This window comes from Rhineura floridana, chromosome 9 (assembly GCF_030035675.1).
Source record: "Rhineura floridana isolate rRhiFlo1 chromosome 9, rRhiFlo1.hap2, whole genome shotgun sequence".
Classification (NCBI taxonomy): domain Eukaryota; kingdom Metazoa; phylum Chordata; class Lepidosauria; order Squamata; family Rhineuridae; genus Rhineura; species Rhineura floridana.
Genome location: NC_084488.1, coordinates 77,522,369 through 77,594,457, shown reverse-complemented (window position 1 = coordinate 77,594,457; position 72,089 = coordinate 77,522,369). Strand labels below are relative to the sequence as shown.

General features: G+C 41.6%; 1 long non-coding RNA gene across 2 annotated transcripts; it reads left to right on the top strand.

Annotated features, from left to right (window-relative positions):
* The first annotated feature begins 15,150 nt into the window (after positions 1 to 15,150).
* Positions 15,151 to 58,105, top strand: LOC133364253 (uncharacterized). 2 transcript variants are annotated; one of them, XR_009757897.1, is made up of 4 exons: positions 15,151 to 15,321; positions 18,219 to 18,318; positions 40,792 to 40,930; positions 57,372 to 58,105. It is a non-coding gene; the product is annotated as an uncharacterized LOC133364253 (long non-coding RNA). The 2 variants fall into 2 exon arrangements; XR_009757896.1 differs by lacking the exon at positions 40,792 to 40,930.
* Positions 58,106 to 72,089: the final 13,984 nt, after the last annotated feature.

Sequence of the window (72,089 nt, the reverse complement as noted above, 5' to 3'; positions counted from 1 at the left end):
ATAGCGAATAGCTCTCTGGGCGGTGAACAGCAGAGTTAAAATACAAAGTTACAATAAAACATACAAGGTCATAACAAGGTAGAGTAAAAAACATTGAATATAAAACATGAACGTTAAAATGCCTGGGAGTATAACCAGGTCTTAACCTGGCGCCTAAAAGAAAGTACCGTAGGTGCCAGGCGTATCTCCTCAGGTAAGCTGTTCCATAGTTCGGGGGCCACCACAGAAAAGGCCCTGGATCTAATAACAATCCTCTGGGCATCCTGATGGGTTGGTACCCGGAGGAGGGCCTTAGATACTGAACAAAGTGAACGGGTAGGTTCATAGCGGGAGAGGCGTTCCATCAGATATTGCGGTCCCACACCATGTAAGACTTTATAGGTCAAAACCAGCACCTTGAATCTGGCTCGGAAACAAATAGGTAGCCAGTGCAAGTGGGCCAGGACAGGTGTTATATGCGCGGACCAATGGGTCCCCGTCAACAACCTGGCTGCCGCGTTTTGCACTAGCTGAAGTTTCCGAACGGTCTTCAAGGGCAGCCCTACGTAGAGCACATTACAGTAGTCCAATCTAGAAGTTACCATTGTAGGGAGACAGATAGGGGGAGTGTGACCCTTCTGATTCTCCTTGATCTCTCAGCGGCTTTTGATACCATCGACCATGGTATCCTTCTGGGGCGACTCGCTGATTTAGGAGTGAGTGGTACTGCGTGGCAGTGGTTCCGCTCCTATTTGGCAAGCCGTCCCCAGAGGGTAGTGCTTGGGGAGCATTGCTTGGCACCTTGGGACCTCCGGTATGGGGTTCCACAGGGGTCAGTCCTGTCCCCCATGCTCTTTAATATCTATATGAAGCCGCTGGGTGCAGTCATCAGGAGTTTTGGGGTGCGTTGCCATCAGTACGCTGATGACAAGCAGCTCTATTTCTCCTTTTCATCTTTTTCAGGTGAGGCTGTTGACGTGCTGAACCGATGTCTGGCCGCGATAATGGACTGGATGAGAGCTAACAAACTGAGGCTTAATCCAGACAAGACTGAGATGCTGCTGGTGGGTGGTTCTCCTGACCAGATGTCGGTTGTTCGACCTGTTCTGGATGGGGTTGCACTCCCCCTGAATGATCAGATCCGTAGCTTGGGAGTTCTTTTAGAACCATCCCTGTCGCTTAAGGCTCAGATCTCCTCGGTGGCACGGGGTGCTTTTTACCAACTCCGGTTGGTGGCCCAGTGTGATGTTCCTATATTAATGTATATATGGTAAGTGTTGGTTGTTTAGAAGATACATGGTAAGTGGAGTGAAAGAGGAGGGGGAGTGAATGGGCAGTAGAATGAGAGATGATTGGCTGAGTGTTTAAAATGGCTGAACGTATAAAAGGAAGAGTGAGAGTGGAATCGGGGGAGAAGAGAACTGAGTGGGTTGCTTGGTGGGGTTTAGAGAGTTGTTTACCAGGAGGGAGGTGGAGTTCGGATTAGTATTGAGTAAAACCATATGCTTATGTGCCTTAAGAAGAAATCTTGTTAATCTTGTTAGCTTTGTTATCTTTAATAAATACTTAATTTGGTTTACCAAAGGCCTGATCCTTGGCTGGGGTTTCACAGACCAGAAGGGAGGGTAAGGTAATGACCAAGGCTGAAGGGGAACTGTAACAAATGGTGGCAGCGGTGAAGAGAATAACAATACCAGTATTCAGAGTCTCTGGGAATACTAGTATTGGGACATTACTGGTGGTTGCCTAGCAGGGGGATCTGTTGAGATCTGTGCTAGAGCGGGGAGAGAAAAAATAAAAAAGGACAGTCCGGACTGGTGGAGTCCCTGTTGGTGCCTAGAGACAGGCAGTAACCACGAGCAGGTAGGAACCTGACAGGGAGAGCCAGGGAAGGACGCCTCACACGTGGTGGCAGTAGCGGTGGGATACGAACAACAGAGAATCCAGATCCGAACAAAGGAGACTACGTCACAGGTGTTGGCTGTAGCAGTGAGATACGAATACTAGAGAATCCCTACCAGTGGTGTGGCAAACAGAAATAACAAAACAAGATTACTTGTGAGAGTGACTGGCAAAGAGTGTGTGGCAAAGAGTGAGTGAACTCAAACACCATGGCTGAATACATAAAAATGAAAAGAGAGGAGCTGGTGGAGAAGTGCGTAACATTCAATTTACCTCACGAGGGTAAAGGGGTAGATGAATTGAGGGTAGCACTTATAGGATTTGCAACTGCCCAGCAAAAACAACCTGTCAGAGAAGAGACCCCAGAAGGATATTTAAGCAATCCCGCTTATATAGAGTACTTGAGAGAGAAGTTGAGGATGGAAACTGAGATAATGAGGATGGAGGCTGAGGAAAAAGACAAACAGCGGGTCTTTGAGGCTGAGGAAAAAGACAAACAGAGGGAGTTGGAAACTGAGAAGTTGAGAATGGGGTTTGAGGAGAGGGAGAAGCAACGAGCAGTGGATGCCGAATTACAAGTAGAAAAGTTAAAATTTGAAAGAGAGAAGTTTCATTCTGATGAGACAAGGAAAGACAGAGATGGAGCAAAAATAAAAATTACTCCAAAGGACTTTGCTGTCTATGAGCCTGGTCAAGATCCTCAAATTTGTCTCAGCACCTTTGAAAAAGCAGCTCAGTTGTGGGGGCTACCTGAAGATAAATACATGCAGTATTTATCAAACCTGATTAAAGGGGAATTGGCTGAGGTATACCAATATTTCCCCTCAGACAGGCCCATCACCTATGCTGAATTCAAAGAAGCAGTGTTTAAAAGATTCAGACTGGGGCCTGATTATTTTAGAAAGCTTTTCAGAAATTGACAGACAGGGAGGTCTTTTGTGGAGCTGGGGGCAAAACTGATGGACATATTTGGGAAATGGCTGACAAGTGCAAAAGCTCAGTCTGTGGAGGAGGTGAAAAACCTCATGATATTGGATCAATTATACCATCAGTTACCACCAGAAATAAGGCTCCTGGTCAAAGACCGTTCCCCTACATCGGTGCAGGAGGCCGCAGAGATGGCGGATCACTTCGCCTCCAACAGAACTGGCTGGGTGGGGAAAACATCAAGAGATTTTAAACCCAGACCATATAACACTGGCAGAAGGGATGTGATACCACAGAGAGTGAGTCCTCCAGTAAAATCTGAAGGGCACAGGACACCCCAGAGTGGCTCTGTGTACCCTAAAAGTGAGGAGAAATTATGCTACAAATGTGGTAGACCGGGGCACCTACGTTTTCAATGTGAGGTTGCCAACCCCATTAGTAATCCTGCTCAGACAAGGGCAGTGAAAACAGAGCCCAAGGCTTTAGAAACAGCGAAAAAGGTTCAGTTCTGCCAGATAAACTGGACAGAAGTAACAGACCTTGATTCAAGTCTGAGAGAGGAAGTGAGTGTACAAGGGGCAAATTATTGGGCATTGCTTGATACTGGTGCCGCTCAGACATTACTGAGGCCAGATTTAATAAAACCTGAGGTAATATTACCTCAGGAAACTGTGACTATCCAAGGAGTGAGGGGTCAAACAGAAAGTTTGCCTGTGGCCCTGGTGGAAATGACTTGGAGAGGCCGAGAGGGCCGATATAAAGTAGGCATTAATGCCCAGCAACAAGAACCAGTAATACTGGGAAGAGATGTAATGGGCGCCCAAGGGAAGATCTATGTAGTGACCAGACAGCAAATTGGCAGAGAAAAAGAAGCCATATTAAGGGGGGCTGAAACAAACAGGGTGGAATCTGTTAACCAGCCTCAGGTCACCATAGCAACCACTAGCAGGCCTGCTGAAGGAGACAAACTGTATCAAGTAGTCTCTGATAATGATGAGGCAGATCAATTCAGGGAAGAGCTGTAAAAAGATATAAGTTTGAAGCAGATAAAGGAACAAACTCTGACCCAACAGATTCCTTTCACTGACAAACTGAGGAATCAAGTTGTGTGTGAGAATGGGATTTTATATAGACTGTGGATGCCTGCTGAGAGAAAGGATAAATGTGAACCAGTGAAGCAATTGATAGTACCTAGCAAATACAGAACCAGATTGCTAGAGGTAGCCCACGATGTCCCATGTGCAGGACATCTGGGAATAAAAAAGACCAAGAGGAGATTGGCAGCACACTATTATTGGCCAAACATCTCCAAAGATGTAAAACAACATTGTCTATCTTGTGGAATATGCCAAAAGGTGGGAAGAAGTGGAGTAAAGACTAAGGCACCCTTAAAGCCCCTTCCTATAATTGGACAACCCTTTTATAGAGTGGGAATAGATTTGGTGGGCCCTTTTTCCAAACCCACAAGGCATGGCAAGAAATATCTATTGGTGGTGGAGGATTTTGCCACCAGGTACCCAGACGCAGAAGCACTAAGATCCGTGGAAGCCCCTGTTGTGGCAGAGGCTTTATTAAAAATCTTTATGAGGCTGGGTTTCCCACATGAAGTGCTGACGGATCAAGGCAGTGTATTCATGGGAGAAGTGATGCAATGTATGTGGAAATGTTGTGGTCTAAAACATCTAAAGACCATTACTTACCATCCCGCCACTAATGGGTTAACAGAGAGATTCAATGGCGTTTTGAAGGGCATGATCAGAAGCTATGTTCAAGATCACCCACAAGACTGGGATGAACGGTTGGGATGCTTCTTGTTTGCATACAGAGAAGTCCCTCAGGAGTCAACAGGCTTCTCACCCTTTGAACTCATGTTCACTAGAAAAGTGAGGGGACCTTTGGAACTATTAAAAAAATCATGGGAAGGAACCCTGGGAGAGTACAAAACATCTGTAGTAGATTTTGTATTGGAATTCCGCAATAAATTAACATCAATGATGGAGATGGTGAAAAAGAATTTGAGTCAAGCACAGGAGAAGCAACGTTACTGGTATGACAGAACAGCCAGGGAATGTGTGTATGATGTGGGAGATATGGTTATGGCGTTCCTACCCAGGAAACATGACAAATTACAGGCTAACTGGGAAGGACCATATACCATCAGAGAAAGGCTTGACACAGTGACGTATGTAATCACCACAGACCAATTAAACAAAAGCAAAGTGGTTCATGTAAATATGTTGAAGCCTTACCATACCAGGGATGCACAGGTGTTGCAAGTTACCTTATTCCCTGAGGGAAGTGGGCCTGAACTTCCAGATTTGGTACAGGCAAGCAAAGACAAAGGAGGGGTAGATCAAGTGGAATGGTCAGAAGAGGTGAAGGAGGAAGTAAAAGAAGAGATTCTGAGAGTTTTGAAAACCTATAGGAATCTCTTTAGCAACAAACCTGGCCGAACCAGTATAGTTATACATTCCAGTGATACTGGAGATCATGCTCCAATCAGATCTGTTCCGTACCGTGTGAATGGGAAAGTTTTGAATGAGATCAAAAAGGAGGTGGAAGATATGCTGAAATTAGGAGTGATCAGGGAATCCATCAGTCCCTGGGCCTCAAGTATTGTCCTGGTTCCGAAAAAAGATGGAACGACAAGGTTTTGCATTGATTATTGGCTAATCAATAAAATTACTGTCCCAGATGCGTATCCTATGCCTAGGGTAGACGCAATGTTAGAGTTATTGGGGGCAGCAACCATTATCTCTACACTAGATTTCTGTAAAGGATTTTGGCAAATGAAACTAGACAAGCAATCCAGAGCCAAAACTGCCTTCAGTACACCAGATGGGTTATATGAGTTTGTGACCTTACCCATGGGACTAAGGAACTCACCAAGTTCATTTCAGAGGCTAATCAATACTGTGTTGCGAGGCATGTCAGATTTTGCAGTGGCCTATATCGATGACGTGGCCATTTTTAGCAAGTCGGTGCCTGAGCATGTCCAACACCTGACAACAGTATTGGAGGCCTTAAGAAAAGCAGGCCTCACAATAAAAGCTAAGAAATGCCAGTTTGGACGAAAGGAAGTAATCTATTTAGGACATAAGGTGGGGAGTGGGAAAATCACCCCCTTATGGAGCAAGGTGGAGGCAATACAAGCGTGGCCGATCCCCTTAACCAAAATACAAGTAAGGGCATTTCTGGGTGTGGCTGGATTTTATAGGAAGTTTGTGAGAAATTTTGGGGAAATAGCAACCCCCTTGCATGAATTAACAAAGAAGAAGTGTTCTGAGAGTGTGGTATGGACGGATGAATGTCAGAAGGCTTTTGATCTACTGGAGCAAACCTTGTGCCATGGACCCATATTAATAGCACCAGACTATGAGAAACCATTCATCGTGGCTACAGATGCGTCGGACCTGGCGCTGGGAGTCGTCTTGCTACAGGAGAGAGAAGGCACCAGACATCCAGTGGCGTACCTGAGTCGCAAGCTGACGCTGAGGGAGAAAAACTATTCGTCGGTCCAGAAGGAGTGCCTAGCGGTCATGTGGGGACTGAACAAGTTGCGCCCATACGTGTGGGGACGAAGATTCACAGTGACTACGGATCATCGGGCCTTGTTATGGTTGCAGACTATGAAAAATCATAACACTATGCTGCAGAGGTGGTCCTGGGCCCTACAGGACTATCAAGTGGACTTCCAGTTCATCAAAGGCAAGGACAATGTACTGGCCGATGGACTTTCCAGGCAAGTGGCTGGGACTGCAGTGACGTGACCAGACGGAAGAACAAAGAAAGACATTTTCCCCATAGAGACTTTTATTTGTTAACGCGACGTATAAATCCTGGAACAGGAATAATACTCTGCCGTTGTTTTAAGGGGGGGGAAATGTGATGTTCCTATATTACTGTATATATGGTAAGTGTTGGTTGTTTAGAAGATACATGGTAAGTGGAGTGAAAGAGGAGGGGGAGTGAATGGGCAGTAGAATGCTAGATGATTGGCTGAGTGTTTAAAATGGCTGAATGTATAAAAGGAAGAGTGAGAGTGGAATCAGGGGGGAGAAGAGAACTGAGTGGGTTGCTTGGTGGGGTTTAGAGAGTTGTTTACCAGGAGGAAGGTGGAGTTCGGATTAGTATTGAGTAAAACCATATGCTTATGTGACTTAAGAAGAAATCTTGTTAATCTTGTTAGCTTTGTTATCTGTAATAAATACTTAATTTGGTTTACCAAAGGCCTGATCCTAGGCTGGGGTTTCACAGACCAGAAGGGAGGGTAAGGTAATGACCAAGGCTGAAGGGGAACTGTAACAAATGGTGGCAGCGGTGAAGAGAATAACAATACCAGTATTCAGAGTCTCTGGGAATACTAGTATTGGGACGTTACTGGTGGTTGCCTAGCAGGGGGATCTGTTGAGATCTGTGCTAGAGCGGGGAGAGAAACCATAAGAGAGAGCGGTCCGGACTGGTGGAGTCCCTGTTGGTGCCTAGTGACAGGCAGTAGCCACGCGCAGGTAGGAACCTGACAGGGAGAGCCAGGGAAGGACGCATCACACCCAGCTATGCACCTATCTGGACAGAGAGAACCTCGCCTCCGTAGTTCATGCGCTAGTAACCTCAAAATTAGATTACTGCAATGCGCTCTACATGGGGCTGCCTTTGAAGACGGTTCGGAAACTGCAGCTTGTGCAGAATGCAGCGGCCAGATTGTTAACGGGGACTAGATGGTCCGACCACATTACACCGGTTCTGGTCCGCCTGCATTGGCTGGCTATATGTTTCCGGGCACGGTTCAAAGTGCTGGTTTTAACCTACAAAGCCTTACATGGCACAGGACCACAATACCTGTTGGAACGCCTCTCCCGATATGAACCTGCCCGTACACTACGCTCATCATCGAAGACCCTCCTCCAAGTCCCTACTTATAGGGAAGCTCGGAGGGCGGCAACACGGAAAAGGGCCTGTTCAGTGGTGGCCCCTGAATTGTGGAACAACCTCCCAGAGCAGATATGCCTTGTGCCAACATTACTATCTTTTCGGCGCCAGGTTAAAACTTTCCTTTTCGCCCAGGCATTTTAATCATTTTAACCATCTTAATCATGTTTGTATGTATGTATTGGAATTGTTTTAATTTAATATTCTGTATTTTAATTGTGTTTTAATGTGTTATATGCTATTGTGTTTTTATGTTGTTTTGTTCTTGTTAACCGCCCAGAGAGCTTTGGCTATGGGGCGGTCTATAAGTTTAATGAAATAAATAAATAAATAAATAAACCACTGTTGTCTACGCACTGGTAACCTCCAGGCTGGATTACTGTAATGCGCTCTATGTGAGGCTGTCCTTGAGGTTGGTCCTGAAGCTGCATCTGGTACAAAACACGGCAGTAAGTCTGCTCACTGGGGCAGGGTGTCGCCAACATGTCACCCCACTGCTGAAAGAATTGCTCTGGCTGCCCATTTGCTGCCAGGCCAAGTTCAAGGTTCTAGTTTTGGTGTACAAAGCCCTATTCAGCTTGGGACCAGGATACCTGAAAGATTGTCTTATCCCTGATATACCCAGTTGATAACTGTGCTCTGCAGGTGAGGGCCTCCGGCAGATACCATCTTATCAGGAGGTCCGTTCTGCACAACATAGGAAATGGACCTTTAGTGTGGCGGCACCTACCCTGTGGAATTCCCTCCCCTTAAGTATTAGACAGGCGCCATCTCTGTTATCTTTTTGGTGCCTATTGAAGACCTTCCTTTTTCAAAAAGCCTTTAAAGTTGAGACCTTATCCTAGTCTGCATTTGTGTTGGAATTGCTTTTTAATATGTTTTTAAACCTTTTTTTTCTTAAAAAAAACCACAATATGTTTTTAACCTTTAAAAAAAATGTTTTGAAAGCTTTTAAAAAAATGTTTTTAAAGATGTTTTGTTTTAATGTATTTTAAAGTCTGTTTACATATTAGACAGGCACCATCTCTGTTATCTTTTTGGTGCCTACTGAAGTTCTTCCTCTTTCAACAAACCTTTTAAGTATCGACCTTATCCCAGTCTGTGTCTATGCTGGAATTGCTTTTTAAGATTTTTTAAAAGTTTTTTTAAAAGCTGTTTTTAAAGCTGTTTTGTTTTAATTATTTTAAAGTCTGTTTTTATGATGTTTTAAGCTGTGTTGCCTGGGCTCCTAGTGGGAGAAAGGGCAGGATATAAATTTAACAAGTAAAGTAAAATAAATATAATAATAGCTGGTTGAGTCTCTCTCCTTCTCCCATGGTTCCACCCTGCCCAGCCTCTTCTGGTCTGTTTGGCTCACCTCCAACCTGACCATTGAGATGATAGCATGAGTGGGGAGCTGCTGTGCCAGCTGTTCCTGACAGCTGCCTCCAGAATCAGAAGCAACATACCACTGACTACCAGTTGCTGGGGAACAACAGCAGGAAAGTCATATTGCTCTCATGTCCTGCTTTGTAGCCTTCCTATAGGCATCTGGTTGGCCACTGTAAGGAAACAGCATGCTGGCCTACATAGGCCTTTGGTTTGATCCAGCAGGGCTCTTCCTATAATCATCTATTTGTTCTTCAACACCTTGATATGAGTTACCTATTTTTACCCCTGCTGTTTGCTTCTGTAGGGTGGATATGGTACTGTAGGCTCTTGTGTGGATGCATGTGGGTGAAGGAGGTTTGATTTTTACCATACAGCAAGAAATAGCAGTTAATATCCTCAGTTTTTAGTAACACAGTATTTTTATGACCGTTTATGATGTACTGTTGTGTTAACCACAGTCAAGAAAGGTAGTATGTTAAAACACAAAACATTACAGATGTATGAGGATAATTTTCCTTGGTTTTACCATATTGCTTTTGCCAAGAGCAACACTTACCAGCTATAAACCTCAGGACAGTAAACTTTAGATGATGTGGTACGTTTTTACAATATTATCCAATGTAATATGCTCCCTGTTCCTTTCTACAAGCTGTTCTATTGTCGAAAAGCTTTATCAAGCAATTATATAATATTGTACAGCCAAATGAATATGCCACAAAGATACAATACACTATACTACAAAAATGATGAGAGAGACAGGGCAATTCTTTGGTGGCATTTAAGTTTGATTTCTGAAGTGTACTGCTCCTTTTTTATGCAGTTGTGCATTGGAAGAGAAATATACCAGGCCTGAGCCACACTGGTACATGTTTCATGAGCATGTTTCATGAAACTATATTAGGCTGCATTAACAGAAGTATAGTTTCCAAATCGTGTGAAGTATTAGTTCCCCTCTATTCAGCACTGGTTAGGCCTCATCTTGAATACTGCATCCAGTTCTGGTCTCTGCACTTCAAGAAGGATGCAGACAAACTGGAACAGGTTCAGAGGAGTGCAGCAAGGATGATCAGGGGACTGGAAACAAAGCCCTATGAGGAGAGACTGAAGGAACTGGGCATGTTTAGCCTGAAGAGAAGACTGAGGGGAGATATGCTAGCACTCTTCAAGTACATGAAAGGTTGTCACATAGAGGAGGGTCGGGATCTCTTCTCGATCATCCCAGAGTGCAGGACACGGAATAATGGGCTCAAGTTGCAGGAAGCCAGATTTCGACTGGACATCAGGAAAAGCTTCCTAACTGTTAGAGCCATACAACAATGGAATCAATTACCTAGAGAGGTAGTGGGCTCTCTGACAGTGGAGGCATTCAAGAGTCAGCTGGACAGCCATCTGTCGGGAATGCTTTGATTTGGATTCCCGCATTGAGCAGGGGGTTGGACTTGATGGCCTTATAGGCCCCTTCCAACTCTACCATTCTATGTTTCATCCCCCTGTAAAGCACACAGATTGGGTTGGAATCTCCACACTGCATGACATTGGAAAAAATGTAATCACAGCTCTTGATTTCAATCTCTGCATACTATTATCTGTTCCATCCACATACCTGTGGCTAAAGGATGTGCCAGCTTCTAAGCTGTTGCCACTTTTCACTCACTCCTTCAAGATAACAGATATCCTGTGGCCTCCCAATGGGTCTGTTTACTTGAGTTTATTTATTTATACACAATAGCAAAACATATAAACAATTTCAAATAAAATGATGCCCCATTTTAGAATATGTGTTTTATTTAACAAAACCTCTAAAGGGGAGACCAGAGAAATCCCATGGCAGGCTCAAATGGTTTAGAACAGAGGTTCTCAAACTGAGGTTCTCAGACCACCGGTGGCTTCCAAACTCTGTGAAGGTGGTCCATGGAAAGGTTGTGCAACAATTGAGAATATTTCTACTTGGTATTGTACATGATTGTTTTCCCCCTGATGACACAAATCAAGGCCATTTTGATCAGGGCCAGATTACTGAATAGACTATCAAGGCTTGAGTTTAGGGTCCATTAGTTCATAAAACATGTCTGGTGCAATCAACTAATCCCTCCCCCCCAAAAAAATTAACAGTTAAAGGAACCCTTCTCAGCTGCTTGGCCTTGGCCATAGAATTTTTATAATACAGCACTAGTTTTGATAATGCCAGTGCTGAAGAAAAAAATGTGATGAAATTACTGGTTATGTTATATGCTTTGTGTTGTTGAACCAAGAAAACTTATTGAGACACCGATATCCCCACCAATTTCCAAGTGGTCCACAAAGAGAGAGAGAGAGAGAGAGAGAGAGAGAGAGAGAGAGAGGGAAACAAAAAAAACACATTTGAGAACCACAGCTTTAGACTCAGGACCAGCTCACACTTCCTTCATCATTATCTTGGGAGGACATGGGGCTGCCTTTTCCTTGCAACCAATACAGACATGCATCGAGATATTACTCATATGAGTTGGTGCTTCCTCATGGGTAATGATGGCATGATAGAAATTGCGGTGGTCCAGAACATCCATATGGTGGCATCAGTTCATACAGGCCCCATCTGCACTACACATTTAAAGCAGTGTTATATCACTTCAAACAGTCATGACTTCCCCTAAAGAATCCTGGAAACTGTAGTTTAAGGTTGGTGAGAGTTGTTAGGAGATCCCATCTCCCTGCAGTTCTCGGAGTGATTTAACAATCAATCTCTCTTCCCAGGGAACTCTAGGAATTCTAATTCAGTGAGAGGCATAGAAGTCTTGTAACAACTCTCAACACCCTTTATAAACTACACTTCCCAGGATTCTTTGGGGGAAGCCTTGACTGTTCAAAGTGGTATGATACTGCTTTAAATGTATAGTGCAGATGTGGCCACAAACAGCATCATGAGATGAGTGCAAACTAATAACAAGCCTAATAACTCTCAAGGTTTGTGTGTGTGTGTGGGGTCTCTTGTGTAAGAGCTAGTCAAAAAGTTGTATATGTGGAACCCTATTTATCTCGATAGCATTTATTCTTCCAGGTATTTGGCAAGGAAAGTTTTTCAACCAGTACCTAGGAAGGCACAAAACCTCAAGTTTTTTTTAAAATCAAACCCTTATTCTATATGAGATTCCTAAGCAATCAAAAAAGAGATTATTGCTGATATTTCATACACATGTGGTATGTAAAGAGGATTATACAATGAATAAAATATAAATGCCTCTGGTTTTGTTTTTTTGCCTTTTCTCCAAAAGATTAACATGAAATTTGAAGCCTATTAACATATGAAAGTTATCAGCATACATACCCCAGCCCCACTATGCTTGAAGCAGGATTGTCTAAAGAACTTTAAACACATAATCAAGCTGAAGAAAAAGCATTTATAATTTAAATTAACATAATCAGCACTTGTCCTAGTAAGTATTCAATTTTGCTTTTAAGTGCTTTTAATTATTAAAGAGAGTGCAGTTAACATGGCAGTGGGGCTTTGTAAAAAACAATAGATACAAATAAGATTATAAAGAGCTCAAGAGTTAAAAAGATGAAATGTCAAATACTGATTGTGTTACTTTATACTTGCCAGTTTTCACAGGAAAAAAAGAGAGAAGTCTTTCCCTTGAATGTGTGAGTTTCTACTTATTGCTACACTGTGGTCAATGCAGAAAGCACCAAGTTTTTAAAATACAATGAAATGCAGCTGACTAACCTTTTTTTGTCCTTAAGTTCTAAAGCAATAAACCCATAGTACACAAGTAAAGTCTGATTAGGATTGCCATGTCTGGGCTCTGAGAAGGCTGTGTGTACCTTTAGCATTTGCATAGGAGTCTGGCAAATGCAGCTTCTTTCATCATCTCAGCATTGTGACTAGAGATGCTGGCAACTGCAGGAACTCTCAGAGGAACCATATCTCCCATAATTCTCTGGGCTTTCAGCTTCTACACGTTGGTTAGACATAGTTGGAAGGAGGAAAAATGTGCCCCTTTCCACTGTTCTCGGGATATGCACATAGGCTGCTGTTTCTCCCAATCACCTGCCAGGAAATAAGAAAAAGAGCGACTTGTTTGGGACTGATAGAAGCAGGCAAAACATTCTTCTGTACCCGTCAATTGACTTGGGAATGTTTTCTGAGTTTTCTCTGTTGTTTTTTTCCTGGGAAATTTTCTGAGTGAAGCCAAGGAGAGCTCCAGGGGGCTTGCTTATCTCTAACTGCAACTGGAAGCACCTGGCCAAATTCTTCCATCTAGGCAATTCATAAAAGTACAGGTGGCTGTGTAAGAGTTGATTTTGCATATGACCTCACTTGATCATGCAGCTACTGCTGAAAATCTCTATACTGCCCACACGGATAAACCACTTCACAAAAACAGAGGCTGCCTTGGTCGCCCTGCTTGATGACCTATGCTGGGCATCAGACAGGGGGAGTGCATCCCTGTTGGTGATGCTGGACCTCTTGGCGGCCTTTGATGCAATCAACCATGGTATCCTTCTGGGCTGCCTAGCTGGGATGGAATTGGGAGGCACTGTTTTACGGTGGCTCCGGTCCTACCTGACAGACAGGACCCAGAAAGTGGTGCCGGGAGACTACTACTTGACCCCCTGGCTTACCTATAATCCTATTACTGACCTTGCCCCATATTCTGACCTTCATCTTCTGCAGTTTAAATGATAAAAAAATGCCTGGCTGATTTTTAATTAATTTAAGAAATTTAGCATTGAACTCAATCATAACCCCGGGCATATTCAGTAAGAACCAACAGTGAGTGTTCTAAAATCCAGACTCACAGCTGCTGGGCTTGGCTAATCAGGGGGCCACACCAGACTTTGATTTAATGTGAGACAGTCATGGCTTCCCTCAAAGAATCCTGGGAAATATAGTTTATGAAGAATGTTGATAGGAGACTCCTATTCCCCTGACAGAGCTCCAGTGGCCAGACTGGTTTAACAGTCAGCCACTCTGATTGAAGGTCTCTGAGGGGAACAGGGCATCTCCTAGCAACTCTCAGCACCCTTCACTAACTACACTTCCCAGGATTCTTTGAGAGAAGCCATGAATGTCCAAAATGAAATAAAGGTCTGGTGTGGATGTGGCCAGGGACAGCTTTGGTTTAAATTTGGGTGGGAGGCTACAAGTGCCTGCTGTAGAATAAAAAGGTGGGGGAAACCCTGACAAAGAATGATACTGTTCACAATATTTTCCTTTTGGAAAGGAAAGGGGCTTCACCTCTGCCCAGTGACCACCCATCCAATCTCCTCCCCTCCCCCTCCCCTTCCCCCCTCCTCCCCTCCCTGCCCCTCACTTCCTACACAGGAAGTGGATTGGACTGTGAAAGACCAACCAAAATTGTGTTTGCATTTTGACAAATTTGTAGGGCAGTACAATATCTCAGAGAGGAGGTCAGGTCTCCTGCTCCCCTGGTGCATTCACTATAGCTGCCCAATTTCCCTGCTTTTTAAAATTTGATAGAAATATTTGTTGGCTATAGGTACGTTCTTAAACTGCAAGGTTTTTTTTTGCCTATTAGTGAATTCTTATGCAGATGTAGATGAGGCCTTGGTCAGCCACTCTCTCTCATATACATATACACACACACACACCAGGGAGGTGGGATCCACATGACAATGGTATGGCATACAAAAATGAAGTTTTCAAAAAAAGATATAGTTTGTACCAGTGCATAGCAAAGGCGCAGGGGGGGGGAGGGAGACTTCCAAAGAAAAGAATTTCATTTGTTACATTCAGAACAATCAATTATGAAGGATCCTCTGTTAATTCACAAAGATACATCAGCATTGGAAGGTTCTAAGAGAGTGCTAAAACTGCAGAGAGCAAAATGTTGGGAAAGATAAAAGGTGATGAGAAAGAGTGCTTTTGAAATATTAATAGGCTACTAAATGAATGGCATATGTACAGAACTTACTCTTAAGTTGCAGTAACCTGAAACGACCACCTTCTGTCATTGCCAGTCTTCACAGCTCTTCCCCTTTACCCCCTGCCTTCCCTTTGATATATTTCAGCAGCAGAGTCAGCACCTGTGGCTACTTGCAGGGTGGCTTGGTAGCTATAGACTTCTCAGAAGCCTGTGATCTATTTTTCAAGAAATGACATTTGTTCCTCTGAGTGGCCCCCTACTGATGTTTTCTCTGCCTTCTTGGATAACTGCTGGTTATTCTTCATCTCTAGAGCTCTCCTGTTTAGTCTGGTGCGGAATCGGATTGGTAATGACTGTGCTCTAATTCCCTTTTGGTTCCATTGCACGTTGGGGGAGGGTTATACTTTTTGTGCGCAAAGCAATAAAACCTGGTTATACTGTCACTCAGCAGGCTACAGCCAGACAACATTGAATCCATATTGAGAGAAGGTCAGAGACAGAGTTGTGTGTGTTCCCGTGCTGTATTTTACTGTGATTTATTGCTGGTTGTGTCCTTTCACCAGCTCCTTTGACTTAAGCTCTACATCATGCATGTGGCATGTTCTGATCAATTGTAAGGAGAGGGCACTGAAGTGTTAGAAGAAAATGAGATAAATAATATTACAGCCATGAGTAAATAATACAAATGGCTCTATGGTGACAGTTGATACTTAAACAAAAGTTTTTGAAAAAGAAATGGGGAAAACAGCATTAAAAATAGAAAACTTCAACTATCGCATAGCTTATGAATCAGACCTGAACCTGGCAGGTCACACAACTCTTAGTGTGATTGGGGTGTCTAACTTATAACCCTTCAGATGTTGTTGGATTACAACTCGCATCAGCCCTGACTACTGCTTATGCTGGCTGGGACTGGTGGGAGCTGGACTACATCTGGAGGGCCACAAGTATACCTTGGCTATAAGGAAGTCTTTTTTAAGCCTACTATGCCTTCTTGGAAGATCCTCTGCACTTGTTCCATGTATCTGTAATATAGTTTTGTTAGACAAGCAGAATTACAACAGTTTACAGCAGGCTTGAGTCAGCATAGCTATAGCTCTATCCTACACTTTGGCAATATGACAGCTTTATCATTCTGTGTTTTCTGTTACAGTCCAGTAGAAAAGCTACCAGAATAGAGCATAAGAACATAAGGAACAGGTTGTTGGATCAGGCCAATGCCCATCTAGCCCAGCATCCTGTTCTCACAGTGGTCAAACAGTTGCCCATGGGAAACCCGCAAGCAGGACCTGAGTTCAAAGAGCACTCTCTCCTCCTGCAGTTTCCAGTAACTGGTATTTCTAAGCATACTGCCTCCATCTATGGAGGCAGAACATAGCCGTCATGGCTGCTAGCAATTGATAGCCTTTTCCTCCATTAACTTTATTCCTCTTTCAAATCCATCCAAGTTGGTGGCCATTACTGTCTCCTGTGGGAGCAAATTCCATTGTGTGAAGAACTGCTTTATTTTGTCCTGAATCTTTCAACATTCAATGTGCTGATCCAGTGCCTGGCTTTGACAATGGACTGGATGAGGGCTAATAAACTGAGGCTCAATCCAGACAAGACTGAGATGCTGTTAGTGAGTGGTTCTTCTGACCAGATGGTGGATGTCCAACCTGTCCTGGATGGGGTTGCACTCCCCCTGAAGGAGCAGGTTCATAGCTTGGGGTCCTCCTAGAACCAGCTCTGTCACTTGAGGCTCAGGTAGCCTCGGTGGCATGGAGTGCCTTCTACCAACTTCGGCTGGTGGCCCAGCTACCCCTATCTGGACAGGGATAACCTGGCTTCAGCTGTCTATGCTCTGGTAACCTCCAAGTTAGATTACTGCAATGCGCTCTATGTGGGGCTGCCTTTGAAGACGGTTCAGAAGCTGCAGCTTGTGCAAAATGCAGCAGCCAGATTGGTAACAGGGACCAGACAGTTCAAACATATAAAACTGATTCGGCCCACTTGCATTGGCTGCCTGTATGTTTCCGAGCTCAATTCAAGGTGCTGGTTTTAACCTATAAAGCCTTACATGGCTTAGGACCATAATACTTGATGGAACGCCTCTCCCGACATGAATCCACCCATACAGTATGCTGAACATCGAAGGCCCTCCTCCGGGTGTGTACTCCGTGGGAAGCTGGGAGTCTGGCAACAACGGAGAGGGCCTTCTCAGTGGTGGCCTCCAAATTCTGGAATGATCTCCCTGATGAGATGTGCCAACACTGTTATATTTTCAGTGCCAGGTCAAGACTTTCCTCTTCTCCCAGGCATTTTAGCATGTGTTTTTAAACTGCTTTTTTTAAAAAAATGTGTTTTTAAATTTTGCATATTTGTTTTTAATGTTTGTAATTGTTGTAAACCGCCCAGAGAGCTTTGGCTATGGGGCAGTATACAAATGCAATAAATAAATAAATAAATAATAAACATTCACCTTCATTGGATGTCCATGAGTTCTAGTGTTATGAGAGAGGGAGAAAAACTTCTTTCTGTTTACTTTCTCCATGCCATGAATAATTGTATACACTTCTATCATGTCATCTCTTACTCGCCTTTTCTCTAAAATAAAAAGCCCCAAGTGCTGCAGCCTTTCCTCGTAGGGGAGTCTCTCCATCCCCTTGATAATTTTGGTTGCCCTTTTCTGAAACTTTTCCAGCTGTACAATATCCTTTTTGAGGTAAGGCGACCAGAACTGTACACAGTATTCCAAATGTGGCTGTACCATAGATTTACCTAATGACAGTATGATATTGGCAGTTTTATTTTCAATACCTTTCCTAATGATGGAATTTACCTTTTTCACAGTGGTTGCACACTGGGTTGACATTTTCATCAAGCTATCCACTACAACCCCAAGGTCTCTTTCCTGGTCAGTCACTGCCAGTTCAGAAGTGTTGGTTATTTGCATCAGAAGCACTTCCAACCCACATGCTAAAATGCCACCATCTGCTACGTCCTCCCTTTGTAACTAGGAATTCACCCCATAGATAGCTATGTGGAATCAAAATTGTTGTCCCTTCAGATGGCCTGATTTGTAATGGTAGTGTATGGAAATAAAGTGAATAGGGGAAAGACACCTGCTTTATGAGGTGCTTCGCCTTTGTACTTTAAGATTAAGATACTAGATCAAGATGTCATATGCATGTGCACAGATGTATGCTAGAATAGTTAGTTCTATGGTGTCCAAATTCATGACTGTATCCTGTTCCTTCCCAGTCTTTCAGGTGACATAGGTCAGCATTCCAGCCAAGCCAGGGGTTAAGACATACCAGATGGAGATTTGACAACAAAGGAGCTGTCCAGCAGTGACAACAAGGTTAGTACAACATCTGTGGGGTCATGTGGTAGGCAGCTGGGGAACAAGGAGCTGGTCTGTGAATGTCCAGATGCCTGCAAGAACAAGGATCTACTGCAAGAGCAACTTCAGGAAGCAGTTAATGGCTTTTGAAGTTAGCCTGGCTGCCCCAACCCTTCTTGAGGTACTAATGGTGGCCTGAGCCCAGCTGTACTTAAGGTAAGGATTCCTTTTGCTGAGTACAGCTTTGAATGGGATGCCACTCATTGCAAAGGAAGTGCTACACCACTGAGCTTGGGTTCAGGCTCATTGCCGTCTCTGCTTCTGAGATCCAGGAGTGATAATGGGGGGAGTTCACCCAAGAATCAATTGTGAATCTAGTTGGGGTACATTCAGTCCCTCCATTCTGCAGGCATCCTTTAGGCTACTATGGAGGGAAGTTGTATGGACTCTGCTCTGCTGCAGGCCTATGTGATGCCTCTTGCTAAGTAGGTATACTGTGTAGCAGTTTTGTATAAGGTCTCTGCTTACACTGCATCCAGCAATAGAAGAATGACTATTCAAGATGTAACAGCTGCTATATTTGTGGCATGTTCCCATCATCGTCATTCAGTCATGTGATATCCTAAGCTGCCTCATGAAATCAACACTATAGACAGTGGCGTCACTAGGGTTGGTGTCACCCGGTGCGCCCTGCACCTGCCACACCGCCCTAGTGACGCCCCTGGGGCCTCCTCCGCCTGCAAAATAAAAGCGTGCAAAGCACGGAAGGGCAGGCGCAGCTGCTTCGGCCGAGATCCATGGCATGTCGCTCCTCCTCTTGCCCAGCTTTCCCCTAGAAACCTGGATCCTTGCCCTGGGCTTCCTGGCCCTTTTCCTGCTGTGAGTATAACGTGGGGAAGGGGGGCCACCTGCTGCTTTGGGAAGCCCCCCCATTTCTTACCGGACAGGACACTTCCCCGGCACAGGGCAGCGTTAAAGGAATGGTTTCTGGGTGCCCATGTAAGGCTGCATTGTGCTTGGGGACCCCGAGGAAATGCCCCCCCAAGTGGCTTGCACGCAGAAGCCTCCAAACCCTGGGATTTGGGCTGTAGCAACAGCGGCTCAAAGTTGAAGAAAACGGCGTGGAAAAGACTGCAGCCTTGCAGATGTGTTTGCTCAAGATACTCGCCCAGCAACATTCTTACTAGCCCGCCCCCTCCCCCACGGGTCAATACCTGTGAATGCAAGGCTGTCTGTTTCGATGTATGGCATGGGAAGGGCTGCTTGTGATGCTGGGGAAGAATTCTTACCAAATGAATGAACAGACAGAGAACCAGGGAGCTGCCCTGCCCACGCTAACATGTGGAAGGCGGCAGCGGCGGGGTGCGGGGGAAGAGAGGAAACTCTTCCCCCGCACCTTTCATGGCTGTGCGGGCTTCCTCTCTTTCCCTGTGTGCCGCAGCCACCGCCTTCCACATGGTAGCACAGGCAGGGCAGCTTTCCGCCTGCCTGCCCCGCTTCCCGGCGGTGCCTGGGGCAGTGGCTCTGGGTGTCACCCCCATCTCGTGGTGTCACCCGGTGCGGCCCACACCTGCCGCACCGCCCTAGTGACGACCCTGACTATAGAACTGCACCACTGACCATGATGGTGTTAAACTGTAGCAATGTTGTATCTCATCTAAAAATACTAATCTTTGGGTGCATTGGTCCATGGTTTCCCTTAGTTTGCCTTCCCCGTAACTTGCATACCTTGCTTTTCTCACAAAGCCATTGTTCCCCAACCAAAAATTTTGTGATTATCTGCTCACTTTGTAGCCAAAATACTCTTTAAATCCCAATATATCTAGCTAAAAGACACTTGACACTGGATTTATATATCTCCCCAGAGGAATATGTCTAGTTGTTGGGGATTAGTCAATTAAGCTTTGCAAATTCAATTTAAATTGCAAATGAAAACTATCAGAAGGAAACACCTGTAAGTGTTAAATCAAGCAACTACTGGTTTTCAACTAAATCAATAATTCGTAGCAGGACAATGAATATGTACCACCCAATCAGAACAAATAGGGACTTCTTCTGATTATCATAAAAGCAATAAAAAGGCTTGCACAGCATTCTTTCTTCCAATTTGTCTTTCACTCTGCACTATAAAGATAACAAAGTGTGGCGTCCTCATGGACCATATTGTTTTACTCAAACATGTTTTTCCTCACTAGAGTCTGGAGTGTATTGTTTTTTAATTTGCTGAAGGAAACCATCAATTAGAAATAGTAAGAGTACTAAGAATAGAGACAATAAACAGAGAAGGAACAGAGGAATTTTTAGGATAAATTAATGATGAATTTGTTCTGTTATGTATGCCTCCCACTTTATACCTAACAGTCTGTAGGTTATGGTCAGAGCTTGGAAGATTACTTTTAAAAAGTAATAAATTACAGTTACAATTACTTGGCCCAAAAAAGTAGTAATTACCGTTACAATTACAATTGCTCTGAAAGTAACTGATTACTTTACTTTTTCTCAAAAGTAATCACTACAATTACATTTCAGTTACTTTAAAAAAAAAACTCCTACAAGGTGCTGGCCTTGGCTGCTGCACATCTAAGAAGCCTAAAACAATATTAAAAATAAACACACACACACAGGGGGTAGTAGAATAAAAAAAATTATCCATAAGATTAACATAATGGCATAACAGAATCTCACATCCCCCCAAGCAATGAAGATACCTCAACTCTTGAAATCAGATTTTACACTTGAAATGCTTTTATAATATGTTTCTGTTATGTCTCAAAAGAACAAGATGCTCAAAGAGCATGTCAGACAAGGAATGTCTTTTTACAGTCATTACGTTGCCACCAGTACTGAACAGGCATTCTACTGCGGCGCTTGAAGGCATGCCTGTGTTGTGCTGCAAAAAACACCACAGCACACGTGGAAAGCCATGGAGTGATGACACTTCCCTGCTGGGAGACCTCAGGTACCTCACCAGTTCCTCCTCAGCAGTGTCCACTGCTGACTTCTTGCCCTGGGGCAGAAAGTTAAAGAAGTCATCTTCTACGTCATCTCCTTCCTGGTCTTTATCTGAAGACTGATCACTGTCCTCATTAAGTACACCCATCTTTATTTCAGCTTTCAGCAAGGCTTCCATTGTGTATCTAAGAAAGAGAGAGGATATGTTAACACATATATGTTAGGAAACCATCATCTGCTCTTCATTTCCTGATGCTTGTCATGTCCCCTGGTTCAGGGTCCAGCCTGAGCCTGTGGATGATGACATGGAAGGTAGGAAGGTGACCAAGTCACCACACTCATGGGGCAGCACAGCAGCCCCTTAAGGATTACCTGCAGCAACCCAAGGTTGTGATGAGGAGCCCCAAGAAGAAAAGGACCAGCTCCTGCCTACCACCTTAAGCCCTCTGATGCCTCCCTTGAGACAACATTTCCCTTGGAGTAATCCACCCAAAGGGCTTCCCTAATGTTCTTACTTGTTGGTATGGGTGGTGGCCTGACACGATTCCAGCCGATCTAGTTTGAAGCGAGGGTGTACGCAGGCTGCCAGAAGAAGCAGATCCCTGCCAGATCCCCACCTCTCAAGGGTTGTCTGCTGCTGCTTCAGCATTTTGGGAGGAGGGGTGTCATGCATTGGTTCAAGAAGGCCACGTCTCCTTGCCTTTATTGCTTCTTCAATTGCTCTCAGCTTCTCAGGGTGTGCCCTCTGAGGAAGAAGAACAAAGCATGAATCCAAGAAAAAATGGAAGAGGAACTTCACAATTTAAACATAAATAGACAATGGACACTCTTTGAGGACCAGCATGACAAAGGCTTACCTCAAAATGTTTCTTCACATTGGATGAGGAGGAAACAGCTGATCTCAGATTTTTGATCCTTGGAAGGCAGTAATTGCATCGTACAACAACATTTTTCCCACTCTGGCTCACAAATGTACAAGCTTTCTCAAAGCCAAACCATGGTACTTGCTGTTCTGCAGATGTGGCTGTGGGCAACTGGCACTGCTTCATGCCCTCCTCCTCCTCGTGCACAGGGCCTCCTTTCTGAACCTCACTTTCTAGTTTTGCCTCCTCAGGATCAACAAGCTGTGATGCAAGTGGCCGCACTGCTCTCAGCAGCAAAACCTGCAACAGGCGTCTCTGTAATAAACAAGAGATAATGCTCCTATGTGGGTGAACTTCAGCTGTGATGTGCCCCCATCTCTTCCCCATGCTGCAAGATGCCCCAGTCAGAGTGGAAGTAAGCAGGTCGATAGCACAATTAAAAGAGATCCTATTTGCATCATTTTTGCTCACTAAATAACCCTGCCTGGGCCAGTCTAACCTACTATCTCACAGGGTTGTTGTGAGAACAAAATGAGACTAGGGTTCAAATCCCCACATAGCCATGAAGCTCACTGGGTGACCTTGGGCCAGTCACTGCCTCTCAGCCTCATGAAAACCCTATTCATAGGGTCACCATAAGTTGGAATCAACTTGAAGGCGGTACATATATTTTTTATTTTGAATATGATGATTATGATAATAAATATGCAGCATTTCAAATTAATTCTGTATGAGAAGCATTCCATGCCAAGCTTGGAAAACCAAAGATGAGGTATAAAATGTAGACAAAAATACTTTTGACAAAATGCCGTTTATATTTTATATATATGAGCCTGGGTAGGGAACATTTAATCTAGCCTACTTGCTTTCAGCAAGAAGGGTTAAGTGCCTTCAGGCTAGGGCAGTCACCAGAAGGCCACAGCAGAGACAAAGGAGCCTAGTGTTGTGGAGATGTTAGATGGGAGCTTTGGGGAGTAAAGATGGAGGCTCCTGAAGGCTGCAATTCTAAACACACTTACTAAGGGATTAAGCCCCATAGAACTCAATAGGACTGACTTCTAAGTAGATATAGTTTGGACTGTGCTGTTGGTAAACCTTGACTAGGGTTCTTCTGCAAAGACATCCATATCCAAGCAGGGTTGGCAACCCCCTGCCTGGAATACCCTGCCCTTATCTTTTAATGTGGCTGCTCCAAATGTTTTTACAGATTTGACCCTTTACTTCAGAAAGAGGTCTGAAAAATGAGTAAGAGTAAGAAGTATCTTTTAAAATTGTTCTTTTCAATTCACTCTTGAATGAACATCATACCTAGGGCAGATCCACACCATTCCTTTAAAGCACATTCAACACCGGACTTCCGGGAAGGGTGACTTAGCCTGTGCCTGCTTTTGAGACGGGCTCCTGCCTCAAAAGAAGCTTATTCAGATATATCAGTCAGTTTTTTCTTTTTTTTTTGACTGATTAAACTTCTCCCGGGTAGGGAGAAACGAAGAGATTAACCTCAAAGCCTATTTTTGTTGGGACGACCAGATCTCATTAATTTATGGGACGAGGTCCAACCGACGAAGGTGGGACGGATTTTTAACAGCAAGCTCTATCTGGAAAAGCGAACGTTCACCTTATCTTCTAAGAGAGAACGCACTAACAGGCAAGCACCCTTCTTTCTATATTTTTCTTTTACTTGACTTAAATTGTTGCTGTTTAAAAGAGATTTGCCAGATTGATCAGTTTTTGACATCTCACTGGGGAGCCGTAACTTCTCTCTGCTACGCACTAATTAATAGCTTATCTCTGTTTTTGTTGCAAAAAGCTGTCCTGGATTTGCATTCTAAAGATACACACAGAAGAGGGATTTCTATTCCAGATTTTTATTTTGAAAAATATTATACTGTTTTGAGACTACTCTCTTTTTGGTCTATTTTATTTTGACGAATCTGTTTCTTGACGATTGCCATTAATTGTTTCGATCCTGGGAACTGCATTTTGTTTACTTAACTATTGGAGAGATAAGGCTGTCTGCTCTGTTTATACTGTGATGTCACCAAGTTTGGAGTATTAACCCAATTGTTGCTGAAATAAGAAGTGGTTTTCCTATATTTTTCTTTTAAAATGGCAATTAAGAAAGTGGCTGAAAATCTGGAAATAACTATGTTTCAGAAAATAATGGATGAGATTGAGATAATGAAAATTGAATTGAGTAAAATGAAGCAGGAGATTAAAGATATAAGGGTCCCTGTGAGAGAGGTGACCCTGGAAGGGGTCCCTGTGAGAGAGGAGACCCCGGAGATTGGAACAGGGGTCCCTGTGAGAGAGGTGACCCTGGAGACTGGAATAGGGGTCCCTGTGAGAGAGGAGATCCCGGAGATTGGAACCAACGTGGAACAGGAACAAGATTTGGAGTCTATGGACTTTAGAAATAAAATCTATTGTTTGGAACTCAATGTTATCTCTGAAGAAATGAATGAAGATTCTAGAGATAAAGTTATCAATGGCATGGATAATCTTCTGGACTGGAATGATGTGATGGAGCCCAATATAGAGAAAATCTATGGAATTAACTGCAGCCATGTGACAATGGAAAAACTTTTAAGAGATGACCCAGTGTATTTTGAAAAAAAGAACAGAGATATGATTTTACAGCAGTATTTCAGCAACCTATTCAGAATGGATGGCAAGAAAATATTTGGGATAGAGGTAATCCCCATCAGACTCTTACTATATGACTATGGCTTTGACAGCAAGATTATTATGGAATACTGATAATGGAAGATTGGATATTGAAATTACTGGACTTAACAAGACTACTGAAGATGGAAGATGGAAAATGGAACTAATAGAGATAATAGAACAATGGCTACTGAAATTATTGAACCTAACAGATTCTGATGTGATGGATTAATTGAAATGTTTATTTTGACTATGGTTATGACAATAAGATTATCATAATTAGTAATGAGATGGATTAATCGATATGCTTATCTGGAAAAAAAATTGATAGATATATTTCTTAAAGAATTGAAACCTCTCTTTGACTTTTTGTGGAAAGAATAAAGTAATGTTTATGAGATTTGATGATTAAGTAAGATAACTACTGGAGGAAAGTGATTTTATAATATGACTTAAGAGACAGGATTGTTATATATTATAGACTTATAACTGATTTGATCTTTGACAAATGGGAAGTCAATATTTTACTCTTTATTTTTTATTTTTGTTTTTTTTTTCTTTTTTTCTTTTTGTTTAACTATTTTTGATTTTGTTTTTTGTCTTTGAATGTTTTATGATTTTGTCTTGTATGCTTTATGAAAATCTGAATAAAAATTATTGAAAAAAAAAAAAAAAAAGCACATTCAACACCCATTTGAAGCGCATGAATCCCACCACAGAATCATGGGAACTGCAGTTTGTTAAGAGTGGTGAGAACTATAACTGTGAGGGGGAAATGACACTTCCCAGAATTCTTTAGGGGAAGTCATGCGCTTTAAATGCGAGTTGGATGTGCTTTACACAATATGTGTATATTCACACAATATGTGTATATTGTGTGAATCCGCTTAATAAATTTTGCCTGCATGTAAATTGTTTTAATTAATTTTTCAAAATGAAAATAAGCTATAAAGTGTAGTGGGTGACCATGGGCTACTCACCATTTCTCAGCCTATCTGCCCCTCAGGATGAAAACAATGGAGAACCATGACTACCCCAAGGCATACTTAAAATGTAAAGGAAGTATTGTACAACCATAGTATGCAATTGGATACTTATAGGGACACAGCATGACAAAACTGGGTGGAAGTAAAAGTTCTACACTTAGGAAAAAGAAACCAAATGCACAGTTATAAGATGGGGGATACTTGGCTCAGTAGTACGACATGCAAGAAGGATCTTGGAATTGTTGTTGATCACAAGCTGAATATGAGCCAACAGTGTGATGTGGCTGCAAAAAAGGCAAATGCTATATCAGGCTGCATTAACAGAAGTATAGTTTCCAAATCATGTGAAGTATTAGTTCCCCTCTATTCAGCACTGGTTAGGCCTCATCTTGAGTGCTGCATCCAGTTCTGGTCTCTGCACTTCAAGAAGGATGCAGACAAACTGGAACAGGTTCAAAAGAGGGCAACAAGGATGATCAGGGGACTGGAAACAACGCCCTATGAGGAGAGACTGAAGGAACTGGGCATATTTAACCTGGAGAAGAGAAGACTGAGGGGAGATATGATAGCACTCTTCAAGTACTTGAAAGGTTGCCACACAGAGGAGGGCCGGGATCTCTTCCCGATGATCCCAGAGTGCAGGACACAGAATAATGGGCTCAAGTTGCAAGAAGCCAGATTTCGACTGGACATCAGGAAAAGCTTCCTAACTGTTAGAGCCATACAACAATGGAACTAATTACTAGAGAGGTAGTGGGATCTCCGACACTGGAGGCATTCAAGAGGCAGCTGGACAGCCATCTGTCGGGAATGCTTTGATTTGGATTCCTGCATTGAGCAGGGGGTTGGACTTGATGGCCTTATAGGCCCCTTCCAACTCTACTATTCTATGATAATATTTATATAAGCATGACTATCAAATATGTTTATTTATATAACCTGTAAAGATATTTATAGTGCAATCCTATGTTTGTTTACTCAGAAGCAAGTCCCAATGTATTCAATGGGGCTTACTCAACCAGGGAAAACTGCAGCCTCAAGTGATAAGGAACTTGTTCTTTTAACAAGTCCTTTAAGTTGAGACCTTATCCCAGTCTGCGTCTGTGTTGAAATTGCTTTTTAATATGTTTTTAAACTTTTTCTTAAAAAAAATATTTTTAAAGCTTTTAAAAATGTTTTTAAAGATGTTTTGTTTTAATATATTTTAAAGTCTGTTTTTATGATTTTTAAAGTGTTTTTAGTGCTTTTGTTTGCTGCCCTGGGCTCCTACTGGGAGGAAGGGTGGGATATAAATAAAATAATAAAAACAAATAAATAAACTTCATTCATTTTTTTATAAAATGAGTATTAGTTTCCTACATAATAAAAACTGTGATAAACCCTGCCTAATTTCTTTAAAAATAGGGTTGGAGGAAGAGAGATTTACAACACAAACACAAGTCTGCACTTTACTCACAATCATGAAAGGGCCGGGTTGCAGCCAAAGCTTTGAAAAGTTACTTTAAACTACAACTCCCATCAGCCCCAGCCAGCATGGCCACTGGATTGGGCTGATGGGAGTTGTAGCTAGAGCATGATCTGTTTTAAAAAAAGTTTTGTGGGGGGGGTTACGTTTTGGTGTATATCTCGGGAATTAGACCACCTAGAAACTTTTTTTTTTAAAATTGAAGCGGAGAGTCCAGAGAGTAAGGGGTGGTAGCCAGAGAGCCGGAGCCCCCCCCCAAAACCAGAGACTCCAGCCGAAAACACACGCACCGGGGCACACACACACACACAAATAATCATCACTCACCTCCACAGCTCTTCGCCATTCTGCTGCAGTCTTCTCCGCCGTTGTTGTCCTTGCCCTGGCTTTTTCCTCCGGCGTCCATTTTTTCCTCTCAGAGTCAGACGCTAGCAGGCTCCCCCTGCCTATTCAACCTCTTCCCTCATGCCTCCTAACACAGATCATGAGGGAAGAGACAGTCTGCGCAGAGGTCCAATCAGTGTGAGGCACATGTCTTGTGTTAACCAATCACAGCCAGGAACTGACTTCCCCTTGTTCCCGCCCCCAAGTAACATCCAACCTAACGTGGAAACGTTAAAGTTGAAGCTGAAAAGTAGGGAAATTACTATTCGTTACGTTACTTGCCAAATGTAATGGAATTACCCACTCATTATTTAAAATTGTAACGAATTAAAAGTAACTCATTAAAAATAACGAGTTACTTCCAAGCTCTGGTTATGGTTTTATTCAAGGTTGTGTCTTGCCTGGAACAGGGAGATGTTTTTTTTTCAATTAATTTTTATTCTAATTTTCAAAACCAAAATGATACAAAAAGAAAACAACACAAATCAATAACTAATACAATACAAAAATATATATACATATATATAAAAAAATAATATTGACTTCTGATTTGTCATAGTTCAGCTATAAATCTATAATATATAACAAAGCTATCTCTTAATAGATTATAAAATCACCTTCCTCCAGCGGTTATCTTAGTTGGTTTCAAATCTCATTAACATCATATCATTTTAATATTCCACAAAAAGTCAAAGAGAAGTTTCCAATCCTTGAGATATATGTCAATCAATTTTTTTCTAAATAAACATGCCAATTAATCCAATTCATCAAATCCACTAAATCCAGTAATTTCAAAACACTATAATTCAACTATAAATCTATAATGTATAACAGACCTATCTCTTAATAGACTATAAAATCACCTTCCTCCAACAGTTATCTTAGTTGGTTTCAAATCTCATTAACATCATATCATTTTAATCTTCCACAAAAAGTCAAAGAGAAGTTTCCAATCCTTGAGATATATGTCAATCAATTTTTTTTTCTAAATAAACATGTCAATTAATTCAACTCATCAAATCTACTGAGTCCAGTAATTTCAAATCGCTCTTCTGTCATTATCCATATTGGGTCCGTCTTCCATCTTCCATCTCTACGCACCCAAAAATCTTGCTGTCATAGTCATATAATAAAAGTCTAATAGGAATTTCCTCCATCATAGATATCTTCTCACCATCAAATCCAAACGTAACACTGAAGTATTGTTTCAAAGCCGCATCTCTGCTCCTGTTTTCCACATGATACACTAGTACATCTCTTGAAGGTTTTTCCATTGTCACAAAACAGGGATTAATTCTGTTAACTTTCTCCATTTCGAGTTCCATCAAATCCTTCCAGTCCAGGAATTTTTTTGAACCGATAATATCTTTATCTCCAGTCTCTTCAATTCCTTCAGAGACAGCACTGTATTCCAAACTGTAATATTTATCTCCAGGATCCGTCACAACCAGGAAATCCAAATCTTTTTTCATGTCCATATTTAAGCCAATCTCCATAGATTGAACCTTGCCTTTAATTTCTCTTTCATCCTTTTTTTGTTTTCCAGATCTATCTTTATTCTCCTTTCTCATAGAATCCTGAGTTTCTTTCAGCTCCTGTCTCATTTCATGAAATTCAGTTCTCCACGCTTGTCTATTATTTCTCAGTTCTTGTTTTATTGAGTTGATCCCATTCATTATTTTCTGAAGCATGTCTAGAAATAAAGTCCCTTCTTGTGTATCCATGATCTTCTTAACTGTCATTCTTAAAACCAAAAGAACAAAACTCCTTCAATTTTCAATGTCCCAAGCAAAGAGCAGTTTATTTCTTTATCCAGTTACAAAGGAGTTAATCTTTCCAACCAACTAACGTCACACGCTAGACAGTCCTTATCTCTTAAAAGCCCAGAAGTGCAAAAACAGCTTTTAGTTCACAGCGTCCAAACAACTAGTAGCAGAGAGAATGAGCAGATTCGTCAAAAAAAAAAGTAGATCAGAAAAAACAATCCCTTACATATATTACACAAAAGCCTTATAAATCAAAAAGATTTCTTATCTCTCCCAATCAGAAATCTCTCATCCGTTGTAAGCTTTAAAACGCAATTTTCCATGTCAGCTTTTTGCAATAAAAAAAGATAAGCTATTTATATTTTCTTCCCCCTTAGTTCCGTAAATAAAGAAGGAAAGTCTTACCTCATCTAGGTTAACCTAATTGCTGTTACTTTGACAAATCTCTTTAGCTGTATAGATAAGAAAATGATAAATGTAGACAGGAGAATATTTGCCTGCTAGTCCGTTAAAAAAAAAACGGGTCACTTATCCAGCTGAGCTAGCATAAAAATCCTCGCTCTGTCTGAACTGCTGGAAGACAGACAATTCTGATGAATTCCAGACTCCAACAATCAAAACAAAACTATGTGGCAGATCTCACGCTTCTTCCTTATCCGGAAGAAATCATCTCCAGTCAGAAAAATCCCTTCTGACTGAATTTAAAACTGGATAAGTTTCATCCAAGACGGAGCTCGTCTTAGAGGCTGCACAGGCGTAAGGATCCTCCTGGGAAGCCCGGAACAGGGAGATGTTTTGTATGCTATTCTTTCATTTTTGTATTGATATCATTTTCTCCCGTTTAGATTCAGTTATTTAATTATGTTGGCTTATTTGTATTGTTTTATACAATGTTGTTTAGTTCAAGCAATTAAATTAGGTTAGCTTATCTGTATTGATTTAAATAATGTATGGATTCTTTTTATTTTTTGTACTTATTGATATTATTATTATAACATTTATACTTATTGTTCATTTGATATATTGTGAGCCACTCGGGCACAATTTTGTGGAATACAGATATACAAATATACAGATGATGAAGACAGATGAAAAGCTGTAGGTTACAGTTATCTAGAGAGCCATCTAATTACAGTTACTCAGATGCTCTACAGCTGAACTATGCCCTTCCGCAAAGTGCCTGGCTTTAGTTCCATCTTTCTCAGTGTATTTTCTATAGTGAAGGGGGAGCTCCTAAAAAACAAATTAACCAATTAAAAGTCAGAATTCTAATCAGCTTCAAACTCTCTCTGCTGTTTGAAATCCCCCAAGACCCCTTCCTCCCTTTTCCAGACATACTAGAGAGGCAGAGGGGCAGGGAGGCTGTATTGTCCTAGTAGACCTTATGCTTCAGGTTCTAGGTCAGGAGTGGGAACCCTGTGGTCCTCTAGGTATTACTGGACTCCAGCTCCTGTCAGCCCCAGCCAACATGGCCTGAAGCCTGAGGCTGATGATGGCAATGCCATACTGTAGCCATTTTTGTTGCTCTCCCACTTTGTACATGTGAAAAAGGGGGCATAATGGGAGAATTTGGGAAGAGGGGCCAAAACACTTTAGTTTTGGATTGGTCTCACCTTGACTCTAAAAGCATGTGTTAAATCTATGTGCATGCATATGTGTGTGTGTGTGTGTGAGAGAGAGAGAGATGAAATCCAGAAACACCCCCATCAAATTCTGCCGTCACTAAATTATTTTGTTGTAATCATGAAGAAAGGTGTGATGTTCCTGTATTAGTGTAAATAGGGTAAGTGCTGGTTGTATAGGAGATACATGGTAAGTAGAATGAAAGAGGAAGGGGGAGTGAATGGGCAGTAGAATGCTGGATGATTGGCTGAATGTTTAAAATGGCTGACAGTATAAAAGGAAGTATGACAGGTAAATCTGGGTGGATGTGAAGTGGATGTGAGGTGGACGTGGGTGGACTGGAGTGGGTTGTTTTGGTGGGTTTGAGAGAGTTGTTTGTCAGGAGAGCGTGGAGAAGGAGGGGGGTGGAGTTCGGATTAGTATTAGATAAAACCATATGCTTATGTGCCTTATGAAGAAATCTTGTTAATCTTGTTCTCTGTGTTATTTAATAAATACTTAATTTGGTTTACCAGAGGCCTGATCCTTGGCTGGGGTTTCACAGACCAGAAGGGAGGGTGAGGTAAATAACCAAGGCTGAAGAGTGACAAATGGTGGCAGCGGGTGAAGGGAAGAATATAACACCACAAGTATTCAGAGCAAACCAGAATTATAAGCAGTCTGAATAAATCAAAGGGATTGGGACAGCTTAAGCAAGCAGTCACAGAGGTAACCTAATTGAGAGAGACTCAGGCAGAGTCTCTGGGAATACTGGTTATAGGACGTGAGTGGTGGTGCTGCCTAGCAGGGGGATCTGTTGAGATCTATGCTAGAGCGGAGAGGGAAACCATAAAAAAGGACAGTCCGGACTGGTGGAGTCCCTGGTGGTGCCTAGAGACAGGCAGTAACCACGAGCAGGTAGGAACCTGACAGGGAGAGCCAGGGAAGGGCGTCACAAAAGGCTTATGAACTTGCAGTTCTTTACAACTACTGTCTGTCTAATAAATATACTGCCTTTATTTTATGTTGCTGAAAATACTTTGTCATTATTAAAAAAGTTATATTAAGCATGACAGTGACCTATTAGAATGCCTTTGTCTCTTGTAATACTACTGTTACTTTGTGAAAGTGATTTGCCATAATATTTTAAAACCGTCAACAATAAAAAATCTCTTAGCCAAATAAAACCTAGCATAATTAAACAAGTCAGTATGAATTAAAACAGTCAGATTAACACAGAGCCCTTTCTGCCATCCTGTTTTCTAAATATGCATTTTAATTAATGTTTAAAATGCATTTCACTTGTACTTGATATTTAATTTATCCAAGACAGAATGTGCCTGCTTAAAAATATGAAGAGAAAACAAATAAGGACATAAGGATTGCTTTGTTCTTTTTTGTAACAGAAGAGAAAATGTTTCACTTTCTTTCTTGTTTCACCCTTAACAAAATTTAAATTGCATGGGGAACTGAAGCAGCAGTATAACCGAAGCAGTAGTAGTCTTTAAACTGGAATCTCACAAAACACTCAGGGCTAACAACTTTTGAAGATTATATCAGGTCTATAACAAATCTGGATTCAGCGATGAGGAAAATAATCCTCTTCAGTTATGGTTGGCAATATCTATCGGGAAATGCAAAAATCTCAGACTGGCCTAGTTTTAACAAGATTTTCTTGTTATAAAGTGTTATCTTGTACAGGTCTGTGTGGTTGTTTGTTGCTGTAGGGAAGAATAACAAATGGTTGACAATTTTGAGAGTTATTAACTCTGGAACTAGATGGGCCTTCTGGGTGAGATACTGTTGGGGAAAAAACGACTATATTGACCTTCCAGGTTGGTGACACATGCTTCCCCTTTCAGAGCTTGGAAAAGTTACTTTTTTGAACTACAACTCCCATCAGCCTCAGTCAGCATGGCCACTGAATTGGGCTGATGGGAGTTGTAGTTCAAAAAAGTAACTTTTCCAAGCTCTGCTTAGAGTGTACAGGACTTACTCTTTCTTGAGGATTGCTCACTGTGGATGAATCAAGAAATTCTGCAGTTGTCAGTCATACCTTATTATACAGCCATGAAAGTGGCTGTATACTATAGCCAGTGTGGATTTTTCACATTCCGCAATGTTAAATTGAAAGTACCCCCATGCCATTCTGATGCTTCCCATAAGCTCATTTCAAAACAAAACCTCACAAAACTTATAGTCCTGAACTCAGAAACACTTGCTTAACAACCGTCTAAATTTTTATAGCGATACACAAAACAGTCAGAGAGAATAGAGAATTCAAAGTCTAAAAAGAGAGAGAAAACCCCCAGAGCCCTTTTGGACTTTTTTCTGTCAGAGTTCTCATAATTTGTTGAAATTCATTAAAAATCAGCCGTGTTCATAGAGTACCTGGCATCCTATTACTGACCTTGTCCCATACTCTGACCTTCATCTTCTGCTGTTTAAGAGTTTTTAAAAAATGCCTAGCTGATTTTTAATTAATTTAATACATTTTGCATTGAACTGAATGTTAGTGTCTGGCATACTCAGTAAGAACCAACTGTCAGTGTTCTAAAAGCCAGACTCCCAGCTGCTTGGCTTGGCTAATCAGGGGGCTACACCCACAACAGATTTTGATTTCATGTGCGACAGTCATGGCTTCCCCCAAAGAATCCTGAGAAGCATAGTTTGTGAAGGGTGCTGAGAGGAGACTCCTGTTCCACTGAGAGAGCTCCAGTGGCCAGACTGGTTTAACAGTCAGCCACTCTGATTGAAGGTCTCTGAGGGGAACAGGGCGTCGCCTAGCAACTCTCAGCATCCTTCATTAACTACACTTCCCAGGATCCTTTGAGAGAAGTCATAACTGTCCAAAGTGAAATAAAGTCCTGGTGTGGATGTAGCCAGGGACAGCTTTGGTTTAAATTTGCATGGGAAGCTACATGTGCCTGCTCTAGAATAAAATGGTGGGAGAAACACTGAAAAGCAATTATACTGTTCACAATGTTTTCATTTTGGAAAGGAAAGAGGTTCCCTTCTGCCCAGTGCCTACCCACCCAATCTCCTCCCCTCCCCTCCTCCCCTCCCTGCCCCTCCCCCGGGTCAGTGTTGGACTACAACCTAGGAGACCAGGGTTCAAATCCCCACACAGCCATGAAGCTCAATGGGTGACCTTGGGACAGTCACTGCCTCTCAGCCTCAGAGGAAGGCAATGGTAAAACCACCTCTAAATACCGTTTACCATGAAAATGCTATTCACAGGTCAGGATTGACTTGAATGCAGTCCATTTCCATTTTCAAACATGATTGCACAGAGATAAATCCCACTGAACTCAAAAAGTATACAAATTATCAAACCCACCCTCCCTTCTCCTCCCTCCTATCCCCTCCCTCTTGTCCCTTGCTCCCCCTTCCTTTGTGCCTCCCTCCGCATCCCCATCCCCATCCCCTTCCAATCTCCTCCTCCCCATTGTCAGTTTTACCTTTTCTTAAGCAGGATTGCATGGGAGTAAATACCATTAAACTCTATAAGCATGCAAGAGATCGAACCTGCCCTGCCCTCCCCTCCCTCTTCCTTTGCCCCCCTCCAATCCTCTCCTTCCCCTTCCACCTCCCCCTCCTCCTCCTCCATGGTCAGTTTTACCTATCCTAACCATGATTGCATAGGAGTAAATCCCATTGAACTGAATAAGTATGCAAATGATTATCTGCCTTTTCTCTCCTTCCCCTCTCCTCTCCCTTCCTCCTCTCCTCCCCGCTTCCTTCTTCCTCCTCCCCTGCCCACTCCAGCCCTCCGTCCCTCCTCCATAGTCAGTTTTACCTATCCTAAGCATGATTGCATGGCAGTAAATCCCACTGAACTAAATAAACATGCAAATGATCAATCCATTCTCAGCAATCTTGTTTAGGATCACATTTCTTACCTCCCGGATTAAAAAGCAGAGAAATTCACTAATAGGCAAAAAGCTTTGTGGTTTACCTATAGCCCACAGATATTTCTATCCAACTTTAAAAAGCAGGGAAATTAGGCAGCTATAGTGAATGCACCAGGGGAGTAAGAGACCTGACCTCTTCTCTGAAATATCGTACTGCCCTACAAATTGGTCAAAATGCAAACACAATTTGGGTTGTTCTTTCACAATCCAATCCACTTCCTGTGTAGCTTGGAAGAATTCTGTAACATGTGCTTCTGAGCATATGGTGAGTGGTGGCAACACCTGCAATCAGCCCAAGTAATAAAAAGAAGACACGTGCTGTGCTGATTTTGTTTTAGCAGGGAGGAAGCAACATTATTAAGACAGTTGATATAGTTCAGATGGTTACTTTAAATATGTTTGATTTACTTTGCAATTTTAGTGAAGTTTCCTATAGGAAATCATTTTCTTTTGTTTCTATTTCTGTGAATATGTGAAGTACAGCAACACTTTGCAAAATTTACACTAAAAAAACTCCAAATATAATAATGGCACTAACTGTTCTGCACAATAGTGTCCAGTGGACCTCAGGAGTGTATCAACTTGCACAAGATGGGAGGTGAAATATACTCTAGCAAACTTCTGGGTGTGCTCTATGTTTTTAATTGACCATGCCAACCTTGCCTTAAATGAAGTGGTTTAAACATAGCAGGCTGAAAACATGCATCCTTTTTTCCCCAACAGAGTCATTGCTGAGTTAGCAACATATTGTAATCAGTCTCATTTTACATCAAACTGCAGTTTCAGATTCAACTGTTAATGCACCCAAAATAGAACATAACCTCCAATTTGAAACACAAAAGGCTATCTTCATAAGAACATAAGAACATAAGAAGAGCCTGCTGGATCAGGCCAGTGGCCCATCTAGTCCAGCATCCTGTTCTTCACAGTGGCCAACCAGGTGCCTGGGGGAAGCCCGCAAGCAGGACCCGAGTGCAAGAACACTCTCCCCTCCTGAGGCTTCCGGCAACTGGTTTTCAGAAGCATGCTGCCTCTAACTAGGGTGGCAGAGCACAGCCATCACGGCTAGTAGCCATTGATAGCCCTGTCCTCCATGAATTTGTCTAATCTTCTTTTAAAGCCGTCCAAGCTGGTGGCCATTACTGCATCTTGTGGGAGCAAATTCCATAGTTTAACTATGCGCTGAGTAAAGAAGTACTTCCTTTTGTCTGTCCTGAATCTTCCAACATTCAGCTTCTTGGAATGTCCACGAGTTCTAGTATTATGAGAGAGGGAGAAGAACTTTTCTCTATCCACTTTCTCAATGCCATGCATAATTTTATACACTTCTATCATGTCTCCTCTGACCAGCCTTTTCTCTAAACTAAAAAGCCCCAAATGCTGCAACCTTTCCTCGTAACGGAGTCGCTCCATCCCCTTGATCATTCTGGTTGCCCTTTTCTGAACCTTTTCCAACTCTATAATATCCTTTTTGAGATGAGGCAACCAGAACTGTACACAGTATTCCAAATGTGGCCGCACCATAGATTTATACAACGGCATTATGATATCGGCTGTTTTATTTTCAATACCTTTCCTAATTATCGCTAGCATGGAATTTGCCTTTTTCACAGCTGCCGCACACTGGGTCGACATTTTCATCGTGCTGTCCACTACAACCCCGAGGTCTCTCTCCTGGTCAGTCACCGCCAGTTCAGACCCCATGAGCGTATATGTGAAATTCAGATTTTTTGCTCCAATATGCATAATTTTACACTTGTTTATATTGAATTGCATTTGCCATTTTTCCGCCCATTCACTCAGTTTGGAGAGATCTTTTTGGAGCTCTTCACAATCCCTTTTTGTTTTAACAACCCTGAACAATTTAGTGTCATCAGCAAACTTGGCCACTTCACTGCTCACTCCTAATTCTAGGTCATTAATGAACAAGTTGAAAAGTACAGGTCCCAATACCGATCCTTGAGGGACTCCACTTTCTACAGCCCTCCATTGGGAGAACTGTCCGTTTATTCCTACTCTCTGCTTTCTGCTTCTTAACCAATTCCTTATCCACAAGAGGACCTCTCCTCTTATTCCATGACTGCTAAGCTTCCTCAGAAATCTTTGGTGAGGTACCTTGTCAAACGCTTTTTGAAAGTCTAAGTACACTATGTCCACTGGATCACCTCTATCTATATGCTTGTTGACACTCTCAAATAATTCTAATAGGTTACTGAGACAGGACTTTCCCTTGCAGAAGCCATGCTGGCTCTGCTTCAGCAAGGCTTGTTCTTCTATGTGCTTAGTTAATCTAGCTTTAATAATACTTTCTACCAGTTTTCCAGGGACAGAAGTTAAGCTAACTGGCCTGTAATTTCCGGGATCCCCTCTGGATCCCTTTTTGAAGATTGGCGTTACATTTGCCACTTTCCAGTCCTCAGGCACGGAGGAGGACCCGAGGGACAAGTTACATATTTTAGTTAGCAGATCAGCAATTTCACATTTGAGTTCTTTGAGAACTCTCAGGTGGATGCCATCCGGGCCCGGTGATTTGTCAGTTTTTATATTGTCCATTAAGCCTAGAACTTCCTCTCTCGTTACCACTATTTGTCTCAGTTCCTCAGAATCCCTTCCTGCAAATGTTAGTTCAGGTTCAGGGATCTGCCCTATATCTTCCACTGTGAAGACAGATGCAAAGAATTCATTTAGCTTCTCTGCAATCTCCTTATCGTTCTTTAGTACACCTTTGACTCCGTTATCATCCAAGGGTCCAATCGCCTCCCTAGATGGTCTTCTGCTTTGAATGTATTTATAGAATTTTTTGTTGTTGGTTTTTATGTTCTTAGCAATGTGCTCCTCAAATTCTTTTTTAGCATCCCTTATTGTCTTCTTGCATTTCTTTTGCCAGAGTTTGTGTTCTTTTTTATTTTCTTCATTCGGACAAGACTTCCATTTTCTGAAGGAAGACTTTTTGCCTCTAAGAGCTTCCTTGACTTTGCTCGTTAACCATGCTGGCATCTTCTTGGCCCTGGCGGTACCTTTTCTGATCTGCAGTATGCACTCCAGTTGAACTTCTAATATAGTGTTTTTAAACAACTTCCAAGCATTTTCGAGTGATGTGACCCTCTGGACTTTGTTTTTCAACTTTCTTTTTACCAATCCCCTCATTTTTGTGAAGTTTCCTCTTTTGAAGTCAAATGTGACCGTGTTGGATTTTCTTGGCAATTGGCCATTTACAGGTATGTTTAATTTAATAGCACTGTGGTCACTGCTCCAAATTGGTTCAACAACACTTACATCTCGCACCAGGTCCCGGTCCCCACTGAGGATTAAGTCCAGGGTTGCCGTCCCTCTGGTCGGTTCCATGACCAACTGGTCTAGGGAATAGTCATTTAGAATATCTAGAAACTTTGCTTCTTTGTCATGACTGGAACACATATGCGGCCAGTCTATGTCCGGGTAGTTGAAGTCACCCATTACTACCACATTTCCTAGTTTGGATGCTTCCTCAATTTCATATCTCATCTCAAGGTCTCCCTGAGCATTTTGATCAGGGGGACGATAGATCGTTCCCAGTATTAAGTCCCTTCTGGGGCATGGTATCACCACCCACAACGATTCTGTGGAGGAGTCTGCCTCTTTTGGGGTTTCGAGCTTGCTGGATTCAATGCCTTCTTTCACGTATAGAGCGACTCTGCCACCAACATGTCCTTCCCTGTCCTTCTGATATAGTTTATATCCAGGGATAACCGTATCCCACTGGTTTTCTCCATTCCACCAGGTCTCCGTTATGCTCACTATATCAATGCTCTCCTCTAAGACCAAGCACTCCAGTTCTCCCATCTTGGTTCGCAGGCTCCTAGCATTAGCGTACAGGCACTTGTAAGCAGTGTCTCTCTTCAAGTGTCTTTGGCACTTGTGGTTTGGCCTGTGGTAATTTTGCTCTTCTGAATTTATATCCTGTGCCCCTGCTCTCACAATGCCTACTTCTAGGCCTACCCCTTTTAAAATTTCATCATTTCTTTGTTTTTTATCCCAGGGGGGAGGTTTATTCCGAACCGGACCTTTCTCAGCTCCTGTCGGGTTTCCCCCCTCAGTCAGTTTAAAAGCTGCTCTGCTACCTTTTTAATTTTAAGTGCCAGCAGTCTGGTTCCATTCTGGTTCAAGTGGAGCCTGTCCCTTTTGTACAGGCCCGGCTTGTCCCAAAATGTTCCCCAGTGCCTAACAAATCTAAACCCTTCCACCCGACACCATCGTCTCATCCACGCATTGAGACTGCGAAGCTGGGCCTGTCTGGCTGGTCCTGCACGTGGAACCGGTAGCATTTCAGAGAAAGCCACCTTGGAGGTCCTGGCTTTCAGCATCCTACCTAGCAACCTAAATTTTGCTTCCAGGACCTCACGGCTGCATTTCCCCATGTCATTGGTGCCAACGTGCACCACGACCACTGACTCCTCCCCAGCACTGTCTACCAAACTATCTAAACGATGGGCGATATCTGCAACCTTCGCACCAGGCAGGCAAAACACCTTGCGGTCTACACGCCCATCACACACCCCACTGTCTATGTTCCTAATGATTGAATCACCCACTACAAGGATCCCTCCACCCCCTGGAGATATATCCTCGGCACGAGAGGATAGCTGCTCATCCCCCAAGGAATGGGTCCCTTCTAAGGGATCGTTTTCCTCTTCCTCAGCTGGATGCTCTCCTTCCCCGAGACCATCGTTCTCCATGATAGCAGGAGAGCTATCATCGCTGGAGTGGGACACAGCTATAACGTCCCTTGAGGCCTCCTCCACACACCTCATATGACATTGACCAATAAAAAGGCTTTGAAATTAATAAAAATAAATTTCACACAGATTTCTAAGATGAACAATGAGGGAAATAAAATTTTCTAGATTAGATCTCTGTAGAAACATTAGTGACACAGGAAAGAAGCAAAGTCAGAAGAACACCAACAAACATACAAAAATATAATTCTCCATCTTTGGAGATAGTAGGTGTTGCCACCACTCACCATATACTCAGAGGCACGTTACCAAATTATTCCAAGCTACACTGTGAAAGACCAACCCAAACTGTGTTTGCATTTTGACAAATTTGTTGGGCAGTTTAATATCTCAGAGAGGAGTTCAGGTCTCCTGCTCCCCTGGTGCATTCACTAGAGCTGCCCAATTTCCCTGCTTTTTAAAGTTTGATAGAAATATCTGTTGGCTATAGGTCTTAAACAGCAAGGTTTTTTTGCCTATTAGTGAATTATACATAGGAATATCCTGTGCATATTCAGATATACAGTGTGAAGGCCTGTCTCAGTTCAAAAAGAAAGAGGGGTCTGGCTTGGATACATCTGTGCAGAAATCTTACTGGATGCTTCCCTCTGAGGCAAATAGCAGCTTTGAGCAGGGGTTCTCTTTGGGATCATGGTTTCGGGAGAAAAGAGTTAACTCCCTTCTATGTGCCATGTATTATGTAAATTTGTATAAATGTTAGCAGAGTTTGTCAATGGTATGAGATGCGTGTGTGCCAGTGTGTGCATTTATCTAAGTAGCAGGCTTTTACCCTGCATTGAGATCACTGAGACTTAAGACTTAGTAAAATAAGAAAAGCTACTTTATTTATCGAAATACATAGTAGATAGAAAGGCATTCCTAGTTCTAACTAAGTTGGAGGCGGAACGCCCAGGTTTGGGAGTTGCCCTCATGGCTCAGGAGGGAGAAAGCAGAGACAAAGGTGTCTCCTCTCTCTTGGACAGTTGAAGAAGAGAAGAGGAAAGGGCAGAAAGAGGAGGAGCACATAAGCTTCCCTAAGCATATCAGTCTAACGACGAAAGGAAGTCAGTCAGAGCATCACAGGTAAACGTAGTCAAGCCTAGCCATCTGGAGGACTCTAACTCTATCTCCTTTCTAGAACATAAACAAAAGAACAAAACAGGAATTGCTCTTGCCCCACTTCCAACATGATGGTCCTGATCCCGATATGCACCCCTATTCCACACCTGTCATAGAGGCTGCTTCACAGTGCTCCTTCAAATTGCACTGTCTAGGAGGTAAGCTGCTTGTATTCAGTGGTTTATTATAAGGCTGAAGGATTTTCTCTGCATCATCATAACCCTTCCCTTTTCAAATGTTTTGAGTGTGTTCGTGTGTGCATCAACCCTAAAAAAATGTATCCAATAAACCTTCAATGCCTCAATTTGTTCTGACATTGTTTTTATTATCCTGAAGAATTCAGTGATAAACAATATCCAATATTACTAACATCTCCTAATTTGAATTATGGGTTTTAAGAGTAGCCTTTGGAACACAAATCAATTTGTATAAACCACTTGTGTTTATTCACTGTTCACTTAGAGGTTGAGGCCTAGCCATGGCAAGGAAGGAAAAATGAGGAATACCTGATCAGAATAGCAAAATATTTCATTTTCTTGTGCAAAAAGAAAAAAACAAATAAATATGAAAAACTTTTTTTAAGAAGTCTAAATAAAGGGAGAAGACATCTTCTCCAAAACCCTGGAAAATGTCACTAGTTTTAAATATTTTTTAAAAATCTGAATTATGAAATAAAGTCAATTTCAATAACATGTCTTGCAGTATAAAGAGAATAACAACTGAGAGCTGCACTTAAGTGGCAATATTTGGCTTCAGCAACTTTCACAGAATAACGTGCAACACTTTTTTCCCTAGTCATTTTCCCATAGATAAGTCTGGTGACCTGTCATTGCTCTCTCTTCACAAATTAGTGACAACCTTGATTCAAGAATGAATGTTCAGAATACATTTGCAGTGGTGTGAATTCACTCATTCTCCATTCTCCAGAGAGTCAATAAATGTCAAGTTCACAGAAAGACACCACAGGAATAAATTACGGGATGTCATGGTGGAAGTCAGCAGCCAAATACAACTAAAACATTTTCTACACATTCATCTTTGAGTCATGACCTTAAAGGCCTTTACACAGATATCTAAGTCCCACTGGAAGACTGAGGTTAATTTTATTAAAGGCGTTTAAGGTTGGGTGCTAGAAAAACAAAAGTAACGTATCAAGATTTTCTGACGGCTTTGGTAGAGCTTGGAATGCATGATTGTTGCTAACTTATTTCTGGGGTTTCAAATGAGAGTTTTAAAAATAGCTTTGCTGTTGTTGCCACATATTCATATTTTCCGAGTACTTCCCTCCCCCATTGGCCTGATCAGAACAAGGATGAGCTCCTTAAATGACCCCCAGTGCTGTTTGTGTCATCTCAAAAATGTTTTTCTTTACCCATGAAAACAATTTTAATGTAACACCACTCTCCAGCATTATATGGGCATGCCCTCTATGGACAACTTCTCTCCCCCCAGCCCATCGTCTTTAAGAAGTGAGTAAGCCAATGAATGGTTCAGGCCACCAGTTCTTCAGGATAGGCTTTATCTCCTCTGCTAAGTGTGGGAAGGAACAGCAAATAGGGCAAAAGAACTAGCAGTAATAATACTGCTAATAACACAGTGCTATCTGCAAGAGACCTCATCTTTTGCCCTGTTGACTTGCTATGTATCATTGACTGTGTTGGATTGTTATGAACTTTGGGGTTACAGGGGAGGAAAGTGGGCCAAGATTTTGCATTCTTACTATCTCTTAGAAAAAAATTCACAAGCTGTGTTTCCAAATAGTGCCCTCCATCTGGCAATTAGTGCTGAATGAAGGCTATAACTATAGGAAGGCACTGATGATGACCACCACCACCTCCTCCTCTGTTTTTTGTTTACAGAAGGGAACACAGTAGATATTGTAGTACTTTCTACAAGCTTTTTGAACTTGGAGTGCTATTATTCTACAGTGCTTAAAACACTGGATATGGGAACTATAGGTTCAAATTCTCGGTTATTGTGAAACTTATGGGCGGGGGTGTAGCAGGTATCCTTGGTTTTCAAGTATCCTTGGTTTTCAAAATTATTATACTCTAAACTAGTTCTGTTTAAGTGATACCTGAGTATCAAGTGGGATGTGGATTGTGATGGGTGAACTTCACCAGACCAATTTGGAATAACAGATGAAAACATATGTCTGCAGAGATATCAGGTAAAATATCATTTCCATAGAAGCAGCTTGTGACATGGAAATGGTCAATAGCACTCAGTTTTCCATTTGATGCACTTTCTTGATACTTGACCACAGAATTCACCTTTTTGCATTTTAGAAAAGATTTTACAAGGTTTCCAGTTACTGCCCTCTGCTGTTATAGGTGAGAGATTATAGGTGGGAGGCTGTCCATTCCTTTCTCCATTGAGAACTGTATAATCAACTAAGAAAGAGATTTCTGTCTCTCATTCTAAATAATTATGTGACTGTGAATGATATGAGAAAAGTGATGTTGTAAGACTGTGATAAATTCACATTTGTAAATACACATTTGATATTGCAGCTGGGAATAAAAGATCAGTTTTATTCAGTAGACTGCAGTTTCCTATAATGGTTACGAATGAAGGTACTTTTAAAATAATTAAAATAATTCATTATAACTTAACTCCGATGTAATTTTATTTATTTATTTATTAGATTTATATTCCACCCTTTCTCCCAGTAGGAGGCCAGGGTGGCAATATTTGAGAATGAGAAGTCAACCCAGTGCAAGCCATGTCTGTTGTCTCCTATCTTTCCCAACTTATATTATCAAGGAGAGGCAGTGGAGAAGCTCTGCAGTAACCACAGGATTCAACTCTGCAGCTTGCACACCACCATGAGCATGGATGGATTGGCACTGGGAAGCATGGGAACCAATTTAATTCCTGTGCTTCCCTCTAACAATATATAGATTCTGACTTTGAAGATTTGGTTTCTTGGAGACTGAGTGACTAATTTGGCCCTCTAGAATCTAGATCTTTCAACTTGACGCCACAATTCAATTGCAGTTACCCTGTGGTTGTTCCATTCCCTTGGACCTGCTGATGAGCTGATCACTTTCCTTTTCTTGTCCTCACTCTTATTTGTAGATAGTGAGGACCAGAAAAGGCGAGCGGTTTATTATAACCACATGGTCTTCTCCTATCCTGCATCTTCGCTGTCATCTGGTGTTACAAGTGACTTAGATTGAGACTTTGGATCTCAGCCTCTGACACTTGGTGAACAGTGGCTATTTAATGACTCCCTCAGAAAGCACTTGGCAAAAAAAGTGGCGGAACACATTCCTATGGTGTTTGTGTTTGCAAGGAGGCAGCAGACAGGCTGTGTCTGTCTCTTGTGTTCCCTAGGGGCACGCATCATTTTCGCAGCTCATGTTTCTCACATATGCAACTTCACAACTCCTGTCAATCACTGCTGTCCTAATAGAGACTTGTCAGTTCTATGACACTGCAATATTCCTAAAAAACAACAAGAAACATTTAGAAATAAATGTAAAAGGAAAGGAATAAATTTATTTATGTGCATATATTCTTATCAAACATATGGACTGGGATTCAAGGAAGGGGCATACACACCTGGATAATTGTGTATGGCCACAGTTTTATTTGCTCTTTGCAACAGAATTTAACTTAACAAGTGCTTTTCTCTTCTGTAGCAAAACTTTCCCCAAACAAATAAAACAAAAAAACACTGCAGTCGCACCAGAAAGCAAAACTTGTGATCTATGAACTATGATCTGATATATACATGACTTTTCTTTTAGTCCTGGCCACAGAAATTAATGCATTGGTTTTGACAGTGATTGGCTCATAAGTTATGATAAGTCTATTAAAATAGCATGATCAGGAATGAATGAATTTTGAATGCTGCAACATTTTAACAACATGCTCTTATTAAATCCTTTGGGCCTCAACTGCCCAAAGTTGCACTTTGTGGTGCAAGTGCAAACCGTATGCATGTCTCAAAGGGAAGGAAGATATAAATGTAATGTTCTTAAGGTGTTTATGTCTCAAAGGGAAGGAAGTTATTAATTGAAAGCCTTGACTTCAACAGATTTGTATGCAACTTTGTCCTTCTACTGATGGATGGCTCTTTGATCGGCGGCTTCCATGAACACAATGGGAGGTGATCTTCACTCTGATGCACCCTTTCACCTGCAGCTCCCTGTGGCCCCTTCTGCTTCAAACAGCAAGGGGGGCAGCATGGAGAAAGAGGTATTTGTGAAAATTGACTCTCTTCCATTTCACGGAAGCCTCCACTGAAGCAAAGAGCTTTCTGTGAGTGAAGTAGCGGAACACAATTGGATACAACCCCATCTCGCACATACATACATACGTACATACACAATTCACATCCAATATAAATATGTGAGTAAACAAATTTAAGTATTTTAATTGTTAGGACTATATTGTTTGAGCAGTATTTCCAGTGTTAGGGATGGATAAAGGAGTCAAATCAATAACTCTGTCCCACTTCATCATTAATCTGTGATTTTTTTTTTTAAAAATGCACATATTCACATTTAAATATTGTTATGGGTTTGGGGGTTGAGATAGATAATTTCTATGAGTCCCCTTCCAGCCTCTGATTTGGAATCCTGTGCCAGGGAGGTGAGAAACCTACTCTGCTGATCAGATGAGTTTCTTTTGTTAATCTAATAGAGTGGCCAATTGGGTTAATGGGTCTATCAGATGCCCATCAACTGGTGAATGGGCCAGAGAGATCCTTTAGTCATTGAAACTCTTCAGGATAGCCTCCCCCCCCCACTCCTGGGGCCTAGGAGAGGCTTGTGTAGTGAGTTCTGTCTGAGAAAGGCTAGGAACTGGAGGCATGGAGAGAGACTGGCTTTCTGCACCATGGCTTGGGGGTGCCTCCTGTAACCCTGATGGAAAAGCTGGATATTGGACTGCTATGCCTTGAACCCCTTCATCCTAAGCTCAGGTTGGAATGTGTGTAAATAAATAAACCATATTTAATAAAGAAACCACAGTCTCCGCTGACCTTCTTCCTAAGCAATCCAAGGGCAAGTGCAGGGACCCCTGCAAATCTCACTGCTCGGAGATTGAGGTGGCGTGCAACACTCTGTTGTTTAAATGGATTTTCTCTCAAAATACACAGTTCTAACCATATACACATTTTTTAAAAAAATCTGATACAGTCTTTGAACCAAGAACTCCACTGGAACATTTGAGAAGTGTGAAAGCTGGTGAATTACTTAAGTTTTGATTGGCACATTTGTCTGGGAAGTGCTGAGGAGGTCAGTTCATATTAGAATAAAGTCAAATTCTTCAAACATCCCTAGCAGAATGGAATCTTTAGTTCCAACCCTGTATACATCCTGTATGCATTGTACACATACAAATTATACTTTGTGGGATCTCTTTCAGCAGACACAAGCCACCCATGCCAAGAGCAGAGGGCAGACTTTGCATTCACGTTAGCAACATCCTCGAGTCAGATGCTTTATTTTTATGGCCTCAATCCTCTTGCATAAGGGACAGTAAAAAGTCATTTGGAAACAGTGCCTACTGTGTGGTGGTGAGGGTAGCGAAGAAGGCCCACTTCTCTACCTCCATTACATCCTCAAGTAGCCGTCCAGTGGAGCTTTTCCGTATTGTCAGGGGTCTGTTGACATCAACTCCAGGAAATGGAGTTTTAGACCCTTTGGAGGCCCACTGTGAATTGTTTGCAAGGCATTTTGAGGGTAATGTTGCTCACCTCCGTAGCAATCGTGATGTCCCGTCCACATCTACTGTAGTCTCCAATTGGGTGTCCAGTGCAACATCTGCTGCAACTTCTCGGGATGGATTTCAGTTGATGCAGCCTGATGATGTAGACAAGGTGCTTGCGGTGATGCGGCTAGCAATATGTCCTCTCGACCCTTGCCCTTCTTGGCTTATTACAGCTTTCTGAGGGGGTTTGACCGAGTGGATCCAGAGTGTGGTCAACACATCATTGCAGGACGAAGTGGTTCCAGCCACCCTGAAAGAGGTGGTTATTTGACCGCTCCTGAAAAACCCCACCCTGGACCCATTGGTCTGTGACAATTACCGACTGGTCACAAACACCCCCTTCTTAGGGAAGGTGATTGAGAGGGTTGTGGCACAGCAATTGCAAGTACTCTTGGATGAAACACATTATCTTGACCCATCCCAGTCTGGGTTCAGACCTGGTTATGGGACTGAATTGGCCTTGGTCACCCTGATGGATGACCTTTATTGGGAGAAGAACAGGGGGAGGACGTGTTACTCTTACTTGATCTCTGAGCGGCTTTTGATACCATTGACCATGGTATCCTTCTGGGCCGACTTGGTGTGATGGGTTTTGGAGGCACTGTTTTACAGTGGTTCCGATCCTATATCCAACAGAATATCATTGGGTGATTATCTTTCAGCCCCCTGGCAGTTGTGCTGTAGAGTGCTGCAGGGTACCATCTTGTCATTTTGGCCAATAAACTGAATCTGAATCCTAGCAAGACGGAGCCACTGTGGGTTGGTGGTTCCCAATTCAGATAATTGTTCAGTTGCCTTCTTTGGATGGGGTCGTACTCCCTCTGAAAGAGGAGGTCCATAGTCTGGGGGTGCTCCTGGATCCATCTTTGTTGCTAGACGCCCAAGTGACCTCCATGGCTAGGAATGCCTTTTACCAGCTTCAGCTGGTAAGACAGCTGTGGACATTTCTAGACCGGGATAGCCTAACCACTGTTGTCTACGCACTGGTAACCTCCAGGATGGATTACTGTGATGCACTCTATGTGAGGCTGTCCTTGAGGTTGGTCCTGAAGCTGCAGCTGGTACAAAACATGGCAGCAAGACTGCTCACTGGGGCAGGGTGTCGCCAACATGTCACCCCACTGCTGAAAGAATTGCTCTGGCTGCCCATTCGCTGCCAGGCCAAGTTCAAGGTTCTAGTTTTGGTGTACAAAGCCCTATTCAGCTTGGGACCAGGATATCTGAAAGACTGTCTTATCCCTGATATACCCAGTCGATCACTGTGCTCTGCAGGTGAGGGCCTCCTGCAGATACCATCTTATCAGGAGGTCCGTTCTGCACAACATAGGAAATGGACCTTTAGCGTGGCAGCACCTACCCTGTAGAATTTCCTCCCCTTAAATATTAGACAGGCACCATCTCTGTTATCTTTTTGGTGCCTATTGAAGACCTTGCTTTTTCAACAAGCCATTAAAGTTGAGACCTTATTCTAGTCTGCATCTGTGTTGGAATTACTTTTTAATATGTTTTTAAACTTTTTTTTCTAAAAAAACCCCACAATATGTTTTTAACCTTTTTAAAAAAAATGTTTTGAAAGCTTTTTTAAAATGTTTTTGAAGACGTTTTGTTTTAATGTATTTTAAAGTCTGTTCTTATGATGTTTTAAAGTGTTTTTAGTGCTTTTGTTTGCCGCCCTGGGCTCCTGCTGGGAGGAAGGGTGGGATATAAATCAAATAATAAATAAATAAATAAACAAACATCACTCCGTTGGGGATAAACCTCTCTCCCATGCCCCTGGTTATCCAAACCAGTAAGGATTATGTCTGCTCCAGCCTATCCAGGATAGCTCCATCCTCTGTGCTGTTTCTTGGTCAGACTAGAGTGTGACAGAATGTTTGTAAGTGACTTTTACATATACAGAGAGACTTTTCAAATGTATAGATAAAGTATCGGATTGAGTGAGCCATTCTGAGCATGCACATAAGGTTGATAGCGCTTCATGCTTTTCATCTGCAAAATAAGCTCTAAGGGCTGTTATCTTCATAGTTGTATTCTGCGATAAGGAAATAGTTTCTGAGCATGCAGGAGAATCAGTTTTAAGGGTCAGCATTATAAAAATCCAGGTAAATCCATTTTTTAAAAAACTAATAATAATGGAAGGCACTGGAATTCTTCATGGACTGAAATTGCTGTCTAGAAACGTTTTGCAGTAAACAAATGCAGCCTTTCAACCTGTAACTTGGGCTTTTCCAAAAGGGCTTTTCACTTAGTTTGTTCCAGTGCGCTTCTCATAAATAGTCCTGTGTTAATATTACTCAAAAGGAAGATTGCTGATGCTTCAGGATCTCAAGAAGTACAAAGCAAATAAGGCTATAAGATTCCACACAAACACACCAGTGTTTAATACTGGTTTCTCTGTTATATGTGTAGTCAGTATCCTTTTTAGAGCTTGGATCAAGGACAGAAAAACTGGCAATCTTTCAACATATTTTCCTCCAGTCAATCTGTGTCAATAAGAGCCAGAGACTGTCAGATCATCAGCATTTCCTTGATCTCATCCAGATCTCTGGAATATAATAATTTGGATCATGTTTTTAAAAAAAATAAATTAAAAACAACAACACATGGGCCACCATCCAGCCAAACACTTTTTAGTCCCATTCATTTCAGTAGAAGAGTTAAGTGCCTACTTAATTGCAATCAGTGTGATGTAACATAGCTATGACTAATGTAAGGCAGCAATCCTATACTCCCGTCACTTGGGGGCAGAGGTGAGATATAAGCACATCATATAAGGATTCAGATACTGAATCCTATAGGTGTTCAGCCCTGAAAAAGAAAACTCATTGTTTGGAAAATTCCCAAATTGCACAGAAATGACACATGAAGTTTGAATAGAAAATCAGGATCACATCAGGTGTACTAACTTAAATATAAAGCTTGAGTGTAATGGAACAAATAAGATTTTTTCCCTGTACTTGTGGTCTTAATTATTTTGCAAAATATTTTATTGATTCATTTATTATTAAATGTATACCCTGCCCTTCCTCTCAAAAGGAGCCTAGGACAACAAACAAGAAGTGATAAAACACTGAACATATATTTAAATAAAACATCTTAAAACAATTCCAACACAGATTCAGACAATATAAAGGTATCTACTTCAAATGATTGTTGAAAGAGGAAGGTCTTCAGTAAGTGCTGAAAAAACAGACACAGTGCCTGTCTAATATTGATGGGAAAGGAATTCCAAAGGGTAGGTGCCAGAACACTAAAGTTCCAATTTCTATCTTGTATGGAACAGACGTCCTGATGAGATAGTATCTGCAGGAGGTCCTCAACTGCAGAGCACGATTGAGTGGGTATATAATGGGGAAGATGATATTTCAGCTATCCTGGTCCCAAGCTGTATGTGGTTTTATACACAATAACCAGCACCTTGAAGTTAACCCGGTAGCTAACTGGCAACAAGTAAAATAATCCCAAAATGTGTGTCATTAATTGGAGATGAGACTTTAGAATGCACCCCCTTTCTCTTCTTAAAGCCAAAATCATTATTTCTTGAGACAGTTGCTATTTTGCTTGTAAATTTGCTTTAGAGTTTAGTCAAACATTTACTTTACAATGGATTGCCCATGAATCAGGTCATGTGCCCAGATGTGGGTAGTAGTAAAAGAGTTATGACAAAAATCCGATTTGTTATTGGTGAACAGTAGGCATATATAAGGAATGGTTTTAAAAAATCTTTAAACGTGTGACATTTATTGAACAGTCTCCAATGGAAGGTTAAACAAAGATATTAACTTTTATTTAGTTTATTTTTTTGAGCTGTTTGAGACATTCATTTGTATTTTGATAGGTTTCCTGTGCATTTGATCCCCACTTTAAATTTTTGTTTCTGTTATTCACCCTGAAATAAAAGTTAATGTGTTCACAACTTTTCAAAAATATTTCAGCTTGGTCATTTAATTAGTGGTTATAATTAATATGACTTGCTCCAAATGAGATTAGATTGACAATAATCATACGGTTGGAATGTTTGGACTGGATTAATTGTACCTTAATTGCAGAATGCTATAAATAGAATAAAAATATTATTTGATACAATGAAAAATTATTCACAGTTGGTAAACCATTTTTTTTAAAAAAATAGAGGTATGTTAGATATAATTTTAAGAGAAACAATGAAGGTACGTCAGAATATATGGTTCTAAACCACCTAAAGCTGCAGCTGCATTTGGAATGTCACTCTGTTTTAAAAAAAGATATTTATTTGTTATTAGACTTATATCTCACCTTTCCTCTAGGATGGCATAGATTGTTCTCCCGCCTCTATATTATCCTCACTACAATCCTGTGAGGTAGGTTAGGGTAAGAGTTAGTGATTGGTTCAACATCACCCAAAGAGCTTCATGGCTGAGAGGGGATTTGAACCCTGGTCACCCAGGTTCTAGTCCAACACTGTAACCATTACACCACACTACTACTGGAATAGTTACAGAAGAAGAGCACTGATGTGTGAGTTCCCTGTGGCTTGCATCAGATTGGTCCTGAAATAACCAGAGTTATTTTCCTCAAAAATTGGAAATAACTTGGTTTGTTTCCTAACCAATCTGAATTCAACCCCAGCTCCAAGGCTTATATTTTCAGCTGGGGATCATAGAGTCTCAGAAGGCTCTGTGACTCCCAGCTGAAATGTTATTTATTTCAGTTTTTTAAAAATTACATACAACCTTTCAATAATAAAATTCTTCCCAAGGCAGTATATAAATAAATAAAAAATAACAGCTTCATGGACAGGGCCGCCTGTAAGAATCCCTCTTGGGCTGTAGAGCTATAATTCGCAACTCAAGACTGTAGGCACTTCCAAGCACCCACAATCTCAGGTTGGGATGGACAAATGTGAATTTTGGTTTCTCCTTTTTCCAGTTTCTGTTCACCACATTTTCACATCACTTTGTAATATTTTACTTTAAAACTCCTCAAGGACATTTGCTAGCAGTTTAGTATGCATTTGTCCTAATAAACACATAGTTGTATGCAATTTTGTGGGATATACACATTTTTGCAAGCAGTTTTGCAAATAAGTGACCAATAAATGTCATAAATTATGAATAATAAAATATTTTTCCTAATATAATGAAATTTGCATGCTGTTTTCACTAATATATGCATGTTTATGCACACTTTCCCTTCATATTCACAAATTTTGTACTTTTGTTTAATTGGAGAATTGCATCGCAAAATTCAGAGGATTGCAAATTTCAAAAGGTAGCTGTGTTTCAGTTTGTGCATAGTTTTAGAAAGTGCAAACACAAACCAAATTGAATTTCTTCCCCCATCTCTAATGTCAGGCTCCACAAAAAGCAGGTAGTCAGAGGAGGACTTAGCAAGAATGCTTCTGGTCTGTGTAGGACTACTTTGGAAATTGCTTTTTAGAATTAAAATGCTAAATAAATTCATAATGTTAATAATAATATTAGCTAACTTTTTATTGCAAATACATACATAAACCAACATGGCAACTGTGTGTATTTTCCTTCCAACCCTGATAGGATAGGAAATGAAGATTAGAGATCATGGATTCAACTCACAAAATTATTAAAAAGGATCAGACCAAATGTGTTGAGCATACAGGTTTTATACTAAAGGGGCACCTGAATAATTAGAAAGGACAAAAGCTGTTTCAAGCCATGCAAACAAAATGAGATTAATAGTGGAGCATCATTTCAAAAGAATTTCAAGCCACATTTAAAAGAAGTTAGGTAAATCATTAACTATTATTTCTCTTTATCAAAAGTGTCGTGTCCAGCAAAATCATTTCCCCACTATGTATCTAATTTCTATCCCACAAATAGCTAGATATTTTGGATATCCGAATATAAAGACCAAATAAGGAACAGATTTGAGGCTTTAAACTTAGTTGACAGAGAACCAGAAGAACTATGGAATGAAATCAGAGACATAATCAGGGAAGAATGCAAAAAGACAATACCTCTAGTTAAAAAGAAAGACCTCAATGGATGACTAAAGAAACCCTTAAAATGATTAAAGAGAGGAAAGCAAAAGCAAAAGGAGACAGAAACACGTTTAGAACCCTAAATGCAACAATACAGCGACTAGTACGCAGGGACAAAGAGAACTAGTTATTGTATAGAAATAGAAGAGGACAACAAAAAAGGTAGAAGAGCCCTATTCCAAAAGATTAGAGAAATGAAAGGGAAATTTAAACCAAGGGTAGGGATGTTGAATAATCAACAGAGAAACACACTGACTGACCGAGATGAAATAAAAGGAAGATGGACGCAATATACTGAAGAACTCTATAAAAGAGATGCCAGGATGACAGATTCATTCATGAAGGAACCATATGATGAAGAACCAGAAATTTTAGAATGTGAGGTGAAAGCTGCTCTTAAAATACTTGGAAGAAACAAATCACCAAGGACAGATGGCATACCAATAGAGTTGCTACAAGCTACTGAGACTGCATCCGTCCAAATTTTGACAAAAATGTGTCAAGAAATATGGAAAACTAAACAATGGCCCACAGTCTGGAAGCATTCAATATATATCCTAATTCCAAAGAAAGGGGATCCCAGGGAATGCAGTAATTATCGAACTATTGCCTTAATATCCCATGCAAGTAAATTAATGCTCAAGATTCTACAACAAAGGCTCTTACCATATATGGAGCGAGAAATGCCAGATGTCCAAGCTGGATTTACAAAGGGAAGAGGCACCAGAGATCATATCGCAAACATACGCTGGATAATGGAACAGACCAAGGAATTTCAGAAGAAAATCACCCTGTGCTTTATAGATTACAGCAAAGTCTTTGACTGTGTAGATCATGAAAAACTATGGAATGCTTTAAAAGAAATGGGGGTGCCACAGCATCTGATTGTCCTGATGCACAACCTATACTCTGGACAAGAGGCTACTGTAAGGACAGAATATGGAGAAACCGATTGGTTCCCAATTGGAAAGGGTGTGAGACAGGGGTGTATTTTATCACCCTATTGGTTTAATCTGTATGCAGAACATATCATACGGAAAGCGGGATTGGACCAAGAGGAAGAAGGTGTGAAAATTGGAGGGAGAAATATCAATAATTTAAGATATGCAGATGATACCATACCAGTAGCAGAAACCAGTAATGATTAGAAATGAATGCTGATGAAAGTTAAAGAGGAAAGCACAAAAGCAGGACTACAGCTGAATGTCAAAAAGACTAATATAATGACAATTTAAGATTTATGAAGCTTTAAAGTTGACAAGGAGGACAATGAACTTGTCCAGGATTATCAATACCTCAGCACAGTCATTAACCAAAATGGAGACCATAGTCAAGAAATCAGAAGAAGGCTAGCACTGGGGAGGGCAGCTATGAGAGAACTAGAAAAGGTCCTCAAATGCAAAGATGTATCACTGAACACTAAAGTCAGGATCATTCAGATCATGGTATTCCCAATCTCTATGTATGGATGTGAAAGTTGGACAGTAGAAAAAGCGGATAAGAGAAAAATCAGCTCATTTGAAATATGGTGTTGGAGGAGAGCTGTGTGCATACCATGGACTGCAAAAAAGACAGATAATTGGGTATTAGAACAAATTAAACCTGAACTGTCACTAGAATCTAAAATGATGAAACTGAGATTATCACACTTTGGACACATAATGAGAAGACATGATTCACTAGAAAAGACAATAATGCTGGGAAAAACAGAAGGGAGTAAAAAAAGAGGAAGGCCAAACAAGAGATGGATTGATTCCATAAAGGAAGCCACAGACCTGAACTTACAAGATTTGTACAGGGTGGTTCATGACAGATGCTCTTGGAGGTCACTGATTCATAGGGTCACCATAAGTCATAATCAACTTGAAGGCACATAACAACAACATCATAGCATTTAGATAAACAAGGTTACCTTGATGTACTGAATTACTCTCTAATAGGAAAAAAAAACGTTGCAGTTTAAGAGCGTAGCTATAGAAATTGGAAATTTATAGTGAAGGCTAACAATATCCAGAAGGCCATATATTCCCAATCTCTATGTTAAAGGAATAAAGCCTCTGGCAGAATGGTTACCAGTATTTTGTCTCTCTTATAATTTCTATCCTTTTAAGAGCACCTTGCAGTACAGAAGTGAAGCAGAGGTTTTTGCTTGACACGAGATAAAGGCCCTTATCAACTCTTCATCTGTGCAGAATGATTGTGTCCCGGATGGTGGGGGGGGTGGCGGCAGTGGGAGTAAGATCCATCCCCAAATGATGTACATTCATCTTAAGCAGGGTGGCCAAGGGCAAAATCTGTGCCTGGTGAAATACCGTTTAAGAGATTTAAAAAATATTAAGCACTTTATAAGTGCTTTTAAAGATAAAATAATTAAATAAACAACCTTTTCTACACAACTGTTAAAGATGCTGGAGCATTGTCCTCTCTTCAGTGCAGTAATATTTTTATTTACTTAGCTATAAGCCATAGCAAATAAAAAGACACTGTCCTCTCTTACATTTCTCCACTCTAATTGGAATGTCTGTAAGAAACATTTGGGTGGACAGATTGACATAATACTGCTGTGATGCTATTCCCTCCATGTGCATTAACGTCATCATCATGGTACAACATGGCATAGTCCTGCTGCAAGTCGTGGCCTTGTGCCAGAGTTAATTGGTTAATGAGGCTCTCCTGGACAGTGTACAGATGGCAATAGCTCAAGGAGTAAGGCTTACCATAGCAGAAAAAAAATGCTAGCAGCCTTGAGGAGGAAAGTGGGAAGTCTCTGAGGAATAATATTACAAGTCCTGAATGCAAAGGTTTGCAAATCCATCATGATTGTTAGGCTCATATCCCTAGAAAAAGACTAAATTGTGCAGTTTGAGATAATTGCATGTTTATAAATATGACTGAGTAATAGAAATAGCATGCAGAGATTAAGCTCATATCTATAACTATGACAGACTACAAGGAAAGCTAGTGAAATCTATAGCACAATCAGTATCCAATACCCCAGAAATAATTACTAGAACTGCAAACAATAAGCAAACCTGCTGTATGATTAGTGGTTTCATATGTGTCTTCTGCAGAACCCCTTATTTTAATACAGGCATTTGCATTTCAATGATCAACAAATATGAAGAAGCCAGAAGAAGAGTTTCATTACACCATTTAATATTGCTACCAAACTAACAATCAAATAAGGGGAACAGTTAACATTTACACACTGGGTACAATGCGTGGAGAAAATGTAAAAAAGTGATTCTACTCAGAGTTTATTGAAGGATACAAGGAAGAAGTTCATGAAATAAAACCAAAAGTAAACAGCTGCTTACTACTCTATAGGTACCTTTGTTGGGTGCATCAGATCTCTGTTTGGGCCTAGGTGTGGCCTGCAGTGTGGATGAGCAGGTGGTTCAACAATAAATTATCTTTTTTCTCTTCTAACTCCAATTCTATACCTTATTTTGCAACAAGAAAAAAAGAATATTTTTATAATGTTGTTGGTGGCCAAGATTGTGGTGTGGTCTCAACACTGGATTGATGTTCTTTTGGTCAAAGAATGGTTAATCAATATTTTGGATATTTTTGAAATTGACAAATTATCTGGCACAATGGATGGCAGATCTGAAGTTATGGTATTGATTGAGACAGTAGAAAAACAGATACCATTTATTTTATATTGCAATATAGACTGTACTTTTTATAAGCCTGGAAGAGAGTTTCTTGGAAATGTTGATGTCAAAATAAAATAAAAAATTAACAATGTAAAAATAGTCTCTCCCAAAACATTTATGCTGCTGAGTGAGAAAAGAGAAACCAAATTGCCAGCTGACTCCCTAAAAAGACTCAACCAGGAAATGCTGCTGCTGTTGCTCTCCACACTTTCAAAAACACGTGTTTTTGCCTAGCTGAAACATGTTAATGAACTCAGATAACGTCTCTTGCTTGCCTGGATTGACGGGTGTGTATAGAAACCTTTTATTTTTGCATGGCTGGGCAAAGGTAAGAGTTACATCTGTTGCTCCATCCATTTTTTCCTCTGGCCCCACCCACCACTGGCATGCCCCTATCTCCTGGAATGTTGTTCGCAAGGACATATGGCCCTTGGTTTGGAAAAGGGTCCTCATCCCCTTTTTAGTTATAAGCAAGTAGACACCCTTTGTGGTGATCTCCACCTCAAACCTACCCCAAACCGGTGGGCTATAACCCCCCAGACCTGATGTGGGCTGTTTCCTTTGTCCCAGAGGGTTCTACCATGAGACCCCACCTCAGAACTTGATTTTTGTTCAACCAAGAGTTGGCAACCCAAGAACAAGTAATATTTGAAGAGATAGATTCTGTTCAGTGTGTAGAGTGGCCAGATGCAAAATAACTCAAGGCTTCTGCACCTTCATTAGTTATGCTGAAGATATAAAAGGGGACAGAGGACTTGTCATGCAAAGTGTACTTGCAATTATGGTTATTTGAATCTGGAGAAGGTTTTGAATCTGAAGAAGATCTGGAGAAGATTTGGAAATTCTTAAGAGGTAAAATGATATAATTAGACAGGTAGCATGTTGATAAGACTCATTTGGTGTTTAGTCAGACAAAAAATACCATTATTGGCTGATACACAGTCCTGTGTTTCTGGAGCTACTGAACCTAAATTAAGGGGATTCTGGAACATCAATTGATCTTTCCAACCCAGTCTTCTGGGTTGGAAAAAAGGTTTGCCAACTTTTTCACTGACCCCTGCTCCTGTGCCTTTAACAGATGATGTTTGATCTACAGCTATTAGCAGGTTATAATGCTTATCTGATCTCCCTATGCTGTGAAATGCATTTCTGGCTATCAGGCTGCTGTTAAAGTCATGACCGGGGTGTGCCTTCCCCCCCTTTTTTCTCTCTCAACAGTGACATGACCCCAGATCAGGACTTCTCAGAGGCAAACTTGTCTGGCAACTGCAACTCTGAGGAGGAGATGGATCCATGCCCTGGTACGTGCCATGTTGGTCCACAGACACTGGAACCTCCCTCCCCTCCCTTGAGCCTGTAGGGTTTGGAAATAATACTCATTTGATATAAAGAAATATCGGTTTATTTCTTGGTGACCTGACCCCAAATCATTCCAGTGGCTAAGCAAATAAAAGCCTGTTTTATCTGGAATTATATTCACCTTCCTGCTCTTCATGCATATCCATGCCCCCAAGTTCTATATAATGTTGCAAACTGTATTACAATGAGATTCCTAGGCCCTACTTTACATGATTGTAGACCTTGACATCCTTGCCTTTAGAAATGTAAAGAGTGTAACTCGAGTGTATTCATGATATAATGATCCTACTTGTAAACGGGCTTCCCTGACTCCTATCTGTTCTTTGTTCCTGTGGCTCCAAGCGCTTATCTCAAGGACAGTACAAAATATGCAAGCCTATGTCTGTTGGAAACTAGATGTTGCTAGTTTTGTTATCCCAAGCACTCCTTTTACCATATCTTAAGAGTTACTTAGTCTAGCAGTATTTCTCTTTTGCTTTATGACGTCTATTTAATTGCACCCCATTTCTGTAACCATTGGGGAAAGTCTATATAATCTCTGGACTTACAATAAACGGGGTTCCCACTTCTGAAAGGCATCTTGCTGAAAGGTCTTGGGACCCCTTTGCAAAGGTAAACATTGTGTGTGTTATTCTTGGCCTCTGGTATTGGGTTAATGCTCTCAACTCCTCACCTTCCCGGGTGTATGTGAGCTGAGTAGGCAGTGACAGCTTGCGTTGTTGGGTTTGAACCTAACAAGCCCAAGGAGACACTGTGACATTCCCACCTTTAGCTCCACCTGTCAGGTTCCCACCTGCTTGTGGCTACTGCCTTTCACTAGGCACCACCTCAGGACACCACCAGTCAGGATCGTCGTTTTTATTTTTTCTCCCTCCGCTCTAGCACAGATCTCACAAGATCCCACTGCCAGGCAGCACCACCAGTCACTCCCTGTAAACAATACTGCTAGACACTTTGCCTCAGTCTCTCTATATCTTGTTACTTTGTGTCTGGGTGCCCTTGCTGTCCACAACCCCTTGTATCTTTGTCTATAAAGCATACAATCCTGGGTTGCTCCGGATACTTGACGATGTTACAATTTCTTCCTTCACCGCTGCCACCATTAGATACAGTTTCCCTTCAGCCTTGGTAATTACCCTGCCCTCCCTTCTGGTCTGTGTATTGCCAGCCAAGGATCAGGCTTTTGGTAAACCAATAAAAGTATTTATTTGATAACACCAGGAAATAACAAGATTACTTTAGAAATGTTTAACAAACGTATGGTTTCATATAGTGTCACTCTTTATGTTTCTGGTCATATGTATACTGTCTAAATATCAGCCAAATATAATCCAACCCTCCCTCAGAACTCTGCCAACCAACCCATCCAAATAACTCTCCACTAACAACTCCCCAACAACTCTCACCAACCGACCCCTTCTCAGCTGTCATCCTCCCATTTATACCTTCAGCCATTCAAACACTCAGCCAATCATCATCCAGCATTCTCCAGCCTTCCAACCCATGCTCTCCCCCCTCTCATTCAATTCACATACCATATATCCCTTAATAAACCCGCACTTACCATATTTACAGGTTTTAACATATAAGGACATCACAGACACCTCTGCCACCAGACTCTGATGTCTGGTTCACAAATTCCTCAGGGAATCAAGGACAGATTCTCACAACTGGAAACACCATTATCTCAAAGGAGCCAACAGCTGCTGAAGAAGGCACCTTTAACTGTCCAGGAGGAAGCACCCTCCTGTCAATGGATACCTAACCCTGCTATAAACACAGTTACTCCTGAATCTTGCTAAGACAACGGAGATATTTGACCTCAGCTGCAAGAGCACTATCTCTGGTTGCCTTCCACCCAAGTTGCTGGCTTCTGCCTTGCCTCACTCTCCTGCCTGCCAGGGAAATAAAGAACTACTGACATCCCTTTGCTAGGGCCATCACGTCTCCTCAGCAGTGGGCATCCCTGCAGATCATGAGATTGCACAGTAGATTAACTTCTTTCTGAGTAGATTAATTTACCCATCATCCCTCACCATTAGCTGTACTGTCTGGAGGGGCACTCTTCAACTCAACTATTAAAGATACAGGAGGGTCACCTTCTTTTGCAGCTTGTCATCCTAATAACAGAAAATAATTGAAATGCCTTCTGCAAAGAATTAGAAATATGTACCATATACAGTTTTATGACTAGTGCCCCATCTCCCTTGCCTCTTCTCTCTCTCCTTCCTCCATAACTACTGCATACTGCATACTGTATCCAGTTTCTCACATGGCACTCTCCTCAAAGTCACAGATCATTGTGAGGCATGAAATAGTAATGGAGGATGTCTCATAGCATCCCCAACAGTTAGGAATGAAAACACAATGAAGCATAGTTCTCCAAATATAAGCTGAATTGCTTCAGTGGCTCTTCCTCACTCTTTTTAATATAACACTACCTCAAGGTGACTTATGCTGTTCTGGCTGCACTACAAGTGTGGTCTTATAGCCCCATTAAATTACTTCAGGTTTGTCAAAACCCATAGAAAATGGCATCACACACCAAAAGTATTATCTCCTTCTTGGGGAGAAGTGAAGGGTAGCGTTACGGTGATTCATTTTTAGTGCTAGGTAATTCACTGAGATGGATCATGAATACATTTGTTATAGTGATGGAACAAATCCACACAGAGCAAAGACCCTCTTTTGGAATAGTGTAACACAACATACAGTATGGTACACTGCATTCTGGGTTGGTATAATAAGGGCACCTCCATTATCCTTCCCAGGTTTTTGTTATTTATTGTGTGAATTACAATAGCACCCAGGAGTCCAGCCTGAGACTAGAGCTTCATTGCACAATGAGAGATGTTAATACCTGCTTTGAATACTTATATTTTGAAAAGGCAGGGCAGATGTAGGATAAATGAAGAGAAGTAAAAGCAAGTCCAGGCACATGAAGTAGCTAGTTCAATATCAGCCACACACAGTTCAATTCCATGCACATATATTTCGAATTAAGCCCCACTGAGGTCAATAATATTTATTCCAAATGAAATGCACTCAGGACTGCAGTGTGATCCTATGCACCATGTTTATTCATAAGCTCAGTCAGGCTTATTTCTAGCCATGAACTGCAACTCTATGCATCTTTACTCAAAAGTATGTCCAAGTGAGTTTAATGGGCCTTATTGCCAATGCCAAATAAGGATCCAGTGGATATACTGGAAATACATCAACCCCAGTGAAAATATGGAGGATCACACCCACTAGCCACACCCCCACATCCAACCATATACTGGCCTTGCCTTATGTTAGCCATATATTCATCATTACTGAGAAGCTGTATATGCTTAAGGATCCTCCATGTGAGCAGGCTGATAATCAGAACATCGGCCCTCTTCACATTAATACTGAATGCACAGATGTGGGATGGGGTGAATGGCAAGCAGGCAAGTCTGTATCAAGGTATATGGCTAGCAGTGTGATCATGTCCCTCTTCACAGCATATGGTGGAGGAAGGTTCTCTGAATCCCCTACCCCCAGAAAGCAGTGTTAACAGTTACATGCACACTGTTTTATAAACTACTTGCATTGCCAGAATAAGTTTATAAAATGATGCCTTCTCTTAGAAAGGTATATTGTTGCAGCTGGGTGAATTGTTTGCCTGGAGGAAATTTGTCAACATAATTTCAATAAACAAAAGAACATAATTTTATTGGAATAGTCTTAATTTGGGACAGCTGTTGGATTTTTGTCACCTTCTTTAATGTGCATTAGAGCTTCTTTGAGCCATTTGTGCACAGTAAAAAAGAATCTTCAGGGACCTAACATAATGATGCTCTTGGTTTAGCTACCTTGAGAGATGTAGTTATTTACATTTCTTTCAAAATGTGGTTGCCTCCATCAGGATTTATTTTTTGTGTGTACACTTTTGTTTAATAACTTCCATGTATGAGAAACAGTTGCAAATATTTGGGCTGTGAGCACACGAGTCACCTGCAGCAAAGCGTTTCCATTGGCCACACCTGGAGGGGTAACAGGCTGATCTGCCAATCAGTTGTGAAATCTGTTTGAAGCTGATTTTTTTTTTAGAAAAAACACACTTGAGCTGATCCCACCAGGTTTTACAGTAAAAAGGGGTGGGATTTGACTAGCGCTGTGTGCTCCCACTTTCAGAAAAGAGAGGTGGAGACACCCTGGAGCCGGCAGAACAGTATGTGTGTCTCTGCCCTTGGAGACTGAAGGGAATATTCCTTCTTTCCCCCTTCCCACTAATGAAGGATGGGGTGGTGTCTTTACATCTAACCACAGATAAAGATGGGGCACACAAGCTGTGTTAGGGTGGATCATAGATGAGCTATTGTAGCCTAGTTACTGCCCTCACTGGCCGTCTTTGTTACTTGTCTCGGCACTCGCCCATCAGTTGCTGGGTCACATAATAAAAGCTGGTTGTGGATGGGTCAAGCAGGAATTTTTTGCTCACCAACCAAATTGGTCAAGGGAGGTGGTTTGGAAGGGGAGGATTTTTTTCCTGTTCTACACTATGTGCCTCATGGGGATTAGAAACTGGTGTCGAGGAGGATACCAGTAATTAGGAATTAGGAGAAGGAATCTGGCCATGGCAGCCAGTTCTGTGCAGGCTAGTAAATTAAAGGTAGAGTTATCAGTAAGCACCGAGAAGGCAATAAGATCATGAACAAGGATTCCCTAACCCACTCAGGGCTTTGGAATTGGGCTGAAGAAAGGAACCATGTTTGGCCCTTGCCTGGATCACACATCCAGATTTTTGAAGCTTGGGTATCAGAAGAGGTGTGGCTAAATAAGGGAGAAACAGACAGCATGCTGCTTCCAATTTATGGCTGGTGCAGACTCACCTTCACTTTGGGCATGGAGGTCACACGGTGGCTCCCACTTTATACAGCATTGCTGCACAGTTGGAGTAATTCTTGCAAATCTCCTTATGTTAAAAAATGTTAATAGTCTTTCTGTACCAGCCTGAAAGCCCAGTCCTATTCATATTAACTCAGAAGTAAGGCCAATTCTGTTCAGTGAATCTTAATGTCTCTCTCTCTCTCTCTCTCTCTCTCTCTCTCTCTCTCTCTCTCTCTCTCACACACACACACACACACACACACACACACACACAGTAGATAGTCTTTATCGTTGATAACAGGACTGTTATCTTAAAGCTTTTATGTACCTGTTCTTGGCTGTGAGGCTGGCTGGATTGAATCTGAATTACAAGTATATCGGTGCTATGTGAAAGATTTATTTGTTTTTATCACAATAACAATCCTGGGTAGTAAATTAGGCTTAGAGCCAGAAAATTGCCAAAGACACCCAGTAAATTTCATAAGAGAGCAGAGATCTAAACTCGGGTACCTCCAGTCCAAAAGGTTGCCATGCAGTAGCACCCATGACCAACCTTTAGAAAAGCTTTTGGTAGCTTTTCCTGCTGCAGTCTAACATATTTTTCTTGTCTCTGGCCTTCTCTCAGGAAAGCTCTGTGCACATTTTACTCCCAAGGTTGAAGGGTAGGTTGCTTTGTCAATATATGACTTTGCATCTCACCTTCAGCTTGAAGTTTTTTATTGTCAAAATGACAGGTACATGTACCAAGGTTTTTCATATCTTGTAAGTGACAGCAGATATCTCATCACTTTTTTTATTTTGAAAGCTTTCTTTTAACTTTATTTTCTGTTGTAGAACTGAAATGAAATAAAACATGCCTGTTGCACGCCTATTGGGAACATGGTGATTTATTTTGTAAAGGCAAATTTTGTGACTTCTCTCTCCACAAATACTCAGATGTGATCCAGAAGATATGAGTGGTGATCTTTAAGAATACATGATCAGTGATGTTACTGTATCTGAAGTTCAACCATTATCCAAAACACTTAACTCTCTACTTAATAACCCAGCTATTGGCAGTGTAGTGCTGTAGAAACACCTTGGTGTGGGCTCTGTGGTGCAAAGGGAAGAGCATCCCACAATAGTCCTTTTGCTAATGGTAAAATAATTTCTGAGAGTTCTGGATAAATTTCTATAAAAGGAGAAAGTCATTTTCAATATGTTAACTAACTGGAAAATTAAAATGCCAAAGATGGTAGCAGTAAGGCAGAGAAAAAGAAATAGGTGAAATGAATCACTTTCTGGTTAGACTCATTCTCTGCGAAAATACACTGCACTATTCTGCCAGAACATTTGTGTGCAATCCAGCCAGATCCATTGAAATAATTTCGATTAGTGGGTCCAGTGGAACATGGGCAAGCAGCCTTCTATGCCAGCCTCCTGCAGATCAAACACAGAACACTATTTTGCCCCTATAGGAAAGAGAAAAGAAAGCATCTTTAACATACCTCCTTTAATCACGCAGAAATGACTGAGATGAAAGTCAGCATGGAAAAGAATTGAAGAACATATTCCAGAGGGGAGAAGTGAAGAACAGAGAGTGACCCTAATTTATTCTTCCACAGGATGTTACTGTTCAGTATTCAAATAGCAACACCTACATGAACCAACTATCCCTCGTTCCAAAAAAACACCTTATTCAAAGCTCCAATTTTTCATGTAAAAGTGAGCGATATTCCTTCATGAATAAAGCCAGATCTATTTGACATGAGGAAGAATCCAATAACATTAGGTGGCAGTATAGCTCTTTCATTTCAGATGTTCTGTACAAAATCACATAAATCCAGCTTTTACAAAAGTCACAGCTATTTCCAGATGCATCCACAGACCTCAAGGCCATATTGAATCCTGCAATTCACTCTTCATTGCTAGGGATGTGTCATTAGGAGATTAACCGTTTAAAATGCAGTGCTAATGTGAAAGTTTTAATTGGGAAATCCTGTGCATGTTAAATTAATCTTAAGTACTTTTATCTAGAATGCCTGCTTCCTTTCTATGATGCTTTATATTTCTAAAAAGCCTTGCATTATTTTACATGTGTTTGAATGAAAGCATAAACAGATCGACACTGCTTTTGAATGTTGCAGTTGGTTGAAAAGCTCTGAAAGGCTGTTGGGTGACATTTCCTGAATCATTAAGTACAGTTATATAAATGTTTTTAGTGCCTTGGTGCATATACCTCTCTGGCTGCTTGATAAGTCAAATGTTTTATCATTGCAACAGCCTATTTCCTTGGTATATAAAATACCCAGAACTTGAAACTTAGATTGCAATACTTTTCCTAGATAAAGCACCCATTGCTTTTGTGAATACCATTGATCTATATGCAGATATATTTTTGTTGGGTAAAATGGATTTGTTCGGTTATTGAGCAACTAATTCAGCTGCAGCAATGCTGTTCAGTAAGTAGAACCAGGCAGCTGGTCAGAGATTAAGATGCTCCTCTAGCATAATTACATAAGGTTTCAAACACACCCTCCTCAAATTGTCCTACTGGCATGTGGCTATATTATACACTGATAGTCTGGGAAGATCTTAATATTAATGTTTAGAATTTTAGGAAGCATGAACATTTTGAATGCCCAGTTTTGTCAGTTGCTATCAGGGCTGCTAAGATGAAGTCATACTTAAGTCAGGGAGCCTTCCTTAAAGTGAGCAGTGATTGAAATGAGGCAGAGCAGATAGATGAGCAAGAAAGGTAGTTAGGCAGCAGCTCAGGCCTTGCTGTGGAGACAGGTTGCCCAGACTGAAGAGCCAAAGCAGTTTTTTAGGAATATACAGAACAAATGAAAGCCCATCGGTCCTCTGAGTCACCTGACAAGCTACTGAGTCAGCAGTGGAGGCTTGTCATTAGGACAAAATGTAGGGCACCCACGCACCCACACTATCTCCCCTCCATCCTACTAATCCCTAACTACAATATACAAATCTGTTACTGAAGTCACTCACATTGTGCTGCTTCAAGTCCATTATCTGCTTCTGCCTCCTGCTGGCTGCTGTACACGCATCTCTCTCCCTCCCTGGTTCACCTCTTTCTCACTGCACAGATTCTAGGGTCGGGTGGGAATCTATGTAACAGACTCTTTTAAGTGGGATGCCTGGAGGAACAGTCTTAAAATCACTGTGATTAGCTTGGGCAAGCCAACTGCACAGGCACAGCAATTCATATCTCAATTGAACAGGCTGGCCTATGGGATTTCTGAGATGGGTTAGCTTTTAATGCTGTTTAGTTTAAATATTGAATGTGGTTTTCTGGTTTTATATTGTATTTTATTGTGTCAATGTACGTCGCCTAGAGTGACCGTTAATTCGGCCAAATAGGCGACTCATAAATAAAATTTTATTATTATTATTATTAACATTGACAGTGCCATCCTCAGCCAATCGCACCACTTCTGCTGCCCATGACTGCGCAGTGAATCCACTATAGGTGAAGATTTGAGAGCAGCAGTCATCACAATCAAGTGGGGGAAACCTCAGAGAACAGAAGCCATTTTCAGTAGCAGGCTGATTCATTGAAGACATAAGTAACACTGGGTCAACAACAAAGTGGTAAAGATAAAGAGAGTTCTTACAGTCCCTTTACTCTGGCTTCCTAGGGATTCAGAAAGACAGAGAAGCTGGCAGTCTGGGATCTCCTGCATTCAGTGCTCTGGCACCCTGTGATGTCCTTATACGTTAAAAACTGTAAATATGGTAAGTGCTGGTTTATATAGGGATATATGGTAAGTGAATTGAGTAAGAGGGGGGAGTACATGGGCTAGAATGTGGGAGAATGTTGGATGATGATTGGCTGAGTGTTTTGAATGGCTGAAGGCATAAATGAGAGGATGACAGTTGGGTAGGGGGGAGTTGAGAGGGGAGTGATTGGAAAGGAGTTGAAGTGGGAGGCAGTTGGGATTGAGTTGACAGAGTTCTGAGGGAGGTTTTGATTCTATTAGGCTGATATTTGGACAAAATATATATAACTGGAAACATAAGAGTGACACTTTATGAAACCATACGCTTGTTAAACATTCCTAAAGTAATCTTGTTATTTCCTGGTGTTATCAAATAAATACTTTTATTGGTTTACCAAAAGCCTGATCCTTGGCTGGGGATATACAGACCAGAACGGAGGGCAGGGTAATTACCAAGGCTGAAGGGAAACTGTATCTAATGGTGGCAGCGGTGAAGGAAGAAATTGTAACATCGTCAAGTATCCGGAGCAACCCAGGATTGTATGCTTTATAGACAAAGATACAGGGGGTGTGTGGACAGCAAGGGCACCCAGACACAAAGTAACAAGCCATAGGGACACTAAGGTGAAGTCTCTAGCAGTATTGTTTACAGGGAGTGGCTGGTGGTGCTGCCTAGCAGTGGGATCTTGAGAGATATGTGCTAGAGCGGAGGGAGAAAAAATAAAAACGACGATCCTGACTGGTGGTGTCCTGAGGTGGTGCCTAGTGAAAGGCGGTAGCCACAAGCAGGTGGGAACCTGACAGGTGGAGCCAAAGGTGGGAACATCACACAGCCCTTGGGCTAGACAGTTATGTTTTAGTCGTCTAAATCCCAAGCTTGGGAGCATGAAAGAGGGGAAGAGGAGAGGGACAGAACAGCAGCTCCGGGGCCATATTAAATTTAAAAGGCTATGGAGCACACACACCCCAATTCCATAGTTTAATTTCAGAATAAAGGGAAAAGCTGCTGTTATTGTTTCTATATCTCCTCTCAAATGAATGGTTTCATTGATGGGAGGAATCGAGAAGGGGGGGACAACAAAATGGGTCTGTGTTGTAAGAACTGCAAGGCAGCTTCTTGCAACTCCGACACAGCATAGTAGCAAAATTTATCCTAGATGTGCTCAGTGCAGCAGACACACTAGATCTCTTGCATATAGCATGCACCTTCAGCTTCTCAAGAAAACTTGCCTTCACCAGCCAAGACAGAAGAATGTCAACATCAGTGGTGCTGAGTATGGGCAAGGTGGTGGGAGGTTATATGAACTCAAATCATAAAGGTTGTTGTTATGTGCCTTCAGGTTGATTTCAACTTATGGCGACCCTATGAATCAGTGACCTCCAACAGCATCTGTTATAAACCACCCTGTTCAGATCTCGTAAGTTCTGGCCTGTGGCTTCCTTTATGGAATCAATCCATCTCTTGTTTGGCCTTCCTCTTTTTCTACTCCCTTCTGTTTTTCTCAGCATTATCGTCTTTTCTAGTGAATCATGCCTTCTCATTATGTGTCCAAAGTATGATAACCTCAGTTTCATCATTTTAGTTACTAGTGATAGTTCTGGTTTGATTTATTCTAACACCCAATTATTTGTCTTTTTCACGGTCCATGGTATGTGCAAATGAATGGATTTTTGTCTTATCCACTTTTTCTACTGTCCAACTTTCACCATCCATACACAGAGATCTGGAATACCATGGTCTGAATGATCCTGACTTTAGTATTCAGTGATACTTTGCATTTGAGAACCTTTTCTAGTTCTGTCATAGCTGCACTCCCCCGTCCTAGCCTTCTTCTGATTTCTTGACTATTGCCTCCATTCTGGTTAATGACTGTGCCAAGGTATTGAGAATCGTGGACAAGTTCATTGTCCTCCTTGTCAACTTTACAGTTACATAAATCTTCTGTTGGCATTATTTTAGTCTTTTTGACGTTCAGCTGTAGTCCTGCTTTTGTGCTTTCCTCTTTAACTTTCATCAGCATTCGTTTCAAATCATTACTGGTTTCTGCTAGTAGTATGGTATCATCTGCATAGCTTAAATTATTGATATTTCTCCTTCCAATTTTCACACCTCTTGGTCCAATCTGCTTTCCGTATGATATGTTTAGCATATAGATTAAACAAATCAGTTTCTCTATATTCTGTCCTTCCAGTAGCCTCTTGTCCAGAGTATAGGTTGTGCATCAGGACAATCAGATGCTGTGGCACCCCCATTTCTTTTAAAGCATTCCATAGTTTTTGTGATCTACACGATCAAAGGCTTTGCTGTAATCTATAAAGCACAGGGTGCTGAAAGCTGAAATTCCTTGGTCCATTCCATTATCCAGCGTATGTTTGCGATATGATCGCTGGTTCCTCTTCCCTTTGTAAATCCAGCTTGGACATCTGGCATTTCTCGCTCCATATATGGTAAGAGCCTTTGTTGTAGAATCTTGAGCATTAATTTACTTGCATGGGATATTAAGGCAATAGTTTGATAATTACTGCATTCCCTGGGATCCCCTTTCTTTGGAATTGGGATGTATATTGAATGCTTCCAGACTGTGGGCCATTGTTTTCTTTTCCATATTTCTTGACAAATTTTTGTCAAAATTTGGACAGATTCAGTCTCCATCACTTGTAGCAACTCTATTGGTATGCCATCTGTCCCTGGTGATTTGTTTCTTCCAAGAATTTTAAGAGCAGCTTTCACCTCACACAATTTCTGGTTCTTCATCATATGGTTCTCCTCCATGAATGAATCTGTCATCCTGGCATCTCTTTTATAGAGTTCTTCAGTGTATTGCTTCCATCTTCTCTTTATTTCATCTCGGTCAGTCAGTGTGTTCCCCTGTTGATTATTCAACATCCCTACTCGTGGTTTAAATTTCCCTTTCATTTCTCTAATCTTTTGGAATAGGGCTCTTCTACCTTTTTTGTTGTCCTCTTCTATTTCTATAAAATAACTAGTTCTCTTTGTCCCTACGTACTAGTCGCTGTATTGTTGCATTTAGGGTTCTAACCATGTTTCTGTCTCCTTTTGCTTTTGCTTTCCTTTTCTCTTTAACCATTTTAAGGGTTTCTTTAGTCATCCATTGAGGTCTTTCTCTCTTTTTAACTGGAGGTATTGTCTTTTTGCATTCTTCCCTGATAATGTCTCTGACTTCAATCGATAATTCTTCTGGTTTTCTGTCAACTAAGTTTAAAGCCTTAAATCTGTTCCTTATTTGATATTTATATTCTTTTGGGATATTATTTAAATTGTATTTTGGCATTATGATTGCTTTCTTCTTCTTTAGCTTTACTCTGATTTTCAATATGACCACTTCATGATCTGTACTGCAGTGTGCTCCTGGTCTTGTTTTTGCAGAAAGTATGGAACTTCTCCAACTTCTGTTGCCAATTATATAATCAATTTGATTCCTATATTGACCATTTGGTGATGTCCATGTGTACAGTTGTGTTTTTGGTTGCTCAAAAAATGTGTTTGAAAGAAACAAGTTATTGGCTTCACAGAATTCAATAAGTCTTTCTCCTGCTTCATTTCTATTTCCTAAGCCCCATTTCCCCACAATTTGTAGTTCTTCTCTGTTTCCTACTTTTGCATTCCAGTCCCTGATGATTATCAGCACATCTTGTTTTGGTGTGTGATCAATTTCTTCCTGTACTTCTGCATAAAATCTCTCTAATTCCTCTTTTTCTGCATTTGCCATTGGAGCGTAGACTTGGATGATGGTTATGTTAATAGGTTTCCTGTTTAATCTCATTGATATCATTTGCTCAGACCTTGCGTTATAGCTTCTGCTATATCACTTCTCACTATTAAAGCAACCCCGTGTCTTCTTAATTTCTCATTTCCTGCATAAAATATTTTGTAGTCGCCTGATTGAAAATGTCCCACTATTGTCCATTTTAATTCACTCACGCCAAGTATTGCAATGTTGATATGTTCCATTTCTTGCTTGACAATTTCTAGTTTTCCCTGGTTAATGCTTGTCACATTCCATGTTCCTATTGTGTACATTGTACAACTCCAGACTGTCCTTTCACATCTGTGAGCAACAGCCTTTGGGCTTCCTTTTGGATTTGACCCAGTAGCATCATTAGTCACAGTGCTACTTGTACTTGTCAGTTGTTCTTCCCCAGTAGCTCAATGAGTGCCATCTGACCTGGGGGTCTCATCTTCCAGCACTATCATGTGTTGCATTTTGGATACTCTGTTCATAGCATTTTCATGGTAAGAGGTATTCAGAGGTGGTTTACCATTGCCTTCCTCTGAGTCTGGATGCATCTTAGTCTGGTGTCTCAGCTTTGACCATTCCATCTTGGGTGACCCTGCTAAGAGTCTAGCTTCTTGGTCTAGACTTGTGATGGTATTGCTCCTAGCTTCTTTGACACTCTCAATCCCCTACCACGTTAAGGTGTGAGTAGTAATAGTAGACCACCTCACGTCAAACCGCTATGCCATGCCCCTTTTGAGTTTGATGGGTGATGTCAGCAGAAGCCCCCCGGAAGGCCCACCCCAGAAGGCCCACCCCGCGATTTCTGTTTCCCCTGGTGACCTCACCGGATATCCTGTCCCCCAGAAGCCCCAGCCCTCGTGCCCCACCCCGGAAACGGTAGCCCTGTGACCCCAGGAGCACGTGGTCCTCGCTGGACCATTGGGCATATTTTTACTCAAAATGGGGTCCCGGATTGGTCCCTATAGGGGCATGTGACCCCTCTATGAGCACGTGGTCTCCAGGGGACCAATCTGAAGAGGTTTAAAACCCCAAAGATGAAAACAGGGTACCGGAATTGCACCCCAAAGGGGTGCATTTCTGCCCTCTCTCCAGACTGCTCCCTATAGGGGCATGTGACCCCTCTACGAGCACGTGGTCTCCAGGGGACCAATCTGAAGAGGTTTAAAACCCCAAAGGTGAAAACAGGGTACTGGAATTGCACCCCAAAGGGGTGCATTTCTGCCCCCTCTCCAGACTGCTCCCTATAGGGGCATGTGACCCGTCTACGAGCACGTGGTCTCCAGGGGACCAATCTGAAGAGGTTTAAAACCCCAAAGGTGAAAACAGGGTACCGGAATTGCACCCCAAAGGGGTGCATTTCTGCCCTCTCTCCAGACTGCTCCCTATAGGGGCATGTGACCCCTCTACGAGCACGTGGTCTCCAGGGGACCAATCTGAAGAGGTTTAAAACCCCAAAGGTGAAAACAGGGTACTGGAATTGCACCCCAAAGGGGTGCATTTCTGCCCCCTCTCCAGACTGCTCCCTATAGGGGCATGTGACCCGTCTACGAGCACGTGGTCTCCAGGGGACCAATCTGAAGAGGTTTAAAACCCCAAAGGTGAAAACAGGGTACTGGAATTGCACCCCAAAGGGGTGCATTTCTGCCCCCTCTCCAGACTGCTCCCTATAGGGGCATGTGACCCGTCTATGAGCACGTGGTCTCCAGGGGACCAATCTGAAGAGGTTTAAAACCCCAAGGTGAAATTAGGGTGCCGGAAATGGACCCCAAAGGGGTCCATTTCCACCCCCTCCTCTCCAGAGCAGCCCAATAGGGATATGTAACCCCTCTACAGTTATGTCACCCAAGGGGGGAGGTTTTGAATCCCCAACCAATCAGGAGAGGGGACGGTGAGACCTGGTACAGAGGTGTATTATGCATGCCCAGACACGCTCTGAGGATCGAACATGGAACCAGCGTGCGAATCAGTATATGGGCTAGTAGGTTTTTCCTATCCTCCAGCCCCTTTGAAAATGCGCTCAAAAAGGCGGGTAAAGCCTCGGAGATTATCATTTCCACCAGCGAGTATAAAAATTAGCAGTGGAAAGGAAGAATCAAAGCATTTTAGAAAAAAACAGTCTGTTTCAACCCCAATCTTACCTGTAGCGGTGTTCACGGCCGGACAGTATCCAGACCCTGAAACCTCATTCCAGGCAAATTCTAGTGAATCCATGTCCGACACAGAGTGTGATTGTGGGTGTG